Source organism: Callorhinus ursinus, unplaced genomic scaffold (assembly GCF_003265705.2).
Source record: "Callorhinus ursinus isolate GAN/ISIS: 27379988/994484 unplaced genomic scaffold, GSC_fseal_2.0 scaffold131, whole genome shotgun sequence".
NCBI lineage: Eukaryota > Metazoa > Chordata > Mammalia > Carnivora > Otariidae > Callorhinus > Callorhinus ursinus.
In genome coordinates this window covers 65,958-138,046 of record NW_027397193.1, presented here as the reverse complement: position 1 = coordinate 138,046, position 72,089 = coordinate 65,958, and the positions used below count along the sequence as shown (strand labels likewise).

The following is a 72,089-nucleotide window of genomic DNA, read 5'->3' as shown; positions in this document are numbered from 1 at the left end:
GTCTGCAAGAGACTCATTTTAGACCCAATGACACCCTCAGATTGAAAGTGAGGGGTTGGAAAACCATTTACCATGCTAATGGACACCAAAAGAAAGCTGGGGTGACAATCCTTAGATCAGACAAATTAGATTTTAAATCAAAGACTGTAATAAGACATGAGGAAGGACACTCTATCCTACTTAAAGGGTCTATCCAACAAGAAGATCTAACAATTGTAAATATCTATGCCCCGAACATGGGAGCAGCCAATTATATAAGGCAATTAATAACAAAAGCAAAGAAACACATTGACAGCAATACAATAATAGTGGGGGACTTTAACACCCCCCTGACTGAAATGGACAGATCATCTAAGCAAAAGATCAACAAGGAAAGAAAGACTTTAAATGACACACTGGACCAAATGGACTTCACAGACATATTCAGAACATTCCATCCCAAAGCAACGGAATACACATTCTTCTCTAGTGCCCATGGAACATTCTCCAGAATTGACCACATCCTAGGTCACAAATCAGGTTTCAACTGGTACCAAAAGATTGGGATTATTCCCTGCATATTTTCAGATCACAATGCTTTGAAACTAGAACTCAATCACAAGAGGAAAGTCGGAAAGAACTCAAACACATGGAGGCTAAAGAGCATCCTACTAAAGAATGAATGGGTCAACCAGGAAATGAAAGAAGAATTAAAAAAATTCATGGAAACCAATGAAAATGAAAACACAACTGTTCAAAATCTTTGGGATACAGCAAAGGCAGTCCTGAGAGGAAAGTATATAGCAATACAAGCCTTTCTCAAGAAACAAGAGAGGACTCAAATACACAACCTAACCCTACACCTAAAGGAGCTGGAGAAAGAACAGCAAATAAAGCCTAAACCCAGCAGGAGAAGAGAAATCATAAAGATCAGAGCAGAAATCAATGAACTAGAAACCAAAAGAACAGTAGAACAAATCAACGAAACTAGGAGCTGGTTCTTTGAAAGAATGAACAAGATTGATAAACCCCTGGCCAGACTGATCAAAAAGAAAAGAGAAATGACCCAAATCAACAAAATCATGAATGAAAGAGGAGAGATCACAACCAACACCAAAGAAATACAAACAATTATAAGAACATATTATGAGCAACTCTATGCCAGCAAATTAGATAACCTGGAAGAAATGGGTGCATTCCTAGAGATGTATCAACTACCAAAATTGAACCAGGAAGAAATAGAAAGCCTGAACAGACCTATAGCCACTAAGCAAATTGAAGCAGTCATCCAAAATCTCCCAAGAAACAAAAGCCCAGGGCCAGATGGCTTCCCAGGGGAATTCTATCAGACATTTAAAGAAGAATTAATACCTATTCTCCTGAAACTGTTCCAAAAATAGAAATGGAAGGAAAACTTCCAAACTCATTTTATGAGGCCAGCATTACCTTGATCCCAAAACCAGACAAAGATCCCATCAAAAAGGAGAATTACAGACCAATATCCTTTATGAACATGGATGCAAAAATTCGCACCAAAATACTAGCCAATAGGATCCAACAGTACATTAAAAGGATTATTCACCACGACCAAGTGGGATTTATCCCTGGGCTGCAAGGATGGTTCAACATCCACAAATCAATCAACGTGATACAATACATTAACAAAGGAAAGAACAAGAATCATATGATCCTCTCAATAGATGCAGAAAAAGCATTTGACAAAGTACAGCATTGTTTCTGGATCAAAACTCTTCAGAGTATAGGGATAGAGGGTACATACCTCAATATCATAAAAGCCATCTACGAAAAACCTACAGCGAATATCATTCTCAATGGGGAAAAGCTGAGAACTTTTCCCCTAAGGTCAGGAATGCGACAGGGATGTCCACTCTCACCACTGCTCTTCAACATAGTATTAGAAGTCCTAGCCACAGCAATCAGACAACAAAAAGAAATCAAAGGCATCCAAATCGGCAAAGAGGAAGTCAAACTCTCACTCTTTGCAGATGATATGATAGTGTATGTGGAAAACCCAAAAAACTCCACCCCAAAACTGCTAGAACTCATACAGGAATTCAGTCAAGAAGCAGGCTATAAAATCAATGCACAGAAATCAGTGGCATTCCTATACACCAACAACAAGACAGAAGAGAGACAAATCAAGGAGTGGATCCCATTCACAATTACACCCAAAACCATTAGATACCTAGGAATAAATTTAACCAAAGAGGCAAAGGATCTGTACTCAGAAAACTATCAAATACTCATGAAAGAAATTGAAGAAGACACAAAGAAATGGAAAAACGTTCCATGCTCATGGATTGGGAGAACCAACATTGTGAAGATGTCAATGCTACCTAGAGCAATCTACACATTCAATGCAATCCCCATCAAAATACCAACCACTTTTTTCAAAAAAATGGAACAAATAATCCTAAAATTTGTATGGAACCAGAAGAGACCTCGAATAGCCAGAGGAATGTTGAAAAAGAAAAGCAAAGCTGGCGGCATCACAATTCCGGACTTCCAGCTCTATTACAAAGCTGTCATCATCAAGACAGTATGGTACTGGCACAAAAACAGACGCATAGATCAATGGAACAGAATCGAGAGCCCAGAAATGGACCCTCAACTCTATGGTCAACTTATTTTTGACAAAGCAGGAAAGAATGTCCAATGGCAAAAAGACAGTCTCTTCAACAAATGGTTTGGGAAAATTGGACAGCCACATGCAGAAGAATGAAACTGGACCATTTCCTTACACCACACACAAAAATAGACTCCAAATGGTTGAAAGACCTAAACGTGAGACAGGAGTCCATCCAAATCCTAAAGGAGAACACAGGCAGCAACCTTTTCAACCTCAGCCACAGCAACTTCTTCCTAGAAACATCGCCAAAGGCAAGGGAAGCAGGGGCAAAAATGAACTATTGGGATTTCATCAAGATAAAAAGCTTTGGCACAGCAAAAGAAACAGTCCACAAAACCAAAAGACAACCGACAGAATGGGAGAAAATATTTGCAAATGACATATCAGATAAAGGGCTAGTATCCAAAATCTATAAAGAACTTATCAAACTCAACACCCAAAGAACAAATAATCCAATCAAGAAATGTGCAGAAGACATGAACAGACATTTTTCCAAAAAAGACATCCAAGTGACCAACAGGCACATGAAAAAGTGCTCAACATCGCTCGGCATCAGGCAAATCCAAATCAAAACCTCAATGAGATACCACCTCACACCAGTCAGGATGGCTAAAATTAACAATTCAGGAAACGACAGATGTTGGCGGGGATGTGGAGAAAGGGGAACCCTCCTACACTGTTGGTGGGAATGCAAGCTGGTACAACCCCTCTGGAAAACAGTATGGAGGTTCCTCAAACAGTTGAAAATAGAGCTACCATACGATCCAGCAATTGCACTACTGGGTATTTACCACAAAGATTCAAATGTAGGGATCCGAAGGGTACGTGCACCCCAATGTTTATAGCAGCAATGTCCACAATAGCCAAACTGTGGAAAGAGCCAAGATGTCCATCAACAGATGAATGGATAAAGAAGAGGTGGTATATATACACAATGGAATATTATGCAGCCATCAAAAGGAATGAGATCTTGCCATTTGCAATGACACGGATGGAACTGGAGGGTGTTATGCTGAGTGAAATAAGTCAATCAGAGAAAGACATGTATCCTATGACCTCACTGATATGAGGAATTCTTAATCTCAGGAAACAAACTGAGTGTTGCTGGAGTGGTGGGGGGGTGGGAGGGACGGGGTGGCTGGGTGATAGACATTGGGTAGGGTATGTGCTATGGTGAGCGCTGTGAATTGTGCAAGACTGTTGAATCACACAGATCTGTACTTCTGAAACAAATAATGCAACATATGTTAAGAAAAAAGAAAAAGAAGAAGATAGCAGGAGGGGAAGAATGAAGGGGAGTAAGTCAGAGAAGGAGAGGAACCATTAGAGACGATGGACTCTGAAAAACAAACTGAGGGTTCTAGAGGGCTGGAGGGTAGGGGGATGGGTTAGCCTGGTGATGGGTATTAAAGAGGGCACATTCTGCATGGAGCACTGGGTGTTATGCACAAACAATGAATCATGGAACACTGCATGAAATACTAATGATGTAATATATGGTGATTAACATAACAATAAAAAATTTAAAAAAATTGGAAATTTCAAAGCAAGAGAGCCGTGATGCCATGATCTGAGTCCTGAGGTTGCCTCCCCCAATCCCTGCATATCCCAGTAGAGGAGTCAGTGGATTCCTGGTTTTTGTTTTTTTGGGTTTTTTGGCCTCAAATTTACATTTCTGTCCCTGACAACTGAAACAGTCTCTGTTCAATCTGAAAGAGATTGAGGAGTCTGTCACTCCTTCCACATTCAGTAGGGGAGTCATTTCCCCCTCACACAGTGGGTGTGCAAGGCCTCTATTTGAAGCCCACCTTACCCCCCTGGGTGGGTCATTTCCTTTTTGGATGCTATTTTATTTTTTTTTATTTTTTTATTTTTTCTTTGGATGCTTTTAATCATGAGAAAACGCTTCCTCTCATGGGGACTCCAGGTCTTAGTCATTCAACATGTGTGTAGTGCAACAATCACATAAACATGGGAGGCATTCAGTTCAATGCCTAGAACACACTGCTTTAAATCACAGCATGCTGGCACACCTGGGCGATGCAGTCAGTTGAGCGTCCAACTCTTGGTTTTGGCTCAGGTCATGATCTTAGGGTCCTGGGATGGAGCCCTGCACCGGACTCTGCACTCCTCAGAGTCTACTTAGATTCTCTCTCTCCCTCTGCCCTTCCTGCTCTCTCTCTCTCTCTCAAATAAATAAATAAATCTTCAAAATCACAGCATGCTTTTAATTCCCTTTAAGACACAAATATAAATGTGTAACTCTTTGATTATTTGCTCCTTCATTCTTGTGAATTATTTTCTTCCCACTTCAAGATGAATGCAAGGAGGGCAGGGACCTCATCTGCCTTGCTCTGTGCCTGAGTTCGCAAGCCTGGAGCAAAAAAAAAGCACTCAGCAAATGTTGGGTCTCAAGACATGGGGTAGTTGGTTGGCTCACACACCTACAAGACTCTACTGAGTGATAAAACGATACTCATGATGAGACGAAAATTCTCTAAAGGCTTGACATGCAACGGAAGCCATTTTAGATTTTTTTTCTAAGTCAGAATGACTACATAAACTTTGGTCAAACCAAAAACCTGATTTATGACCTGCCAACCATGCATCGTACATTTGTTTTGTAATGAGTGGCTTAAAGGAAAACTGTCTTGTCCTTGAGAGATTAATCAATGCGCCTGCTCCCTGCATTCCTTTACGATAAAACTCATGATTCCTGCCTATGAACTGTGCACTATATATAGTGCTAATCTGTAATCTTTTGAACTTTACAAGATATAAAAAAGTATACAACCTTGATAAAACTTTTCATTCTCAGGAGCACTTTCTTCCTTGTGAACAGTGTGTTTCCTGGGCAGCTGTCCTAACTTGGGCTGGAATAAAACTCTTTCTTACTTTTAGAGATTCTAAAAGGTTTGTCCTTTTGCATCGACACTACCTAGCGCTTACTGAGCATTTACAAGCACTGCACTATGAGGCAGGTGCTATTACTATTAGTTTCCCTGTTTGCAGATGGATGCTCAGAAAGGTCAATTTATGTCACCAAGTTCACACAGCAGAAGGTGGCAGGGTCAGGATTTGAACCCACGTCTTTTTGTTGTGAGCAGGCAGCTATCCACGCTACCACCCAAGTCTCCCCTTGCCTACTGATCTGTGTTTAAGAACCTGAAGAGAAGTGAACAGTTCACACTGGTGGCCAGCTGGTCTCTGTTTAATGAATGAAAACAATAAATTAAAGAGAAAAAAAAAAAGAGAAAACAACAAGTCACCAGAGAATTCAGCTGAAGTGATGTCATGGGGTCTCCTTAGAAGGAAATTAGAATTCATCTAAACCTGCCACCTCCAGCCCTACCCCAATGCTCTCTGTGCCATCGGTCAGGGCTCTTGGGCATGCTTGCTTGAGAACACAGGTAAATTAAAAATACTATAGACATGACAGGCATTAAAGAGCGCAGTGGGACATGCTTCCAGCACAATCTGCCAAACTTTGCTGGCATAGTAATCCCTAGAAACCAATTCCAAGTTTTGTTAGTGAACAAGCGACGGGATTCTCAGCGGCACTTAAGGGCTCATTAAAAGTTGGTTCACACAGAGGGGGAGACGAGCCATGAGAGACTATGGACTCTGAGAAACAAACTGGGGGTTCTAGAGGGGAGAGGGTGGGGGGATGGGTTAGCCTGGGAATGGGTATTAAAGAGGGCACGTTCTGCATGGAGCAGTGGGTGTTATATGCAAACAATGAATCATGGAACACTACAGCAAAAACTAATGATGTAATGTATGGTGATTAACATAACATAAAAAAAAAAGTTGTTTTACAATTCCCCACCTCCACTTCATTTGTGGAAATTAAAGAGTCCCTGAGGATTAGTCACAGAGTTGCAGGCAGATGAGCGCTGATGCACAGCTCAGGGCTAAGGTGGAGACTGAGCCACAGAGTCACCCCACTCTCGAGATTGGTCCCCAGATAGTTTTCCAACTTAGGCTCAAGCCCAAACTTGGGCATTTGATTAGCGCCAAGAGACATAAGTGGGAATTGGAGGTGACATTCTCTTCCCCCAAGCCACAAGATTCCCAGAGCTCCAAACAGCCAAATGCTACAACATGCACACTGGGGTCCTGGGCAGCAGAACCCAAAGTTTGCAGAGCACCAGGTGCCGAGTGTGGCCACCATGAGCACTCCATGCTGCAGCGTAAGAGTAAGATCTCCAGCACTCTGAGGGCCGCTGAGGCTTCTACTCCCACAGTAATGCTCACTGCACTGCATTATAGATATTACCTGGTCAACACCTCCCCTCCATCCCCACTAGACTGGCAGCTCTGAGAGGGTAGGACCAATCTGAACTTGCTTAGTATTGTGTTCCCACAGCTGGGCACCTAACAGGTGTTCAATAAAACTGGCTGAGAAAAGAAACAAGACTTTCATTACAACCCTATGGAAAGCCTATGTGATGCAAAATTTCACTGAAATGTGAATGGCTATTCCTTAATTTATCTGAAATTCACTGACAATTCAGCCAGTATCCCTCATGTAAAATGTATGTCATCTAATGCCTGTTGGGAGTATGGGGTATTGTACTCTGTAATCTGACCCCCACCTGCCATTTTAGGCCATTTTGAGCCACTCACCCTTCCTTGCTGCCCAAGATCCTGTCATGCTGGCCTTTTCCTGCTCCTTGAACGAACATTTATCTTCCCACCACAGGTCATTTGCACACACTGTTTCTTCTGCCTGGTGTACCCTTTCCTCTCACTCTGCCCCTGGAGCAGAGTGTCTTAGCTGAAATGTCACTTTATCCATGAACCCAGACCCCAGCCTACCCCCAGCCTCCCTACTCTCTGTGGATTAGGTTGTTGGCCTCTTGTAGCCAATTGCTTTCCTTTCCTCAAACTCATCACCGTCTTGTCTAAATTCAATTGTTCATCATCCGCCTTCTCCCCTCTACTGTCATGTCCACAGGAGCAGGCACGTCAGTCCTGGTCACTGTGGGCTCCCCAGAGAAGGGCTCAGGTGTTGCATACACAGCTGTTGGATACATGCTAGCTGGGGCTGGGCTTCATCTGAGCTGGAGATAAGAGTTATCTGGTGCACAGGCTTTGGGTATCAAGGCTGGTCATGCTTGTCAAACCAACCAGCTAGTGTGTCCTGTTCCAACTTTACCCAGTTATCAAAGAGCAGATCAAGCATGAGGCTTCCTCCCTCTATGTACCATCACACAGCTGCCTGGCAAAATGAGGGGGGGAGTTTTAAGCAAGACAAGGACCAAGGGTTTGAAGAGTTTTTCAATTGACTTAATGGTCCAATCCATAGTGGGAACACATTCATGGTGTTCCTAGTTTGTGCTAAGATGGAAAGTGACTGGACCTAAGTGTCACCTCTAAGAGAGACCGGGCAAGGGGGAGAGACAGGTGAGTGATGGAGTCATTCAGATCCTGGGAGATAAATGTCATGAAGGTGCAGCAGACTCCCAGGATGCTACAGCCCCATTGACTTCCCTGAAACCCATGGAGGTAAAAAGATCCGAAAATGAAATCCACTGACAATGAGTCCTGCCATGTTCATGTGCCTGGGATCAGATGGAAGACACAGGGGAAACTGCCTCACATGCCCTGGGCGAGGTGCCATGGAGGGAAGCAGGTGCAGGACATTACTCTTGGGGATGGATTGGGTCTGGCCCATCTCTCCGTCTGCAGCTGTGAGTACAGATGCCGGCACCCATTGGGGGCTGATGAATGTCTGGGGTAGGAAATGACTTGGACAATATTTCTTGGTCACCCCTGGGTCAGACCCAGTGCAGAGAGCCAGAAAGGCATGGGTCCTGCCTGGCAGAACTGCTGAGTAAAGCTACAAGGCTGTGGTTCAAAGAGACTTTGGTTATTGCTCATTTTATCTCCAGTGGCCACACACTGCTTGCCACACAGTAGGTACACAAAAACACCTGTGATTCAAATGAAAGCATGGTGCCCATAGTTCAAGAAAAAGATTGAAATGGGTGTTGTGGGTGGGGGGAGAGTTTTCCTCGACCAAGCACCTACTGTGTGTGTGCCAGGCTCTTTACACACATTGTGTCTCTTCTTATCGTTCAGCTCCATTTCATAAAAGACAAAGTGAGGCCCAGAGAGGCCAAGCCACTTGTCCAGGGTCATAGCGCCCCCTCCAGGCAGGGCTGCAACATGCAGCTGAACTGAGACCTTGGGCTCCACTCCATCTCCTGGCTTACTATTGACCCTCTTTCTCCTTATTCCTGAATTCATTTCTTGGTTCAACATCTGTTTCTGTGATGTCCTTTCCGGACTTGAGTTGTGCCAGGAAATCCCAACAGATTGCCCCCACATTCTGGGTCTTCTGGTGCACCAGTGGGCTAGAGCTTAGAGGAGAGTGTTGTCAAGACCCTCAGTCCAGGCTGGCACCTCCTTCCAGCCCACTCTCCCTCGGGCCCCAGAGGACTGGATCCAAAGTGCCTCCAAGTCCCTTCACATTGTGACCCCGTCTGACTTCCCAGCCTCCCCCGACCCCATTTTGGGCACTTCTCCATGCCTTTGCTCATGCTGGTTCCTCTGCCTGCTGTTCCCTCCCTGACGCCATGTGCTGGGGACTGTTCATCCTTCAGAGTTCAACTCAGATGCCACCTACCTCCTTTCTCGCTTGCACTGTAGGGTCTCACAGCACTGTGCATATCCTTCCTTCACTGTTTTCTTTAAAGCATTTTATTGAGTATTTATTGTTCCGTTTAATTTTTACCATTCTGGGTGCTGGGAACACAGCATGCTCCCACTGAGATGCCATCTCTGCCCTCAGGAGGTCTGTCGAAGTCTAGTGGGAGACACAGACCCATAACCAGGTGATGACCGCACCACGTGATGGGGGACTTCAGGCAAGCTAGGAGTCAGAGAGGCCTCTGGCCAAGTCTGGGGTGCAGGGATGCAGGATGGGCTTCCTGGAGGAGGTGACATGTGACATGAGACCGGCTGATTGACACAGATGGGAGTGGGGCATGAGGGATGCAGTGGGACCTGGAGATGAGAGAGTCTGGTACTCTCAAGAAATTGAACATGCTCCCATCTCATTTTAGCCTAGAGATGCAAAATGGGAGCGGTGTTAGAATTGAAGGAGACTTGTTCATATTCAGCCCTAGGGGAACCTGCCTTTCCCCCCAGAATCCACCTGTGAGCCCAGCCCAATGCCTGGCAGGTGTTTGGGGGTTTCTGTTACTATTTCTCCTCAGACAACTTTTCTTGAATCAGGCCAAGGCTCCCTTGCACAGGAGGGTGCTCACCTCATCACTATCAGCAGCCAAACATAGCAGGTGAGGACAGGAGGGGCCGCAGTGTCCTTCTCAAGACAGTGCATGGGCCTGTCCCTGTCCCTTGTTAAATCCACTCCATACTCCATTGTCCAGTCTTCAGGCCCGTGGGCTTAAAATTTCTGAGAATTCTGAGTCCCAAATCTCCTACTCATTGACTGTGAGTAGGAGCCTTTTCAGGCTTATCTTCCCCAAGTTCTCCCAGCATGTGGACATGATCCAACCATGCACTTTCCCACTCTCTATTTTTACTGATCTCTGTTTCTGTGGCAGGAATTCCTTTTCCCCTGCTATCAGCCCAGAGGAGGCTTACTCATTCTTTCAGTCCCAGGGAGAATGTCCCTTCCTTCACATTTCCCACGGTGACCAGCAGATGTCTCCCTCACATTGCGGAGTGGCTCCTCCACCCTGGATCTGAGACAGGATAGGATGTATCTCTATGTCCCAGTGCCTGTAACAGTTGCTGGGCACACGATAGACACTCAATAGATGGCTTGGTGTGGAGTTCAGTGGCAAGCCACTTCTACTGTGCAGAGTCTAACTCTCAAGCCTGGCATTAAAGGTCATATATGCAGTGTTTTGGTGGGGTGTTTGAGTTTTGAGGTTTAAGAGTGCCCCAAGAGAAAGAAATGGGGACCAGGGCTGTCCCTGGCAGGTGACAGGCACCAGAGGGAGTGAAAATTTTGAGACAATTCTTTCCTATGACGAGGTCCACTCAAACTCACGATGGTCCTGGGGGCCTTCTTCCTAGAAGCACTGACAGTCCTGTTGGACCCCAGATAGCAGAGGAGGACTCCCCTGGAGGAAGGCACTTGAAACTGAGGTCCCACAGATGTTCAGGACCCAGATAGGCACCCTGCTTGGCCAAGTCTAAGAGTATTACTATGCCTTTTAAAAGACCCGTAACCATATATATGGGAGGCTTGTGAATCACCAGATACCATAGTCTCAATGCAGAGAATACTCCTGATAGGCAGGGGTACTTATTTCCATTTTACAAATAGGGAAACTGAGGTTGATAAGTTTGGTGGCATATGGCAGGTCATCACAATAAATGAGTAGGAGATCTGGGGCTCAGAATTCTGAGAACTTTTAAAAATCATGAAAGATAATTAAAACACAGATTGGGGGCGCCTGGGTTGCTCAGTCGTTAAGCGTCTGCCTTCGGCTCAGGTCATGATCCCGGGGTCCTGGAGTCGAGCCCCGCATCGGGCTCCCTGTTCCATGGGAAGCCTGCTTCTCCCTCTCCCACTCCCTCTGCTTGTGTTTCCTCTCTCGCTGTGTCTCTCTCTGTCAAATAAATAAATAAAATTTTTAAAAAAACAAACAAAACAAAACAACAACAACAAAAAACACCACAGATTGAAGGAACTCAGCAAATCCCTAGCTGGGTAAATTCCAAACAGCATATGGAGGTACACACACACACACACACACACACACACACCCTAGTCAACCTGAAGAAAACCAAAGAAAAAGAGAAAAATTGTAACGGCATTCAGAGAGAAAAAGACCCATGAAATGACGTGATGTATGAACATTTCCTAACAACAGGTTTGCTAAATAGAAGCCTCTCGATTACATTAGCTTGCTTGTCCTCCTTACTGCACCATATTCTCCGTTTAAAACATAAAGTTATAAATCAGCGTGCAGTGGAGGAGTGGCTACATGCCCTGAGAGAGTATAAACATAACTCCAATGTTGAAATTATTACAACTTTATCTCTAAGAAAATGCAAGATCTTTTGAAATGACTGTAACCAGAAGCCTAAAGGTGTAAATGCATTGGAAACTTTGAGGAAGATTTCTAGGGCTGCTACTGTCCCCCAAACTGAGAGAGAAACAAGTTGTAGGGAATACTTGGAACAGAGTACATTTTCCAAGGCGCTAATGCCATCACCCTGTGACATGAATTGATGATAAGCCATCTAGAGATCTTGGGGGCCTTATTGAGCCGGAAGGAAATATCTGATGGTTTACATGGGGGGGTGGCATTTCCTAGTATAGGGTGGGTGTGTCTTCAGTAATAACCAGAAGGGCTGTGGGTAGCTAGACGGAACAAGTGCAGCCACAGGTGAAAGCAGCCACAGAGAACATCAAGCTACAGGACATCACGTCCATGGATGGAAAATCTCCACCCATGCCAGGGGAACCAGGTGAGTCAAGAGGCTGAAGTCAGGAGCAGATGCCCTCCTCAATACCAGGAAGCACTCACTGCCTCCCATTCCAGGGCCTGGTTCAGGCTCACCCCTCCACATTCCTAGCATGATTCTAGCACTTTCAGAGACCGTGTGCCCTGCCTCATGCTTGCTGCATTCCCTGTAGCACAGTGGGACCAAAAGCTGCCCCAGGATGGACCCTGGAAGTTTTTCTGCCTGGCAATGACCCTGATGTTGCTTCTGCTAGTCCTCATCCTCGGGGTGGTCCTGGCTGAGGGTAAGGTGTTGAGTCAGTGGGAATGGGTGATCACATGGACCCAGGCCCCCAAACCACAGGGCTGGGGCAGAGATGGGTCGGTAGGGGGTGGCTGGATAGCGTTGCTGGGCTTAATGATTCTAGAACGAAACTGCCCTCCTTGTCTCAGCCTGCTATTTGGGGAATGGGAAAAGAACTGTGTGTTGAAAGGTCTAGAGCATATCAGCATGTGTTTCTTCTAGTACTGCAGTTCTTCAACCAGATGCAGGAAGAACTCAAGCAACTGGACATCAAATGTGAGTGCTGAATGGAACGGAAGGCTTCTTCCCTACCCCGCACACCACCAGGTCTTGATCTGCCTTTCTCTTCAGGCCCCTTAGTTGTGCAGGGTCTGGCAGATGCTGGGCACAAGCGGGACATCACACGGGGAGAGGTGTTCTGGCAAATGGAGGCTCTGCGGGCAGTTAACGGTAAGGAGATGGGGCAGGTTGGGTGGTGGGAAGTGGGAGTTTGGAGAGGAGGGTTGTTCCCTGGGGCACTGTTGATGCTAGTGGTTCTTGCAGCACATGAGTGTGTGTAGGGTTGTTTTAATCGACCCTCCATGAGGGTTGATGTTCATATAAAGTTTGAGGCCCCCTGCATGGCATTACTCTGCCATCTGATAATGCCCAGCTCTTGAATGAACAAGTGGGAAGCTACTGTGCTCACTTTTGCCAAGTGGCAAATATGCAAGGGTTTGAATCATTTCACTGGAGGCTTTGTTCAGTGGCCAGTGCAGCCCCTAGCTCCAATAGAGCTGACCTCTTTCCTCTTCTCCAGAATCCTCCTGTGAGCCCTGCCTGGAAAACTGAATGGTATTCCAGGGCTCCTGCTATCTATTTTCCACAGAGCAACAGGACTGGTTCGAAGCCAGGGATCACTGTGCTGAGAAGGGTGCTCACTTGGTCATCATTAACAGCCAAGCAGAGCAGGTGGGAAGGTGGGGAGGGGTGCTCTGGGGACCCTTCAAGTCATTGCAAGCTCATGTCCTTGTCCCCTGTAGAATCTAGTGCAAATCCTTCATTCTGCCCTTCATAATACCCTTCCACTGCCTTAGCATGCAGTATTGGTCAGGTTTCAGTCCTGCTTCTGAGTGATTCTTCACGCCGGCCCTTCTGTCTGGAATGCTTCTTTCTATCTACATCGACAACTCCTACTCCTTCATCAAATCCAATTTTGTCCTTCAACATCCTTCCCATCCCCTCTTCCTCAACACTGGACTGTGCTGCCAGATTCCTGGTTCATCTCCTCTAACATGAATAACTCCCAGGCTAGGGGTGGTTCTGACTCTGCATCAATAGTGCCGGGAACCAGATTAGACACACTCAGTATGGTTCAGTGGACTCAATATTTGTCAGTGGAACCCAAGTAATTACCAGAACACTTTCTAAGGGGACAGTATCCACATTTCTCTCCCTGTAAACCATGCCCTCGAATAATCCTAACTACCTCTTAACCAGTGCTCAGCTAGGACCCACACTGGGCTCTTGAGACTCTGGACCCTGGGAAACAAACTGAGGGTTACAGAAGGAAGGGGGTAGCTGGGTGATGGGTATTAAGGAGGGCACGTGTGGTGATGAGCACTGGGTGTTACACGCAGTTAATGAATTGTTGAACACTACATTAAAAACTAATGATGTAGATGAACCATGAGAGATGATGGACTCTGAAAAACAAACTGAGGGTTCTAGAGGGGAGGGGGGTGGGGGGATGGGTTAGCCTGGTGATGGGTATTAAAGAGGGCATGTTCTGCGTGGAGCACTGGATATTATGCACAAACAATGAATCATGGAACACTACATTAAAAACTAATGATGTAATGTATGGTGATTAACATAACAATAAAAAATTAAAAAAATAACTGATGATGTACTAAATGTTGGCTAACAGAACATAAAAAAAAAGAAACTTCAGAAAATCCTAGAAGGCACCTGCCATTGTTATCCCAATTTTATAAATGAAAAGCCTGAGGGCCATAAGTGTTCATTATTTGCTGACCACATAGGTCATAATAATGGTAGAAACGGAGATCTACCCAGAGCTTTCAGCCTATTTCAGCCAAGAATGCTGCTTTGGACAACATCCCTGCCCAAGGGGTCCGCTAGATCTTAGCCCCTTTCAGGGACTGCTTCCACCGCCATTCTCACCTCTGGCTGTAGTCTTTCTTGACTTAATCTGCCTTCTTCTCATGCAGAAATTCCTGAGTCCAAAGAAAAATACTGGCTACTGGATTGGCCTCAGGAAAGAGTACCCAAAGGGCATTCACAAGTGGCAAGATGGCTCAGCGCCTACCTTTGTGTGACTGTCCCTGTTGGGACTCAGAACACTTGAGCTTGTCTGTCCCATTGGATCTTGAAGACATCTTCCCACAGATTCCCAAATTGCCTCAAGTGTCTGGTTTTGGCCAAAACCAAACTGACTGTCACATTTCTTATTGTCATGCTTAATGTTATTTTGTTAGCTGCAGAGAGGTGTGTGTATGTGTGTGTGTGTGCGTGTGCGTGAGTGAGTGTATAGATTATAATTAAGCAACATTAAATAGGAAGTTCTTTATTGTAGGAAGTCTCGGTATCTTTAGTACATTGAAGAGAATTATACACTTCAAGGAGGGAGTAGACAGTGTGTGATGTGCCAAGCTTATTGAGATGCACATCTCATCTGGATATATCTGGAGCCTCTAGTGTCCTACAGAACACACTTGAGGAATCACTGCTTAGGGGATCCAGTCCTAACCCCTCTGCATATGATTCAATGACCTCACATTCTGGTCATCGTCTGTTCTTGAACTTTTTTTCATGTCCACAACACTTTTCCAGAACTTCACGCTTAGACTCCTGGACCATCTCGAGTACATCTGCTTTCCTTTAATTTCCACCTCTTCTGCCTCAGCTCAGGTCAGGATGATTGCTATATATCCTATACTTAGTCTTACCCTCATGAACCCATGCTCTTGTCAAGTTCAAGGGGCCATCTTCCTAAAACATGCCTTTGATATAGTTTTAGGAAACATCTAATTCCTCAATGTCAAATGGATAGCCCAGAATCTTTAGATGGCACATTTCAATGCCCACACAAGTGGGTTCCATTCATCTTTACATTCTCATGTCCTACACTCCCAAGGGCTCTCCACCTCCTTGCCACAGCTATGTGACAAATGACTCGTCTTTTTGAACACTGTCTTGCATCTGATCTTTCTGTTTTTTCTCCTGCTGTGTCATCTGTCTAGAACACATTTTATTGGCTTGGTGAGCTACAATATGTGTGTCAAGCTTCACAGAGGAATCCATCCTTCGCCCAGAATGAATTAATCCAGCTCCCTTAACACTATGTAGAGTTTTGTGGCTGCGTTAATTATGATCTTCCTTTGCAGGCATCCAACTCATTGATGTGTCTCCAGTACCCAGTACAGGGTTTGGTACACAGCAGATGCACAATAAGCTGTTTTGGAATGAATGAATGAATGAATGAGTGTTGTAAACATTCCAAGGAATGTTTAGGAAAGAGGGTATGGGATCCTTTGACAGACTTAGCACCTATTATATACCAGACATTCAAATGCATCATGTCCTGAAACTTAATCTCAGAGATCCAGGGATGTTAAAGTCATTTGTCCACTTTGGCCTCATTTATTTAATTTATAATGCAAGAAGTTGCACCAGATGATCATTTTAAAACAGTGGTGCTCAGAAGGTGGTGATTTCTCCCTACAGCTATCTGGCACTGTCTACAATATTTTTGGTTGTCACAATGGAGAGTGGATGCTGCTGGCATCTAGTGGGTAGAGACCAGTGATGCTGCCCAATATCCTACAATGCACAAGACGTCTCCCACAACAAATAATGATAAGGCTCCCAATGTCAATAGTTCCTTCATGTAGAAACACTTGCTATAAGATATGGCTAGGATATTTTACTTTTAGGGATTTCTCACATATTCCCAAGGCTAGACCCTCCCCTAGTAACCTTATCCTTTTCTGGGATCTTAACGGTGAGAAATCCAGGGGGGCATGACTCAGTGTGACTTGCCCCAGTACTGTGGCTAAGGGACTTGGCTGACGCTTGTGTGTGTTTTCACAGAAACTGGACTGATACCAAATCTTCTATGACTGTGTCTTTATGGAGAAGTCTGGCTCCTGGTCCTCTGATATATGCCATGCGTTCTGGTATCATTGGATCTGTGAGAAGCCACAGGTCTGCTGAGCCTGCTCCCTTTCCTCTGTCTGCACGCTTGGGAAAAGTGACCTCATAACAATTCCCCAACTTTTCTGCAGAAAAGGGGGTTTCCTGAAAGCCCCAGTCCTCTTGGTAGCATCATTCCCCTTTCTTGCCTCTACTTCTAAATGCTGTTGCGGAACATGAAAAATGACATCAGAATGGAACAATGAGCAAAACATTGTGTAGGACTTTCTACAAGACAAATAATCTAGTTTTTAAAAAAATGACATAAATAAAGGCAAATGTAGTATTGTTAGAAAATAAAAGAACCTTAAAGACATCACTAAATTAATGTGTGTACCGTGTTTGGGTTTTGATCTGAAAAAGTTTTTGAAGAAATCACAATATTTGAGTATGGATTGTGTATCAGGAAACACGAAGTCATTTTTATTTATTTATGAGTTGTGCTAATGGCATGGTATAGACAGATGATGGATAGATAGATAGATATCACTATATGTTAGCAATACATACTAACATGAGTATGGGTAATATATATGGGTAAATTTGTGTACTGTGTGGGATTTTCTTTAAAATAATAAATAAAGGGGTACCTAGGTGGCTCAGTCGGTTAAGCGTCTGCCTTCAGCTCAGGTCATGATCCCAGGGTCCTGGGATCGAACCCCGCGTTGGGCTCCCTGCTCAGCGGGGAGCCTACTTCTCCCTCTCCCTCTGCCCTGCTGCTCTGCCTACTTGTGCTCTCTCTCTATCTCTGTCAAATAAATAAATAAAATCTTTAAAAAAATAATAAATCAAATAAGTGGGAAGACTGTATATAAGAAATTCAATTGGCCAAGTGTTTATAATTATTAAAGCTGAGACATAGGAGTCTATCATATATTTCCTCTAATTTGTGTCGAGGAACATTCTACATAACATTTTAAATTAATCAATGCAATTTATAATAATTCATATAAGGTAAACATGATCAAAAAGAAACTCAGCAAACTTGTAAAAGAACAGAAGTGTTTGAACCTAAAAGTGGTATCTACATAAAGTCCTACTATACCTATCATATTTCACAGTGTAGTGTTGAGAACATTCCATTTTAGCTCAGGAACAATATATGGGTTTCCATAATTATGGATTTCTCTTCAACATTATTTTGGGGGCCCTAGAAAAGGCAGTGGGACACCCCCCCAAAAAAGTACTCCATAAAACACTAAGAAACAAAAGTATTAAAATTTGGCAAGGAAAATACAAACACATCATTTTTCATACATGATATTATTGTTTTCACAGATACTAAAGCATCTGTACACACCTTTAGAATTTAGACGTGTGTACCAAGTTTTCTGCATCCAAAATCAGCATAGAGATGTGTTTTATTTATTTATTTTTAAATTTTATTTTATTATGTTATGTGAGTCACCATACAGTACATCATTAATTTTTGATGTGATCCACGATTCGTTGTTTTTGTTTAACACCCAGAGCTCCGTGCAGCACGTGCCCTCCCTGATACCCGTCCCTGGGCTGACATAAGGAATAGCATGGGGGACATTAAGAGAAAGATGGGTTAGCCCAGTGATGGTGTTTTATAAATGAAGAGAAATTGATAGACAAAGAAATACTTAGAAAATATCACATTTAGGGAGAAAAACCATGAGAGACTCTTTTAACTATAGGAAACAAACCTAGGGTTGCTGGAGGGGAGGTGGGTGGAAGGATGGGGTAACAGGGTGATGGGCATTAAGAAGGGCACGTGATGTGATGAACATTGGGTGTTGCACACAACTGATAAATTATTGAACACTACATCTGAAAATAATGATGTACTATATGTTGGCTAATTGAATTTAAATAAAAAATAAAAAAAAAGAAAATACCACATTTGCCATTGCACAAAAACATTAAGTGACTTTAAGAACTGCTGATATTCTGATGTCTTTTAGTGAAAAACTAAAAACTATGCATGAAGATATATATGTGCAGATTAGGTAGTCTTGCAGGCACTCATGATGGTGAGAATTATAGGACACTGCATGCTTAGCACAGCTCTATCTGCATAGCAAATACTTAATACATATAAATTATAGTTTATTGGTAATAAAAACTTCATCATGGAAAACACTGAGTACCATGCTATCCCTCTGTCAACCAAGAGAGATGGGTTTGAAGAAAGTCAATGTCCTCATGACAAACTTCTTTCCTGCAAGGATGCTAGATTCTGAGGCACACTAGGGAAGATGAGTTCATTGTATTCCCTCCAACAAGGTTCTCTGGGGATTACGTCTCCGGGGTCAGAGAGTCTGGTATAAACTGTGGTGGTGGTTCTGCTTCATGCTCTTGGACAAAACATGCTCCTCCTCCACAGCCATGCAGCAGCAGCCCTTACCCCCTGGAAACACAACACCCAGGGGCTGAGAGGTCTGGGATCTGCCAGCGGTACAGTAGTCCCCGGTCAACTAATTTGTCAGGAAGACAAGCTGCAAGGGAGTGGTCTCAGGGAAGATCCCTCCCCGGAACTTCTTCTCAGACTTTGGGGGGCTGCCTGCTCAGTGTTCCCTGCCAGAGCTTAGAGAGCCTGGTGTCACAGCCTCGTGGGTGGACAGAACATCATGAGCTGGTTAAGAGAGTGGGTGCCGGAGCCAGAGCTTAGGCTGAATTCTAGCTCCACGCAGGAGTGAGGTGTGGAGTCTCAGCTGCCTGCCCCATGCACTTGCTGAGGGTTCAGTGGAGTGGTATGTGTCAAGTGATTAGCTCAAATGTGGATTACCATCAAATAAACATCATTGTCCCACTCAAAATTAGTCGATTTGAGCAGGTGCTGTGGGAGGAGAGAGCAGGGGGTTCAACCTAGATCAGCGGTCCTCAATGGGGAGGCAATTTCAATCCCTTCCCAAGGGGTCTTGTTGCAGCTGGGGTGAGATATCATTAATCTGTGCCATGTTTATACAACCTGACAGGGAGACTGATATAAAGGATACATGTCATTGTCACAACTTAGAGTGACGCCTTTAAAAGAAGCCTTTATAGAGCACCACACTAATTGTCTCATTTAATCCTCCCAAGAACCTGAGGCTTTGGGAATGTCTGTCATGGGCTCACACAGCAGATGAGTGTCAGGGGTGGTATTCAAACAGGGTCTGTTGGAACCCAGAGCCCTTGCTCTCAACCACTAAGGAATCTTAACTCTCAGAAAAATTCATAAGGTTCAGCATTTGACATATTAACCTACCACATCTTCTCAACTGCTCTGTGGAGCAGTTATTATTATTAGCAATCTTTACAGATGAGAACACGAAGGCACAGAGAGGTTAAGTAAGCCTAACTCACACAGCTAGTAAGTGGTAGAGCTGGGATTTAACCCCAGGCTGTCTGGCTTCAGAGTGGATGCCCTTAATCACTATTATTTATTTTTATTTTTTAAAACAAATCCTGAAAATATTAAGCCTATTTATTTAGGTTGTTTATTTGGTTTTATTTCTCTCCCCCCATCATTCCTGAGGTATAATTGGCAGATAAAAATGTATATAATTAAGGTGTACAACTTGATGCTTTGATATATGCATACACTCTGAAATAATCACCACAATCAAGGTAATTAACATATATCACTCTGTATTTTGATAGCATCACAAGAAGTTCACACTGATAAAAATAATTGTCTATATTACATGTCAGGTATGGATTTAAGGCCCTTATACATATTTTTCTCACTTAATCCTTGTAACAATCCTAAGAGGTTCGAATGATCAGTTCCATGAAACAGATGAGGAACCTGATGGGTGGGATGCACCATGAGGGGTGGGTGGGAAGGACAATAATTCAATGATCCATTTCGTCCCCAGGAGTCCACTCAAGTAGATGCCCTTATTTTGGTTTTTAGTACTGCCTGGACATGGACAATCAGACCTGAGTCTTTGAATTCATCCTCCTCGGCCTCTCTGAGCAGCGCCTCAAATAGCAGGTGCTCCTTGGTCTCTCCTCCAGCCTGTATCTGTTTGAGTGCCTGAGGGAATCTGCTTGCCATCTTGGTCATCCTCTTGGACCCTCACCTCCACAGCCCCATGTACTTCTTCCTCAGCCACTTGTCTCTCCTTGACATCTGCTTTACCTCCACCACCAACCCCAAGATGCTGGTGAACCACCTATGTGACCACAGCACCATCTCCTCTGAGGCTTGCCTGATTCAGATGTATTTCTTCATTGCCTTTAGGGCAGCTGACAGCATCCTTCTCTTGGCCATGGCTTATGACCGCTACCTGGCCATCTGTTGCCCGTTGCACTACATGACAATCATGAACGTCCTTCCGTGTGCCTTGCTGGTGGTAGTACCCTGGATCTCAGCAAACCTCATCTCCATGGTCCATACTATCCTGATGACACACTTGTCCTTTTGCACCAATAGGATCCCACAATTTTTTTGTGACCTCAATGCCTTGATCAAGCTCTCCTGCTCCAACACCCAACTCAATGAGATGCTGGTGGTGGTCCTTGGGGGCTCAGTGGTTCTGATCTCTTTTGTGTGCATCATGGCCTCTTATACACCTATTGCTGTGGCTGTGGAAGGTGCCCTCAGCCTAGGGGAAGCGGAAAGCATTCTCCACCTGTAGCTCTCACTTTTGTGTCGTCTCGCTTTTCCATGGGACTATTATTGGGGTCTACTTCAACACTGCATCCACACATGCCATCCAGAGGGACTTGGCAGCCACAGTGACGTACACCATGGTCACCCCTATGCTGAACCTCTTCATCTACAGCCTTCGGAACGGAGATCTGAAGGAAGCCCTCAAGAAACTTCTCAAAGGAAACCATTTGGCTAAGCCTTTTTGAAGACTCTTTTTAGATCCAGTTGCCTTTTCTTTTTTAAAAGATTTTATTTATTTATTTATTTATTTAAAAAATTTTTTATTTTATTATGTTATGTTAGTCACCATACAATACATTATTAGTTTTTGATGTGGTGATCCACGATCCATTGTTTTCGTATAACACCCAGTGCTCCATGCAGTACGTGCCCTCCTTAATACCCATCACTGGGCTAACCCATCCCCCCACCCCCTCCCCTCTAAAACCCTCAGTTTGTTTCTCAGAGTCCATAGTGTCTCATGGTTCATCTCTCCCTCCGATTTCCCCCCCTTCATTTTTCCCTTCCTTCTCCTAATGTCCTCCATGCTATTCTTTATGTTCCACAAATAAGTGAAACCATATGATAATTGACTTTCTCTGCTTGACTTATTTCACTTAGCATTTATTTATTTATTTGAGAGAGGGAGAGAGAGCATGAGCAGGGGGAGGAGGAGAGGGAGATAGAATCTCAAGCAGACTCCCTGCTGAGCACAGAACAGAGGCTCAATCTCACAGCCCTGAGTTCATGACCTGAGCCGAAATCAAGAGTCAGGCGCTCAACCAACTGAGCCACTCAAGCGCCTCAGACCCAGTTGTTTTTTAAATAAACTAATTTTTCCCAATGTCAGAACTCAGGGTGTTTGTTTTCTTTTTTTTTTAAAGGTAGAAACAAAATTTTATTCTTTATTTAAGTACTTTATTTTTTGTTGAATATATTTGACATGTAACATTGTGTAAATTTAAGTTGTACATGTTAATTTAATATATGAATATATTATAATATGATTGCCATTATAGCAATATTTAGCACTTCCATCACATTGCATAATTGCTCTTTCTTTTTAGAGGTTGGGATAATTAAATTTTAGTCTTTTAGCAAGTCTGATGATAGTAGTACAATATCGTCTATGTTCATTACACTGAGCATTAGATCTCTTATTTACTACTCATTGCAAGTTTGTACTTTTTTATCTTTATTTTTATTTTAGTATTTTATTTAAATTCAATTAGCCAACATATAGCACAACATTAATTTCAGATGTAGAGTTTAGTAATGCATCAGTTGTGTATAACACCCAGGGCTCATCACATCACATGCCCTCCTTAATGCCTGTCACCCAGTTACCCCATCCCCCCACCCACCTCCCTTCCAGCAACCCTCAGTTTGTTTCCTAGAGTTAAGAGACTCTCGTGGTTTTTCTCCCTCTCTGATTTCTTCCCATTTAGTTTTCCCTCCCTTCCCCTGTGGTCCTCCAGCTATGCCTTATCTTTCACATATGAGTGAAACCATATGATAATTGTCTTTCTCTGATTGACTTATGAGATCTGATTGACTTATTTCACTCAGCATAATACCCTCCAGTTCCATCCACGTTGATGTAAATGGTAAGATTTCATCCTTTTTGATGGCTGAGTAATAGTCCATTGTATATATATACACCACATCTTCTTTATCCATTTGTCTGTCATCTGGGGTCTTTCCATAGTTTGGCTATCGTGGATATTGCTGCTCTAAACATTGGGATGCAGGTGCCCCTTTGGATCACTACATTTGTATCTTTGGGGTAAATACCTAATAGTGCAATTTCTGGGTCATAGGGTAGCTCTATTTTTAACTTCTTGAGGAACCTCCATACAGTTTTCCAGAGTGGTTGTACCAGCTTGCATTCCCACCAACAGTGTAAGAGGGTTCCTCTTTCTCTGCATCCTCACCAACATTTGTTGTTTCCTGACTTGTTCATTTTAGTCATTCTGACAGGTACGAGGTGGTATCTCATTGTGGTTTTGATTTATATTTCCCTGATGCCTAGTGATGTTGAACATTTTTTCATGTGTCTGTTGGTCATTTGTACGTCTTGTTTGGAGAAATCTCTGTTCATGTCTTCTGCCCACTTCTTGACTTGATTGTTTATTTTTTGGGTGTTGAGTTTGATAAGTCCTGTATAGATCTTGGAAAATGGTCTCTTCAACAAATGGTATTGGGAAAATTGGACAGCCACATGTAGAAGAATGAAACTGGACCACTTTCCTACACCATACACAAAGATAAACTCAAAATGGATGAAAGATCTAAATGTGAGACAGGAATTCATCAAAATTGTACAGGAGAACACAGGCAGCAACCTCTTCAACCTTGGCTGCAGCAACTTCTTGCTAGACATGTCTCCAAAGACAAGAGAATGAAAGCAAAAATGAACTATTGGGACTTCAGTAAGTTTGTACTCTTAAACGACACAAGTCTTATTCCTCCACCCTCCCTTCTCTGGCAACCACCACTCTGGTTGTTTTTTTTGTTGTTGTTTGTTTTGTTTTTTGTTTTTTTTAGTCTCCAGGTGTAAGTAATATCACACAGTGCATGTCTTTCTCTGTCTGACATCTCATTTAGCATAATGTATTCAAGTCCATTCATGTTGTCACAAATGGCAGGACATCCTCCTTTCTCGTAGTTGAATAATATTCTGTTGTATATATTACATTTTTTTTTTACCCATTCATCCACTGATGGGCATTTAGGTTGTTTCTATATCCTGGCTATTATGAATAATGATGCATTAAATGGAGGAGTGCATATATCTCTTTAAAATTCTGTTTTCATTTCCTTTGGGTATATACTCAGAAGTGGATAATGATGTAATGTACTATATGGCGGCTAATTGAACATAATAAAAAAAAACCACTTCAACTTTAAAAAAAAAAGAAGTGGAATTGCTGGATCATAAGGCAGAACTATTTTTTAATTTTTTTTTGGTGCAAAGATGATTTTATTAAAGCATGGGGACAGGACCCATGGGCAGAAAGAGCTGCAATGGGGTCATGAGGAGTGGCCCATTATATACTTTCAAGTTGGCAATCATCCCCCAAGCATATGTTCCACCAATATACATCTGAAGGGTCTCATGACTAAGGTTTTATTAGACAGTAATAAATCACTTTTCCCCAACAATAGTTAGCCCCCTCAAGGTCCTAAAATTTAATTTTATGATATTATGTTAGTCACCATACAATACATCATTAGTTTTTGATGTAGTTTGAGGAAACCTTGCTTCCAAATTCCTTAGAGACTTACGTTCTCCTTAACCCCCTCCCAACTTGAAAGTATATTTTTAATTTTTGAGGAAACTTCATATTGTTTGCATAGTGGTTGGACCAATTTACATCCCCACCAGCAGTGCACAAGGGTTCCTCATCACCACATCCCCACCAACAGTGCACAAGGGTTCCTCATCACCACATCCTCACCAACAGTGCACAAGGGTTCCTCATCACCACATCCTCACCAACACCTCTTGTCATTTGTCTTCTGAGGAAAGGGAGATACTGGATCAGACAGATTGCCCATGTTGAGTCAAGAGCAAAACACTGGGATTTCATGATGGTGCGGGGCACTGGCTTCAAAATCTGACAGATTTAGTTTCAAATTCCCCATTTGCTCTTGAATAAGCTGAATGTCTCTTATTGGTTCACTTTCCCTTTGAGTGTGAGTTTTCTTTTTCATAAAGTGGGGGCTGTTCAATCATCCTTCTAGCCTGTGGCTGCGAGTTAACTTTCCCTCTCAGCACTACTGTTTTCTCACCTGTAAAGTGAAGTGAACCATCTCTCCAGGTGGTCATCAGAATTCTATCAAATAAAATATAAATCACCTGTCAAAGGACTCTGTGCATAATAAGCACTGGACAAAGATTTCTGTGGTTCAAAAAAGATAGACATCACAAATTTAACTCTTTTTTAATGGAGTCACAAGGCACTGGAAAAAAAAAAAAACCCAGAATTTGAGGTTTTGTCAATTCATGAGATGTAACAGGATTTTGGATGGTAGCCAACACCAACATTGTAAAAACAAGATTGTGTGGTGCTTCTGAGAATGATGCCCACCTTTGTGCCACATAGGGATATAAAGTGTTTATTTTTATTTTAAAAACATTTTTTAAATTAACATATAATGCAGTATTTGTTTCAGGGGTACAGGTCTGTGATTCATCAGTCTCACACAATTCACAGCGCTCACCATAGCATGTACCTTCCCCAATGTCCATCACCCAGCCACCCATCCCACCCAACCCCCTCCACTCCAGCAACCCTCAATTTGTTTCCTGAGATTAAGAGTCTCTTATGGTTTGTCTCCCTCTCTGGTTTCATCTTGTTTCATTTTTCCCTCTTTTCCCCTATGATCCTCTGCCTTGTTTCTCAAATTCCACATATCGGTGAGATCATATGATAATTGTCTTTCTCTGATTGACTTATTCACTTAGCATAATACCCTCTAGTCCATCCACGTTGTTGCAAATGACAAGGTTTCATTTTTTTTTTTGGTGGTGAATAATATTCCATTGTGTATAAACACCACATCTTCTTTATCCATTCATCTGTTGGACATCTAGACTCTTCCCATAGTTAGGCTACTGTGGACACTGCTGCTATAAACACTGGGGTGCACGTGCCCCTTTGGATAACTACATTTTTATCTTTGGGGTAAATACCCAGTAGTGCAGTTGATAGGTCATAGGGTAGCTCTATTTTCAACTTTTTGAGGAACCTGTTTATTTTTAAAGAGAGGCTTACAGAAAGAAACAATGAAGACTCATTGAATGTAACTTTTTAAAAAAATTTTATTTTATTATGTTATGTTAGTCACCATACAATACATCATTAGTTTTTGATTTAGTGATCCATGATTCATTGTTTTCGTATAACACCCAATGCTGTAACTTTTGCTACTTAATTTTTATTTTTGAGATAATCCTTTCAACAAGTTCTACTGTATCTGCTGATGTTTGTTTTTATCACCTTACTGGACTTTGGAAAATAAAAGTTTTGCCAGAACTGAACATTGATGAACAAATCCTATCCCACTTAACCTTCTGGATTTCTCCAGGGTAATGATCTCTCCTCCTCATCAGATTGTGTACTCCACAGAGGAAGGCATCTGACTTCATTCATCTTTGTACCTTGGTGCCTGGCACACAGTAAGGGCTCAATAAATATTTGCATATTTCTGACTAAGTGTGTGCATGTCCTTAAACCCAGACTAGTTCTTTTATGTGTTGCTGCAACAGGTAAGATGCAAATTTTTCAGGTCAAGTGTTTTCCTTCCATCTTTATCATTCCTAATCTTTAAAATCCCTCCAAAATTTTTAAGGCCTTAATTTGTTCACATGCTCTCATATCTTACTTCTGTAGATCCTTCCAGTATGTCTAAATGACCTAGGATTCACTTCTTTTTTAGTTAGCATATTAATTTCCCCTGATAAATACAAGTGCCAGCCCATGATACCAAAGACAACCATTCATACTTTGGTATAAATTAGTGTGGTGAAAAACCACAGCCTTGAGGGACTAGGACACCAGGAAAAAAGTCCTGGTGAGGAGAGAAGATTGAGAAGTGTAAGTATTAGATACTGCCATGTGGAGATAGCACAGACCTGCCCAAACTCCCCCAGGCATAGGACAAAGGCCAGGGCTGGCTGAGTGCATTAGGCTTTCATGAAGGTAGGAGAAATGTCAACAATCAGAAATTCCACAAAGGGGAAGGAAGGACCAAGGAGAAACAGGAAAGGAGCAAAACACTGCCTAGAACCTTTTTTATTTTCTTACCTCTGTGCCAGGGGTGTGGGTCAAGGATGTGTCAGGCAGACTTCAAGGTGTAACAGAAAGATAACAGAAGGGAATGCAGCATTTATCCCTAAACCGTTTTGCTAAGGTCCACCCCTGAATGCAAACTCTGCCATTGGCGGTGGTGTGTATTCAGTGAACATTCACTACATGAGGCACCATGGTACAGGCTGGGGACCCATGGTGAACAAAGCAGACCCAATCTTGTGTGTAGGAGAGATGACAAGTTGATAGACATTTGTGAATACCGATGGATCAGTGAAGGACAAATTATGGGGGCATTCTGGAAGCTCAAGGGGCCAAATGACCCAGATCAGACAGTGTGGAAGTCTTCCAGGGGGTGGTAACATCTAACCTGGGGCCTGAAAAATGAGTAGAAATGAGCCAGACAAGGGAGTTATGGGAAATACAAATGTCTTTGTTACCCCTTTGGTTTATTCTTTTCCTGCCACTAGATGCCTTTCTCTTCTTTTTCTTATTCCCAGTATCACCTATTGGTTTCCCTGAGTCACTCATCTCTGTTCTTCTCATGATAATAGAGACCTTCTTTGTTGAGCACCCACTGTGGGTTGCATACTATGCTTAGGGCTTTATAGGCAGAGCTCATTGAATTCCTTTCCTAGGGGGTAAGTTTCCACAACTTGATTGCACAGATGGGGAAACTGAGGCATAGAGAAGCTAGCTGAGACAATTACTCCAAGTCTGCATCCAGTTTGTATTAGTTTGTTAGTGCTTCCATAACAAAGTAGTGCAGATTGTGTGTCTTAAATAACAGAAATTTATTTTATTACAGTTCTGGAGGCTGGAAGTCCAAGACCAAGTTGTCAGTAGGGTTGTTTCTCCTAAGGCCTCTCTCCATGGCTTGTAAATGGTCATCTTCTCCCTCTGTGTTCACATTGTCTTTCCTCTGTATCTGCATTCAAATTTCCTCTTCTTATAAGGACGCCAGTCATATTGAATTAGGGTCTACCCATATGACCTTATTTTACCTTAATCACCTCTTTAAGGATCCTACCTCCAAAAACAGTCACGTTCTGATGTACTGGGGATTAAGACTTCAACATATGAGTTTTGGAAGGACACAGCTCATAAGATAGCCTTTAACTGGAGCAAGGCCAAGATGAAGTCTCCAAGTTGACAGATCTAAATAAACCCTTCTCCTCCAAGGTACAAGGAAATGAACTTTCTTGGGTATGGCCATTCCTATGAGTAGGACCACATGTGGCTGAATTCTTGCCCTCCCCATTCACACAGGGATCTGTGGCTGTATCCAGATGTTCTGGACTCACCAGGGAAAGGTTGGCAATTGCTCCCCATCACAGTCCTGCTAGGCACAGCTTTCAGCAGAGACTGTGTACCTTTTGTAATAAAAGCTCTAGTCTTGTAGGCAATGATGATCAATGAAAGCTGCAACCATTCCATGAAAGGAAAGTAGAATGAATAGGCCAGACACACATCAGAACACACTGATCAATCCTAGTACCACTAAAAGCATGTCTGTCAGATATTACATTCCTCCTGATATGAAGCAATAGAAAACACACAACACCCCTTATGAAGTAATGTTGCCTAAAAATTAGAACCTGAATCCAATCAAGCTTCTGCCTTTAACCACTAACAGTTTATAATAGGAAATACAACAGATAGAGTTTGAAATCTGCCAAGAAGGGACAGAGGACATTAAAAGATGAGGCCTTCTGCACCCAGGTGTAGAGAACTGAAAGAATCAAGCAATTTACCTAATGGTGAGATACAGAAAGATTCCCATTAACATGAGAAATGATAAGAATGCCTAGTTTCAATATATACCTATATTGAATCCTTATGTTGTACACCTGAAACTAATATACTGTTATACGTCAATTATATCTCAATTAAAAGAAAAGAATGCCCACCATCATTACTTCTCTTCTGCATTGTACTGGAGGACCTAGACAATGTACTAGAACAAGAAAACAAAAAAGGGGTATAAGGATTGGACAGGAAGAATCTGTGTTGTCAATATTTTCCAATAGTGATTATCTACGAAAGCTTTGAGAATTAACTAACGATATAGCTTTCTTATATAATTAACCCCATGAACACAATATAATAGGAAAAAAATATCCCACTCACCAAAGCAACAAAACTTATGAGTCATCTAACTATAACACTAGCAAGAAAAGAGCAAGACATTTATGGGGGAAACTATAACATTTTGCTAATGGACATAAAAGAATTTCTAGATAAATGGAGAGAGATACCAAAGATGTAATAATGTAAAAATTAATTAATCTGTAAAATGATGAAAACCTGATAAAAATTTTAATGCAACTAATGAATCATTGAACACTACATCAAAAACTAGTGATGTACTGTATGGTGGCTAACTTAACATAAAAAAAATTTTAACATGAAATTTGAAATGCTAGTTCACAATTCACATGAACATATACATGTGTAAGAATATCTGATGCAAATATGAATAAAAAAGAACAAGGAACAGATGACAAAATTAGAGATGAGAACAATATGGAGGATTCAAATATCCACTTCTTCATGGCTAAAGACCTTGGCCAAGTTATTTAACCTCCTTATGCCTCTGTTCCTTAAATTTGGAACCTGGGGATGCCAGGAGTACCTAGCTCATAGAGTTGTGAGAATTGATGACTCACATATATATCTGTTTATGTAATTATAATCTTAGAAGAGTACCAGGAACAGAGTAAGTACTGACCAAATCTTAGTCATTATTAACTGCTACAACTACTGTTACTATCAAAGATATATGCCATGTTATAAATATATTACTAAAATAATTTTTTAAGACAGCATTATATTATATGGGAATAGATGTATAAAACAGTGGAACAGAATAAGAGTTATGGAACAGATTCACATATAAGTAAACTTATGTTAAAAGTGGCACTTCAAATCAGTGGACTATTTATTAACTTATGTTAGAACACTAGTTAGACATTCAAAAATAAGTATTACAACCACAGACCTATTAGAAAGGCTAACATCTAGAACACTGAGAACATCAAACGCTGACTAGGATGTGGAGCAAAAGGAACTCTGATTCACTGCTGGTGGGAATGCAAAATGGTACCCCCACTTTGGAAGACAGTTTGGCAGTGTCTTACAAAACTATATATATTCTGACCACATAATCCAGCAACCATACTCCTTGGTATTGATCCCAAGATGTTGAAAACTTAGGTCCATAAAAATCTGAACATGGCTGCTTATAGCAGATTTATTAATAATTGCCAAAACTTGAAACAACTAACATGTCCTTCAGTAGGTGAATGGATAAACTGTGGTCCATCCAGACAATGGAATATTATTCAGCACTAAAGAGAACTGAGCTATCAAGCCATACAAAACATGGAGGAACTTTAAATGCCATCAGTATGTGAAAGAAGCCAATCTGAAAAGGCTACAGACTGTATGAATCCAACTACATTATATTCAGGAAAAGCCAAAACTATAGAGACAGTAAGGAGATCAGTGTTTGCCAGGGGTTGGAGGGGTGAAGGAAGGATGAAAAGGTGAACACAGGGGACTTTTGGGGAGTGGAAATACTTTGTATGATACCATAATGATGAATACATCTCATTATACATTTGTTAAAACCCTTAGAATGTACAATGAGAATGAACCATATGTAAACTATAGACTTTGGGTGATGATGATGTGTCAATGTAGGTTCATTGATTATAACAAAAGAACCACTCTGGTGGGGGATATTGATAATACGAGTCTATGCAGGGCAAGGGGTATATGGGAAATCTCTGTGCCTCCCTCTTAAATATGCTGAGGACCTAAAACTGCTCTAAAAAAAAGTCTTAAAAAATAAGTTGAAATCCAGCCTGAAATGTTTGCATGGTATTTTTTGGTAGAAAGTTTGAGAGGCTGGCAAACCTTCTCTGTAAATGGACAGATGGTAAATATTTTCAATGTTGCGGGTCACACTATTTTTGTCACAACCACTCAATTTTGCCCTCATAGCACAAAAATGGTCATAGTTGATGAATGGGCATGGCTGTATTCCAGTAAAACTTATAGAAACAAAATTTATGAGGGGTAGTTTTTCAACCCTAACACTATAGTATAAAAGCATTAGAAGACACCAAGGACGATGCACTGGGTGTTACGCGCAACCGATAAATTATTGAACATTACGTTGGAAACTAAATATGTACCACATGTTGGCTAATTGAATTTAAATAAAAAAATATAAATCATGAAAAAAAGAAGAAACCAAAGAGAATGTTTCTGACAGGAAAAGTAGTAAGGCATAAGAAACAGAAGGCAAAGGAAAAAATGGTAGACAAAATTAGTATTTAAAATCTCTTCAAAAACGTCTGCAAATCAATAAGAACAAGACAATCTAACAGGAAAATGAAGAAAGGCTTTGGACAGACATATCAAAAAGAGGAAACTCATATGGTTAGAAACCAATGGAGACTTTCAACCCCACCAGTAATTAGGGAAATGTAAATTAAAGCCACAACAGGAGATGAGACCACTTGGCAACCATATTGGCAAAATTAAGTTTTACACGATCAAGCGTTAGTGAGGATGTGGGGAAATAAATCCTCTGACACAGAGGTGCTGGGAGTGTGAATTAACACAGCCACTTGGGAGTTTAATTTGGCAATTCCTCTTAAATTTAAGAATCATATTTCCTATGACCTGATCATCTTGCTACTTAATTTGTATTTGATAGTGCCTGTGGGTAGTAAATGACATACAAAGATACGTATTACAATATTCCTAATAACAGTGAAAAATTAGAAGCAACTGAAGTGTCTATTAGCTAAGTATATACTGTGCATATTCATAAAATTGAATATTAAACTGATTTTATAAAAATGGGGTGGTTCTATAGCAGTGGTTCTCACCTAGGGGCAATTTTGGCAATATCTGGAGACATTTTTTTATGACTTGGGTGGGGAGATTACTGGCATCTTGCAGGTAGAGAACAGGTTGTCCTGTTCTGCAATGTACAGGACATCTGCAATGTACAGGACGACCCCCACCACAAAGAATGATCCAGCCTCAAATGTGAGTACTGCCAAGGTCTGGAAACCTTGGTCTCTGTAAACTACATGGATTTCACTTTGTGATGTTGAGTGAAAAAAAATCAAGTTACAGAAAGATACCTACCTTAAACCACAACAAAAACTCATAATAGTAATCTTATTTTATGTTTGTTCACATGCCACATGCATACAAAGTTCTGGAAGGATGCCCATCAAGTTCACCACCACAACTGCATGGCTGGCCATTGCATGACTTTTAGCTTTAGTTGTGGCATTTCAATTATTTAATAAGAAGAAACAAATAGTTGTGGGGTTTTTTTATGTTTTAAATCTTTAAAAAGACCTTTAATTGTGCAAGTGACCTGGATGGGGAAAGATGAAGGTCAAGAGGGCATGTTAGGCAGATTCCTTGGCCCCAGTGACCCATGGTAGGGCTACTCTCCTCTCAACATCAGAAGCCAGGCCCCAAATCCCAAATTTGCAGAGCATTAGACTCTGCTTAAGTCCCTGAGAAGCTCAGGTAATTGACTCACCTCTGGCAGGCAAGGAGGGAAGGAAAGTGAGGACATAGTCTCTCTGAGGTTGCCCCCTCCCTTTCAGAATCCCAAGGGGTTCTGGCATCCCTGTAGCAGAGGCAGAAGCAGTAGGACCACAGCGAGAGAAGGCAGCAGGTAGGGAACAGAGGCAGCGTAAATAATGGAGGCAGGCTCAGGTAACCCCCCCTCCACCCCAGTCCAGCTGGCACGCTCAGGGCAACAACTCCTTGCTTTGCAGTCCAGCCCTCACCTGCAGAGCAACGCTAACCCAGGATCTCCTGCTGGAGTGAGGCAGAGGCAGACGCAGAGCCTCGACCCCAGGTGAGTCACCTTTCCCACATTCCACCTGACTAGGAGAGACCTGGGGAAACAGCATCTGTCCCGGACTCAGTGAAACCACCCTGTTTATACAATCCGTTGTGCAACTTGAGTCTATGGCGTGGGGGCAACAGGTGGGGCTCCACTTTCTAGCTTCAAGGCAGTGTGATGATTGCTTTGCAGGCATTACCTTTTTTGGAGCTCATATTACCTTATGAGGGAGGTTCATTGTAGAGGTGAGAAGCTGAGGTACAGAGATAGAAGTTACCCACTCAAAGTTACCCAGGATGCCTTTCTGACTTTTCACCTCTCTCCCCTCTCTGTCCTGCCCAGAAACCAGTGGTAAAGGATCAGGGAGAGGCAAAGAAAGAGAGAGATAAGAGGGTTCAGGATTGAGAGGCTCCGGCCACCTCCAGGGGTGTAAACTATCACAGAGGCCCGAGGGACAGATGGGGTGATGGTGAGGAATTAAGGATGAAGAGAAGGAGAGAACAAGGCAGGTAGGAGATGTCTAAAGTGGGAAGGAAGATGCAAAGAAGGGAAACCAAACAGTTTGACTAAGAAGAGACAGCCAGGGTGGGGGCAGACAGGTAAAGAAACATGGGGTCTGAGAGGCAAGACAGACCTAGCCTGTGGTTCTCAGCCAGGGGCACTTCTGCCCCCCAGGAGACATATGACAATATGCAAAGATACTTTTGATTAGCACAACTGAGAGGTGCTACTGGCATCTATGGGTACCAGAGATGCAGCTCAATCCTGCAATGCACACACAGTCCCCACCCCAAAGAACGATCCAGCCCCAAATGTCCCTAATGTTGATGGCAGGAAACCCAGCCTTAGGGGTGTATATGGACAGGAGCTGGCCCCACCATGGTTTCTTCTAAGTTCCAGTTAGCCAGATCTCTCTCTCTCTCTCTCACACACACACTCTCTCTCTCTCTCTCTGGGACAGTCTAGTTTATCTAAAGAAGAATTCACCAGGTGTTCTGGTAGATCAATGCCAGGAAGGTTTTAGTCCCCCTCTCTGCTGTCCTGGACCCACGCCCATCATGGGTCTATGTTTTTTTTTCTACTTAAAAAATTAATGGGATTCACATTTTAGAGCAGTTTCAGGTTTATGAAGAATTGAACAGAGGGATGCTTGGCTGGTTCAGTCAGTTAAGCATCTGTCTTCGGCTTAGGTCATGATGGTGGGGTCCTGGGATCGGCCCATGTCCAGGCTCCCTGCTCAGTGGGGATTCTGCTGCTCCCTCTCCCCCTCCACTCCCTCTGCTCATGCTCAATCTCTCTCTCAAATAAATGAATTAAGAAAATTTTTTTAAAGATAGATTTATTTATTTATTCGTTCATTCATTCATTCATTCGACAGAGAGAGAGACACAGCGAGAGAAGGAACACAAGCAGGGGGAGTGGGGGAGGGAGAAGCAGGCTTCCCGCTGAGCAGGGAGCCCGATGTGGGGCTTGATCCCAGGACCCTGGGATCATGACCTGAGCTGAAGGCAGACACCCAATGACTGAACCACCTAGGTACCCCTGAATTTCAAAAATCTTTTTAAAAATTGAGAATTCATCAGTTGCATACAATACCCAGTGCTCATTATATCTCGTGCCCTCCTCAATGCATCTGAAACTAATAATATACTATATGTTAACTAATTGAATTTAAATAAAATAAGTAATAAAATAAAATAAAAAATAATAAAAAATTGAGCAGATAATGCAGAGATTTCTTATAGACCCTCTGTCTCCCTGCACAGTTTCCCCCTTAATATCCTGCATTAGTGAGGTACCTCTATTACAGTTGCTGAAGTAATATTGACACATTATTATTAACAAAAGCCTACAGTTTACATTAGGTTCACTGTTGGTGTTGTACATGCTATGAGTTTTGAAAAATGCACAATGTAATGTACCCACCATTACAGTATCATACAGAACAGTTCACCAGTTTACCCCACCACCCCAGAGTTCCACCTATTTATCCCTTCCTTTCTCCCCTCTGAGCCTCTGGCAACCACCAATCTTTTTACTGTCTCCATAGTTTTGTCTTTTCCAGAATGAACAAGCACCCCTCTTAGGTGCATTCTGCATCCCCCTCATTTCAGAGGGTGCTTTATGCAGCTCTGGGCCAACCCCTTGGGACATGGTGACTTCTTGTCTTCTCATACCTCCTTTCCCTTTCTTTCTTCATGGCTGTGGATTTTTGTGATCTTAACTGATATGGGGAAGGAGTGTGTGAATGGTCTAGCATGGTGAAACTGACATCTCCCAGGTCCTGGGAGTGGCCTCTGACATTCATTAACTGCCACCAGTAAGTGGTGAGTATGACAGAGAGGTTAGAAAGAGATAAATTTGGGGGTCATTCAAATGTAGGTTCAGATCCTGGCTTTCTTATTCCAGAGCTGTGGTCCCTTGGGCAATTGATATGTCTTCTGTGGGATTCAGCTGCCACATCTATAAAATGGGGATCATAGCAGATGCCTTATAATGTTGGAGTAAAGATTTAATACAAAATGCATGAGCATAGGTGCTGGGTCTATAGGATACATCCAATAAAGGGTAGCTGTTCTCATCAAGAACTCAAAATCCAGTGCCAGAGATAGTTGTATCTCCAGCATGACCCATTATGATGAGGGTCATGATAAAGTTAGGAGTAAGGAGTTTTAAACTCATTCAGGAGTCATTGTTTTGGAAGCACGCAAGAATGAGTGATTAAATCTGCTTTGGGAAGAGAATTCCAGGATGACATTTAAGCTGAATCTTAAAGATAAATAGGCATTTGATGGATGGAGAAGGAAGGAACCCAGATTGGAGCAGAGGGAACATGCCAAGGAATTGCAACTGCACAATCTAGATCATTGCTTTCAACTGGGGTTGAGTTTGCCCTCATGGGAACATTGGCGATGCCTGGAGACATTTTTGGTTGTCACGACTAAGCAGGTGCTGGTAGAGGTCAAGGATGTATCTGGCTGTCCAGTTTGCAATCCACCAGGAGGGGCAGGATATGAGAGCTCTCCCTGCTGAAACCTCCCAGTGCATTTTAGTGAGGTTTCCCTCTACTAATTTTCACAAATGTCAGCTGTCATTGATCATGGGCAGCCTCCTGAACAAGTCCAGGTATAGTGAAAGCCTTTCTCCATCCAGTAGCTGACCTCTCTCTGTCACACTTCACCCCAGGCAGCCTCCATGCAGAGAGGCAATTTCTCAGTGGTGACTGAATTCATCCTCGTGGGCTTCTCCACCTTCCCCCACCTTCAGCTAATGTTCTTCTTGCTGTTCCTGTTGATGTACCTGTTCACCCTGCTGGGGAACCTGCTCATCATGGCCACTGTCTGGAGCGATCGTGGCCTGCACACACCCATGTACCTCTTCCTGTGTGCCCTGTCCATCTCCGAGATCCTCTACACCTTGGTCATCACCCCGCGCCTGCTGGCCGACCTGCTCTCCACATGCCACACCATCGCCTTTGCGGCCTGTGTCAGCCAGATGTTCTTCTCCTTCATGTTCGGCTTCACCCACTCCTTCCTGCTCACCATCATGGGCTATGACCGCTATGTAGCCATCTGCCATCCCCTGCGCTACAACGTGCTCATGAGTCCCCGTGGCTGTGCGTGCCTGGTGGCCTTGTCCTGGGCTGGTGGCTCGGTCATGGGGCTGGTGGTGACCATGGCCATTTTTTGCCTCAACTTCTGTGGACCCAAAGAGATCCACCATTTTGCTTGCCATGTGCCACCACTGTTGAAGCTGGCCTGTGGAACTAATGTACCAATAGTGGCCCTGGGCGTGGGTCTGGTGTGCATCACCACCCTGCTGGGCTGCTTTCTCCTCATCCTCCTTTCTTATGCCTTCATTGTGGCTGCCATCTTGAAGATCCCCTCAGCTGAGGGTCGGCACAAAGCCTTCTCCACCTGTGCCTCCCACCTCACTGTGGTGGTCATGCACTATGGCTTCGCTTCTGTCATCTACCTCAAGCCCAAGGCTCCCCAGTCTCTGGAAGGAGACACCCTGATGGGCATCACCTACACAATCCTCACACCTTTCCTCAGCCCCATCATCTTCAGTCTCAGGAACAAGGAGCTGAAAACTGCCATGAAGAAGACCTTCTTTAGCAAACTCTACCCAGAAAAAATATGATGATATGGGAAGAATTACTTGGAAACAGCTAAATTGTATTACCAGATGCTACCATTAGAAATGGCACCCTGTAACATATAACATATTATTTGTTTCAGAGGTACAGATCTGTGATTCAACAGTATTGCACAATTCACAGCACTCACCATAGTACATACCCTCCCCAATGTCTATCACCCAGCCACCCCATCCCTCCCACCCCCCCACCACTCCAGCAAAAAAAAAAAAAAAAAAGAAGAAGAAGAAGATAGCAGGAGGGGAAGAATGAAGGGGGGAAATCGGAGGGGGAGATGAACCATGAAAGACGATGGACTCTGAAAAAGAAACTGAGGGTTCTAGAGGGGAGGGGGTGGGGGGGATGGGTTAGCCTGGTGATGGGTATTAAAGAGGGCACGTTCTGCATGGAGCACTGGGTGTTACACGCAAATAATGAATCATGGAACACTACATCAAAAACTAATGCTGTAATGTATGGTGATTAGCATAACATAAAAAAAAAGAAATGGCACCCTGTAAACATGTAATAACCTATATTTATCTGATGCTTTCAGGTTTACAAGTACTCTTGAAGGCAATATCCAAACGTACACACAATGGTTAATCAGCATTAAGAGTGTATTAAGATGTATGAGATGATGACACACAGAGAAAATCAGATTTCATGATTCTTACTTGCTGCAGGACACTTTATGAGGCAACATCAAACCTAGGATCTGTTCTTCTCCTGCCAGAAGCCAGGGTGGTCTAATTACTCCCGTGACCTTTAATCCATATTTTGAGGAGAAATGGAAGATGTCAGGTCTCCACCTTCTACTAGGCAGCAATGGGTACCTACAGCATGGATTTTGCAAGGCTACAAAAGACTAAGCTAGATTATAACAGAGGAGAGCAAAGGACCCAAAATTTCGGCATTATACAGATCTGTGCAATAGCAGTTAGAAACAGTAATAAAGCAGACTCACACACACACACACATACAAAATCAAGGAAACCTCTGCATTTCAAGTGTGCATTTTGAGCAGCTGCAGAGAAACAGAGACATCTTCACAATAAGTTCAGGGAAAAAGTCCCACCGTGAGAAATTCCCTGTTGTGTTAGAGAGTGATGTGGCACACAGGCCAGTGGGGAACTCTTTGTTGGGCCACAATGAGTGCAGAGTCCAGGATAAAGGTGTATCTCATGATCAGACCGGCTTAATGCTTCCCCGTGGGCATGAGGGGGTATTTAAGGTTGACCATACTACATAGTATTTATAATTTGTTGAAAATATGTATATTTAAGAGAATGACAAATACTGTATAATATCACTTACATGCAAAACCTAAAAAAGCTGAACTCGTAAAAACAGAGTAAAATTGTTGGTTACCAGGGACTGAGGGGGGTTTGGGGAGATGTTGCTTAAGGGTACAAATTTGCAACCAGTAGATAAATAAGTCCTGGAGGTCTCACCCATAACATAGTGATTATGGATAACAATACTGTACCAGTAACTTAAAAGTTGCTAAGAGACTAGATCTTAGTCATTCCCACCACAAAAATGAAATGGTAATTATGTGACATGATAGAGGTATTAGCTAATGCTACAGTTGTAATCATATTGCAATATGTAAATGTATCAAATCAACACATAGTACACCTTAAACTTACACAATGTTATGCGTCAATTATATCTCAATAAAAAAATGTTTTCTTTAGGCACCTGGCTGGTTCAGTTGGTAGAGCCTGTGACTTGATTTCAGGGTTGTGAGTTTCAGCCCTATGTTGGGTATAGGGATTACTTATAAATAAAATTTTTAAAAAAGTTTTCCTTAAATTGTTTCTGAATATGAATTTATGAGTTATTTTAAAAGAGCAATTTATCCTAATACTAATGGACATTAGTTTATTGTGATACTGTTTTACACAACAACACATGTAATTAAAATGCACAAGCAATAAATTAGTCAAATTAGCCAAAGCTAAAAAAAAAGAAAATATGTTTATTCATATTTAAGTTGAATAGTAAACTATTCTTCACTGGTCCTAAAGTTGAATTCAATTTTTCTCTGTAACTTGAGCAATAAAAATATCCCATGTTATCATGAAGTGGGAGGATGTAGGAAACAACTTCAGTCAAAAGTGGGAAACCCAGACCATCCTCCTTTGCAGAATGTACACTGCACTGCATATTTCCTGTTACCCCTCATGTACATTATCTCATTATAGCCTCACAATGAGGGATCAGGGCAGATAAATTCACATAAAGCAGGGCTTTATGTACACTCTGCACACAGGTGACCCCCAAATTCCTATCCAACTGCCTACGCAGTATCTCCACATGGATATCTAGTAGGCTTCTCAAACTTAATGTGCCCAAAACCTAACTCTTGGAAGTTCTCATTGCTGTTATCATTATCTCTCTCTCTGTCTGTCCATCTCTTTCTCTCACACACACAATTCTTCCACAATCTTTCTTATCTCAGAAAACAGCAACTCGATCTCAATTCCCTGAAAACATTTCGGCTCAAAAATCATAGAGCCCTTCTCTAACCATACCACACAAAATAGAAACACCCTGGCCATGTCCTATGTCTCTTGATCTGCATTACTTATCTGACACGTGCTTATTACCACCTGCATATATCTGCTTGTTGGATATTGTCTGTCTCTGCCCCCAGAATGTTGTTTGAGGTAGTCAGGGACTCTTGGCCCATTTTGTAAACTGCTATATGCCTACACAGCATATGTAAGTTTCAAATATTTGTTGAATAAATCAATTTAGAAGAATGACGGCAAATAAGGGTAACTGTGAGGTATATTTTTGTCTATCCAAGCAGAAGTCCAAAAAAATTTTCAAGTTTGTTAACACTGTTGCAGTGGGGTGGGGAAATTGGCTCTCATACATTGCTCTTTGTGCTTAGGCAGCTCACTTCCTCTCTCTGAGCCTACCCTGAAAGAATGCACAGCACCTACCTTCTAAGATAGTTTTAAGACTGAAGTAAGACATTGGGGCATCTGGGTGGCTCAATTGGTTCAGTGACTGCCTTAGGCTCAGGTCATGATCCTGGAGTCCCAGGATCGAGTCCCGCATCGGGCTCCCTGCTCAGCAGGGAGTCTGCTTCTCCCTCTGACCCTCCTCCCTCTCATGCTCTCTCTCTATCATTCTCTCTCTCTTAATAAATAAATAAAAATCTTAAAAAAAAAAAGACTGAAGTAAGACAATGCTTGTAAAGGGCTTAGCATGGTGCCTGGCACAAGGATGTCCACAGTAGTTAGGATGACCTTATAATTTCAAGTTTTGTTTGATGAGCTTGGGATCAGAGAGAGGTGTAAGTTGAGGCAATGACCAATTGGAGCCATCAACTTTGATGTATGCATCTTTGTTATCAGTGCTGCAAGAGTAGGTCTTCAGTGGAGAGGATTGGGGTCCAGCAGGGGGCACCATTGGGAGAAGTGCTGCTCCAACTAAGCTTCCTGATCTAACCCTCTTCTCCCAGAATTGTCTTCTCCTGGAATATCCTCCTCTCCATGGCTCCTTAGCCTCCATGAATGGTCCCCATGACTCATCACCATGGCAACAGCTAATGGCACTAGAGATCGGTGAAACCTAGGTCTCTCAAGAGATAAAAAGATGCTCTGAATTGCGAACAGGTCTGTGCAGTGGTTAAGTGATGAAGCAAAGTGGTGTTGGTTAAATCACATCCCATCTCTTGGCCTCAGTTTCCTATCGTTAAAATGGGTTTAATAATAATGTAGTCATCCCTTAGGATAGTTCTGAGAATTAAATAACATCATCTATGTAGGGCAATTGACAATGACTGGCATGCAATGGCACTCAGTTAATACCAACTTTTTAAGACCTGTTCAATAATTATTTGCAGCCTTCTTTGTCTCAAATCCTGTGCTAGTTTTCGTAGTACAGAGTTGGATCCATTGCTATTCTCTGTCTTTGAAGAGTTTCTAGGTTCTTGATGGAATGACACACAGAGAAATACCAGTGCTCTCACCAAGATATGGACCAAGCACTAACGGCCACCAAAAGGGGCATGACTCTCACCAGAGCTCCCCAGAGGACACTTGGAAGTTTATGGAGAATTTTTGGTTATCACAGCTGAAGGAGGGTGAGATGCTCTACAATATCTAGTGGGTGAAGGCCAGGGATGCTGTTCAACATCCTACAATGCACAGAACAGCCCCTACCACAAAGAATGAGCCATCCCCAAATGTCAATAGTACCAATGATGACAAACCTTGTTGTATTTATTCAACAGTTATTGAGCATCTACTGTGAGCCAGGCACTTTTTTAGATGCCTCTAGGGATACAATGTTAAACTGATTAAACATAACCCCTGATTTCAGTGCTTGTACTTGAGAGAGAAAGACGTGGATATTAAACAAATAATCAACCTAGTGAATATATATGACAAACTGTGATAAATGCTATGAAGAAAAAGAAAGAAGTTGCTATGATAAGAGTTGCTTATAATAGAGGTGGCAACTTAGTATGGGGAAATCAGGAAAGGCTTCCCTGAGGACACGGCATTTAAGGTCAGACCTAAGGATGTGTAAGAGTAGGGGGAGGGTGTCCCAGGTAGAAGTAACAACCTATGCAAAGTTCCTGAGGTCCGAGCATGCTTGATTTATTACAGAACAGCCAAGGGACTAGTGGGGCTGGAGAGCAGGGGAGGGCTGGGGGATGGAACTGGAGATGAAGCAGTGATCCAATCACACTAGGGTTTGTACTGTATCTCAAGAGTGTACAAACCGACTGGTGATTTTTCAGGTTTTCCCTTTAGAAAGATACCTCTGCCCTCTGGACAGAGATAGCCTGGGGTGGGGGTGAGGGGGAGGAAGAGGAAAACACCCTTGAGTAAGGAGCTGGCAAGGGCAAGGGGGTCAAAGTCAACATTGGAGGAGAACAGAACAATAGAGGTGAAGGCAGTAAATTGCATCTCTTAAGCTGGCCTTTGCCTCCAGCAATTAGCACTGAAACACTCCAATTAGTGCAGGGAGGGAAGGGTCCCCTAAAGTCTGGAGATCTCCCCAACAACAGCCCTTCTCTGTGCTCCAGGCCTTTTAATCACCTCTCTGGGCTCTGGCTCTGTCTTGGGGGATACCAAAGAATGTGGCACAAAGGGGACCATTAGCAAGGAATGGCAAACAGTTAAGAATGGAGCAGGTAGGGGGAACTTCAGAAAGTGGGAGCTGAATACTAGAGGGGAGGTGGGACAGGGCCCCTGGGTGTGGGGACTGGTCCTGGTCAGCACTAGTGAGCAGAGGAGTGGGGGCTGTCTCCAACTCTGTGATGTCAAGGGTCATCACCTAAGATCCTGTTGTGTTTACATTGACTTTCTGGCATATATTCCTATTCTTATTTTCTGTCACCAGATAAGTTAATGATGGCTTCTATTTTTTGGCCCTTTTCAGGAAAAATAAATGCAAGGTTATTGGGGGTGGGGCAAGGCAGGGAGAGTCTAGCAGGGCAGGGACTAGGGTCAGGCAAATGAGGCATTCACCTTGACCACCAAATTTAGGGGGCCACCAAAAAATTCAGTTATCTAGATAGATCATATTTAATGCAGCATTTTTTTATTTTTTTAAGATTTTATTTATTTATTTGAGAGAGAAAGAATGAGAGACAGAGAGCACGAGAGGGAAGAGAGTCAGAGGGAGAAGCAGACTCCCCACCGAGCAGGGAGCCCGACTCCAGGATCATGACCTGAGCCGAAGGCAGTCGCCCAACCAACTGAGCCACCCAGGTGCCCATTAATGCAGCATTTTAAAAGTCAAAATTAATGCAAAAAATTTATGATGAACAGCACATCAACATTTTAAATAAAGATGGGATGCAACGCTGTGCTTTCATAGCCCTGCCTCAAACATCTGTCCTGACCCAGCCCTTGGAGTTTAGAATACATCACTTACAGAAACAACATACATTCACTAAGTTCAATTTCTCTGGTTGTTTTAAAATTTTCAAAACAACTAATACTAAATAAAGCAAAGGACTAAACACATGGTTTATTTAAATTTCAGGATGCGTTGACATTGATCAATCAAACTAGAGTAAGTTGATTTTCTGATGACCACAGGGAGACACACTGACACTTCTCGGATATAATCCAGAAGCCATTTTTGCCATCAGCTCTTCCAAATTCACAGTCTCTTACCCATTTCCCAGGTCAACCAGTATACTCCAAGATGTTTCTGGATCTGTGACCAGACAAATTCTGGCTACACCCCAAGACTTGTGCTGGTCACTTATGCATAACTTGTATATGACAACTCTAAGAGGGGCGGCTCTTACCATCCGGGACTCTTTCTCATTTTGTAAGGGAGGCAAAGGATGTTGCCAAATATTGCTAATCAACTATCTCGAATCTTCTCAATATAACCCAGGAACCTGGCTTCAAAAGGGGTCAGAGTTTCTTTTTTCTTATAAAAAATTTATTTAATTTTTTGTGGAATTCAATTTAATTAATTAATTTTTTTATTATTATGTTCATTTAGCCAGCATATAGCACATCATTAGTTTTTGATGTAGTGTTCAACAATTCATTAGTTGCATATAACACCCAGTGCTCATCACCACACGTGCCCTGCTTAATACCCATCACCCGGGTACCCCAACCCCCCACCCCCTCCCTTCTGTAACCCTCAGTTTGATTCCAAGTTTTTTTAGAGCAAACAATTGGTGTTTGAACATGACAATATTTTCTATATTAATACATCTATTAATGAAAACCAAAACCAGAAATGCTACAGCCAGTTTTGTCAAGCTTATAACGTGGCTCTCCCATCCTTTCACATTAGGTGTTTCTTCCTAACCTCCCCACTCCCCCCAGAACAGCATATCTCCAGTTCTGCCTCATTTCATTAGTGCTTGCCAAAATTGGTCCCTCCTTTCCAATCTAGGTCTTCATCCCTTCTTGGAACACACTGGCTTCCTCTCCTTGTAACCCCTGAGGAATGTATGCTTCTGATCCCCAGTTCCAACTTAGAGAATTCTAGTTTTTCCACTTCAGGGGAAGAACTTTAACCAATGGATTTAATCTCTTTATATCTCTGTTTCCTCATCTTCAAAATGGAGCTGATAATATGATCTTCCTTGTGAAGTAAAGGAACTGATGTGTATTAGATCATTTAAGACTGTACCTATCAGTAGTCATCAGGGAAAATCAAATCAAAACCACAATAAGATACCACTAGAATGGTTATGATCAAAAAGCTTGATATGTTAGTGTTGGCAAGAATGTAGAGAAACTGGGACCCTCACACACTGCTGGTGGGAATGTAAGATGATGCAGCCACTTTGGAAAACAGTCTAGCAGTTCCTCAAATGATTTAGCATAGAGTTACCATACGATCCCTCAATTCCACTCCTAGGTATATACCCCCCCACAATGAAAATGTAGAAAATGTATATCCACGCAGAAACTTGAACATGAATGTTTATTGCAGCATTACTCATTATAGCCAAAGTCAGAAACAGACCAAATATCTATCAACAGATGAATGGATAAACAAAGTGCAATCTATCCAAACAATGGGATATCATTCAGCCATAAAAAGGAATGAAACACTGATTCATGCTACCATGTGAGTAAACCTTGAAAACATGCTAAGTGAAAGAAGCCAAACACAAAAAGATCAATATTGTATGACCCTTTATAAAAAAAATGTCCAGAACAGGCAAATCTATAAAGACAGTGGATTGGTAGCTGCTTAAGCCTGGAGGGGAGGGAGGAAAGAAGGATGACAGCTAAATGGTACAAGGTTTTATTTGGAGGTGATGAAAATGTTCTAAATTGACTGTGGTGATGATTACACATATCTTTAAGTGGGTGAATTATATGGTATGTGAAGTACATCTCCATAGAGCTGTTTTTTAAAAGACCACACCTAGCTGATGATAAGTGGCCCCCAAAATGGGGGAAAAAATGGAAGCTGTTATCAGCATAACTATTAATAAGGAAAGAAGGAAGATTGGAAGGAAGGAAGGAAGGAAGGAAGGAAGGAAGGAAGGAAGGAAGGAAGGGAGAAAGAAAAAAAGAAAGAAAGTTACTTTTGTTTCCAACTCAAATATCTGGCTCTATCTTTGAGCTAAAGATTCTGTAGAGCAGGGGTTTCCAAACTGTCATCATCAGACCAGCAGCCTCAGCACCCGAGAGCTTGTTAGAAATACAGGACTGGAGGAGATTATGCTAAATGAAATAAGTCAAGCAGAGAAAGTCAATTATCATATGGTTTCACTTATTTGTGGAACATAGGAACAGCACGGAGGACATTAGGAGAAGGAAGGGAAAAATGAACAGGGGGAAATCGGAGGGAGAGATGAACCATGAGAGACTATGGACTCTGAGAAACAAACTGAGGGTTCTAGAGGGGAGGGGGGAGGGGGGATGGGTTAGCCTGGTGATGGGTATTAAGGAGGGCACATACTGCATGGAGCACTGGGTGTTATAGGAAAACAATGGATCGTGGATCACCACATCAAAAACTAATGATGTATTGTATGATGACTAACATAACATAATAAAATTAAAAAAAAAAATACAGATTCTAGAGCCCTTTCACAGATGTGTCGAATCAGACACTTTGGAGGGGGGCCCAGCAGTCTGTGTCCTAACCAACCCTCCAGGTGCCTGTGATGTGTCCCCACCTTGGAGACCCATTACCCCAGAGGACTCACTGGGCTGACCCCATACTGCATCCCTGCACCTTGCTGGCTTTGCAACCCAGAGCAAGTCCCAAACCTCACTTTACCCATTTCCTCATTTAAAAACGAAGCACAACCCCAAGGGGCTGCCTGAATCTGCCTGAGCACCTCCCTTGAAGCAGGACCCAGCCTGTGGATGCTTCCCCTTAATATACCTGACTCCACAACACATGAAAGAGAAATGGATATTTATTGAGGATTTCAAGGGAGTCAGGGAAGGGGAATTTACATCAAGCGCTTAATGGCAACTTCATAAACCTTATAAAATGCCCATTTACATGCCTGTTCTTTCCTCAAACTTCTTCGCCAGTCACTGGGCCCAACACCTCCTTTATGTCCTGGCCAACTTCCAGCAACTGGTTTTTCCTCCTGTCCCAGTCCTTTCCCTCAGCCCAGTCCTCACTTCCTTAGTCCTCTCCCACATCTTTGCACCACATGTCCACACATCTTTTCTCCCAAAAAGAAATTCAGATTGCCTCTCTTTCTTTCTGTAATTTGTATCCTCAGTCATTCGGCTCAGCCAACAAAGGCAACACTTGGGAGAGACACCTTTCCACCAAAAATGTGAAGAACGAAAAATGAACAATCATTTTCTTCATCAAAAGTGCTTCCTTTTCCTCAACATGGTATTCAGAATGAGAGCAATGATGTGTCTGGAGCAGAGGACAATGCTCGGCACACAGTAGGTGCCCAATCATAATTTATGTATTTTGGGCAAAGCGAGTGTCCCTCATTCACATATTTGCGATAAACCATGCACATAAGCTTCCCAACACACCGATGTGGGCATGACCCCCCCACCCACCACCCCCAGCCACCCTCAGGCCCAGGAACCAGGAGGAAGCTGACATACATGATCAATATTGGGGAGGTTGTGACCCCAGTGAATCCAGGAGGAATGAGGTCACTGAGACTGGGGGAAAGGAGAGAAAACACACCTAGAATATAGAGTACTTGCCAAGAAGGCAGGTGGGGGAATTCACATAGAAGAATCACCACCAGGTGCACCCAAGGTGGCTCAGTCGGTTAAGTGTCTGCCTTCGGCTCAGGTCATGATCCCAGGGTCCTGGGATCGAGCCCTGCATTGGGCTCCCTGCTCAGAGGGAAGTCTGCTTCTCCCTCTCCCTCTGCTGCTCCCCCTGCTTGTGCATTTTCTCTCTCAAACAAATAAGATCTTACAAAAAAAGAATCATCACCAGTGAAGCATAATCATTCCCATTTTATAGATGGAAGCCTGAGGTGACTCTACCCAACATTCCCTGCCACAAAAGAAACCACTTCAGGAGCTCTGGGGATAGAGTTTGCTGAGGAAGGTCTTCTTCATGGCAGTCTTCAGCTCCTTGTTCCTGAGACTGAAGATGATGGGGCTGAGGAAAGGTGTGAGGATTGTGTAGGTGATGCCCATCAGGGTGTCTCCTTCCAGAGACTGGGGAGCCTTGGGCTTGAGGTAGATGACAGAAGCGAAGCCATAGTGCATGACCACCACAGTGAGGTGGGAGGCACAGGTGGAGAAGGCTTTGTGCCGACCCTCAGCTGAGGGGATCTTCAAGATGGCAGCCACAATGAAGGCATAAGAAAGGAGGATGAGGAGAAAGCAGCCCAGCAGGGTGGTGATGCACACCAGACCCACGCCCAGGGCCACCACTGGTATGTGAGTTCCACAGGCCAGCTTCACAAGAGGTGGCATGTGGCAGAAGAAATGGTGGACCTCACGGGGTCCACAGAAATTGAGGTGGAAAATGGCTGTGGTCACCACCAGCCCCATGACCGAGGCACCAGCCCAGGACAAGGCCACCAGGCAGGCATAGCCACGGGGGCTCATGAGCACGTTGTAGCGCAGGGGATGGCAGATGGCCACATAGCGGTCATAGCCCATGACGGTGAGCAGGAAGGAGTGGGTGAAGCCGAACGTGAAGGAGAAGAACATCTGGCTGGCACAGGCTGCAAAGGCGATGGTGCGGCTGGTGGAGAGCAGGTCGGCCAGCAGGCGCGGGGTGATGACCAAGGTGTAGAGGATCTCGGAGATGGACAGGGCACACAGGAAGAGGTACATGGGTGTGTGCAGGCCACGATCGCTCCAGACAGTGGCCATGATGAGCAGGTTCCCCAGCAGCATAAAAACGTACATGAGCAGGAACAGCAGGAAGAAGACGGGCAGGAGATGTGGTGGGAAGGTGGAGAAGCCCACAAGGATGAATTCAGACACGGAGCTGTGGTTTAGGTCCAGTGTGGTGGCCATCCCTGGGTGGGGAGAGAGGGAAGGCAGCCCAGTGGGCAGGAGCTCCGGGTCTGTGCTAAGTCCGGCCCGGAAGGACTTCCTAGAGGGAGAGGGAGCCCTCTCCCTGCAGACCATGGCCAGTCCCTCCACCACCTGCTGCTCATGATGACTGTCAGTGCTCCTCGGAGCTGCTTGGGGTTCACGGAAGATCGTGAGCCTCAAGTGCATAGTACAGGGCCTGGCGCATATAAGAACTCAGGAAATGATGATAATAGTAATAATAATAATAATAATAATAATAATAATAATAATAACTACTATTTTAAAATCTCAGTGGAAAGAGCTCAGGGTCTCTATTCAGCCACACCTGGGTTGAGTCCCTCTTCAGAGCTTGTCAGTGCCTCCAGCCATGTTTCTAAGTAGAAATGGAAAATTAAAGGAAAAAGCAACAATTCAGTCTTCTTTTTAAGAAAAGTTATTATGCAAGGGTCTCCAATAAAAATTTTCAAATTGGAACAATCTGGTGCTGGTTGGAATTCCATCTTTGAAAGGTTAATGCAGATCTTGCCATTAGTATCCCCAGTTTGCTGCATCAACTCGGGTCTGTTTGCAAGGCTTAGCAAGTACTACGTGGTGGCTTTTTTTCTTTAATGACAAAACTCTACCATGTTGTCCACATGAGTTAAATAAATTTGAGAAGTTGTTTTAAAAGAGTGCTTCCAACAACTACACCAACAGCAACAACATTGGGTTGGTTCCTTAATCTTTTTGAGCTTTAGTTTCCTCATCCCTAAAAGGAAGTTGATCATAATAATACCTAGCTGACAAAGTTGTTATAAGGATTAAATAAGATTATACATATAATGTACTTACTATAGGGTATGGAATAGATAATAAACACTGGAGAAGTTAAGAGTGAGGACAGGCATGAGTGACCAGAATCAGATTCTCTTAAAATGTAGCAACTTATGGTTGTATCTCTCTTTTAATTGGGTATTTAATACATTTACCTCTTTTGTAATTACTGGTGTTTTAAGACTTAATTCTGTCACATTATTTAATACTTGAGCTGTTATATATATATATTAATGTACATAGCTAATATATACTTACATATGTCTACTTAATCTGTACAAATACACACAGACACACATACATTCCTATTTACTACACCAAAAGCAAACAAACAATAAGATAAAAAACCCAAACACTAAGAGCATGTAATTATCACCATAAAGGACCCTGTGTGAGGCCATAAAGGAAGTGCAGGTACATTCCCAAGTACCAATATTACAAAGACCCAGGTATCTGACTATTTGGCAATGAAACTAGAACTTAATAAGAAGAGGATAACTCAAAATTCCCAAATACTTAGAATGTAAATATTAGGTTGAACCATTTGACATTACCACAGTTACATAATACTCATTATTCTTCAGGTTGAAAGGAAAATTAAGATGGTTTCACTTATTTGTGGAACATAAGGAATAACATGGAGGACATTAGGAGAGGAAAGGGAAAAATGAAGGGGGGAATCAGAGGGGAGACGAACCATGAGTGACTACGGACTCTGAGAAACAAACTGAGGTGTTAGAGGGGAGGAAGGTGGGGGGATGGGTTAGCCTGGTGATGGGTATTAAGGAGGGCATGTATTGCATGGAGCACTGGGTGTTATATGCAAACAATGAATCATAGAACACTACATCAAAAACTAGTGATGTACTGTATGGTGATTAATATAACATAATAAAATAAAATTTAAAAAAAAGAAAGACTAAGAAGTGCATGATAATGAAAAGTTGAAATAACTAAATTAAATGGATTGTGTTTTGGGATAGAAAAAGGACATGAGTGGAGAGCCAGAAAAATTATAGTAAGATCTGTTGTTTGCTATATAGTGTTATATACCAATGATCATTTCCTGAGTCTGATCATTGTCCTGGGGTTCTGTAAGATCCTGTCATTAGAAGGGGTTGGTGAGGGGAGGATAAGAATTTTTTTGTATTATTTTTGCAACTTTTTCATAAGTTTAAAATTCGTTAATAATAAAACATTACAAAATAAGATATCACTCAAAGTTGTACAAAACCTGTTAACAATCTAGGAATTACTTTAAACAAGAATGCACAAGAGCTTCATGGAGAACAATTAAACCTCTATTAGATAGAAAACATGACAGATCATATAAATAAATGGATGAAAAGAAAAGACAATATAATAAAGATGTTCATTCTCTCCCACATTTAATCTATACATGCAATGTAATCTTGGCAGAAATATCTAGTAGGATTGCTTGAGAAAGATGATAAACTTATTCCAAAGAGTTTATGAAAAGCAATGACCCATGAATCACTGAGGAAGTTTTGAAAGGCAGAGTGAAAGGAGGTGGGGGAGTGGGGGAAATTGCCTTCTGAGGTACGGAGACATTCTACAGAGTCTTGGAAACAAAGCAGTGTAGGATTAGTGCAAGGACAGACAGATGACCAGTGGTTCCGAATGCAGACCTCCGAAACAGAGCCAGCCATTTGTATATGGTTAAAGTCACACCACAGATCTTTTGGAAAGACATGAATTGTTTAGGGGATGCTGTTGAGGAAAGTATCTCTCTGTACAAACAAAAACCAAAACTAGACTCTCAATATCCCAATGAAAAGAGAATCAAGATAGATTAGTAACATAATTGTGATAGATAAAAACCTAGCTAATGAGAGCCAATGTAACAGGATCTTTGTGCTCTAAGAACAAGAAAGAAGATCCTTAAACAGAAAAAAAAGCACAAACCTTAAACAAAAAAGATTGATGCTTTTACATCAGATTTATGAATCATATTAACAAATAGCATCACAGATAAAGTTAACAGATGACAGAGAACAGGATGCTATTTGCAATATAAGTAAGTTCTAGAGTTCTGCTGTAGAGCCTAGAGCCTATACTTAACAATATGATAGTGTGTAATTAAAAACTTCTTAAGAATAGGGGTGCCTGGGTGGCTCAGTCAGTTGAGAGGCTGCCTTTGGCTCTGGTCATGATCCCAGGGTCCTGGGCTCGAGTCCCACATCGGGCTCCTTACTCGGCAGGGAGCCTGCTTCTCCCTCTGCCTGTCACTCCCACTGCTTGTGTTCTCTCTCTCTCTGACAAATAAATAAATAAAATCTTAAAAAAAACACCAAAACTTCTTAAGAATATAGACAACCCTGGGTGTTATACGAAAACAACGAATCATGGATCACTATGTCAAAAAACTAATGATGTATTGTATGGTGACTAACATAACATAATAAAATTAAATTAAATCAAAAAAAGAATATAGACAACAATATTGTATTATAATCCTCAAACTTGCTAAGAGATTAGATCTTCATTATTCCTAACACAAAAAAGAAATAATTATTTTGTGACCTGATTAGAAGTGCTAACTATCACTGCAAGGGCAATCATATTACAATATATAAACATACCAACTCAGCATGTTGTACACCTTAAATTGATACAATGTTATCTGTCACTATATTTCACTTTTTTTATTATGTTAAGTTAACCACCATACAGTACATCATTGGGTTTTGATGTAGTGTTCAATGATTCATTAGTTGCATATATTTCAATAAAAAAGAACTTGTTAAGATGATAAATTTTGTTAATGTTATTAACACACAAACATTCAGAGGAAGGGGGCACAAGGAATCTTTTGGAGTCGATGGATATGTTTATTACCTTGATTGTGGCAATGGTATCACAATTATAGGCACATATGTCCAAACTCATCAAAATGTATACATTAAATATATGCAGATTTTTGTATGTTATGTATACTTCAGTCAAACAAACAAAAAAATCCACTGACAAGAAACCAATATCTAGAATCTACAATGAGAAGAAAGAGAAATGAGAAAACCAAGGAGAAAAAAGGATCATGATAGAAAGCGAGCAACAGGGCGGGGCACAGGAGATTTACAGCTGAGGAAATGCAATAGGCAAGCAGCAAACACATGAGCAGTTGATTAGCAATTAGAGGAATTCAATTTAAAACAGCAACACTCTGTGAACAGTGAGTACAGGCATCCCCTTCCAACTGCTAGAGCAGCAAGACTTAGAAAGCTGGATCTGCTATGTGTTGGCCCAGATGTGAGATAAGTGGACTGCAGTCACTCTCGAGGGTACTTGGTGGTTCATGGTCAGATTAAGGGGACACTTACCTGAAGTCCCACAAACACTGCTCCAAGGTCTCCATCTGGAACTCGCACACAGCTCAGTGAAGGGACATGGTCAAGGCCATTCATTGCAGCATTGTCTGTGATGGCAGAGAGTCAGGGGCAGTCTAAGAGACCCCCGTCACCTGAGGGCGTGGAAAAGTAACATGTGGTGTGTGTGAACCATGAAGTTCTAAACAACATATAGGAAAAAAAACAAACCTGACGTCCACATAGCAACATGGATGGCTCTTAAACTGTAGCTCTGGGTGATAAATTAGAAAAGAAGTATATATATTTGGGGCACCTGGGTGGCTCAGTCGTTAAGCGTCTGCCTTTGGCTCAGGTCATGGTCCCAGGGTCCTGGGATCAAGCCCCACATCGGGCTCCCTGCTCAGCGGGAAGCCTGCTTCTCCCTCTCCCACTCCCCCTGCTTGTGTTCCCTCTCTCTCTGAGTCTCTCTCTGTCAAATAAATAAATAAAATCTTTAAAAAAAAAGAAGTATATATATTCATATTTATACCTGTATCACTGATAATATATATCTCAATGATACACGCATATATATCATGATACACATATCTATCATATACATATATTACATACATTTAATAACAAGCTTTCAGGTACTTACCCAGTACTTACCCAGGGCAGGCCTCACCCCAATATTACAACACTGCTTCCATCCTCCTGACTCCCTCCCCCAGAAGATTGTCATTAAGTTTTATCTCAGATCCATGGTGAGCCAAAGTTTGGAGGACCCAGAATCCCATGTGGAAAATGGACAATTCGGCTGAGTGTCAGAATGGGGTCCCTCATACAGGAAAGCAGCATTTGTGGGCTACAGAGGCCTGGGGAAGCCCAGCAATTCCAGGAGTACCAGTCTCAACTCCCTCTCTGCCTCATGCCTTGGCCACCTTTCTGACTCTGACTCCCAGTCTCTCTGTGCCATGGCTAGCCCTGGCTCTGGCCTCATTCCCTGTCTCCTGGTGAACTGTGCCTGCCCACCTCCCCTTTCGACTCCACCCCTCTGCTGGCTGCGAGTCCATCCTCTGAGACACATGCACCTTGTGGAGTCATGCCAACCCACGGTTCAAATCCTGTGTCCTCACCATGTGTTGGGATAACCAGAGAACTGCCCTCATGGGTTCCCTGTGGGGATTTGATGCCAAGTGATTAGTACAGAGAAAGTTCTCAAGGAATGCTAGTTGGCATTGTGGTCATTTTTTTATCGTCATTATTGGGTTGGTTGTCAGTCACCTTTCTCTTCCAGGTGATGCATATTGGTGCCAAACCCTGTTCTGGGGTACTCTTTATCTACACTGTGAATGCCCCCTACCCTAGGGGTATGTGCTCTAAAATGTATAAATGGTACCAAAAAAGGGGGTCTCTCTTGGCTCTGTGTCTCTGTCTGGCACTTGTTCTGTGTCACCCTTCCCAGAACAGCACCTGTGCAATACTCTCCATGGGGGGGGGGGGTGTCTCCAAGTGACCTGTAGAGGTGTGACTTAAGGGAGGAGAAAGGCCAAGGCCTCATCCTAGCTATGGGCTCTCAGCCAAAACCCCAAGCCAGGGCACACTCGGGCTAGCTCCCACATCCTGCCCCTGTGCCCTTCTTTCCTCCTTGAAGGGACACTATTCAACCCACTCAGCTCTCTCTGCTTATGCACCTGTGTCAGAGACTCAAGATCGGGCTCCCAGGAGCGTAAGCAGACAGAGCTGAGCGCCAACAAACAGGTACACGTGGGTTCTGAAATACGTACTGTCAGTGAAATCCAGGAGAGACTCGGCCGGGAACAGAGACACTGTTGCTCATTCTGCACCCCTCTACTGAGTGTGAACCAGGTGCCTGGAGCTTGTATGGGATGGAGATAAGCCAGAGACACACAAATGAGGGTACCATGGTGGGTTGAATAGCATCCCCCTCCAATTCATGTCCACTGGAATGTCAGAACGTGACCTTATTTGGAAATAGGGTCTTTGCAGATATAATCAAGGTAAGGATCAAGGTGAGATCTTTCTGGATACAGGTGGGCCCTAAATCCAATGACTGGTGTCCTCACAGGAATAGGAAGGGACACACAGAGGGAAGCAGGCTATATGAAGACAGAGGCAGAGGCCAAGGAATGCCTGGGGCTGCCAGAAGCTGGACGAGGCCAGGAAAGATTCTCCCCTAGAGCCTTTGGAGGGAGCATGACCCAACCAATACCTTGGGTTTAGACTCTAGCCTCCACAACTGTGAGAGAATAAATTTCTGTTGTTTAAAGCCACCTGGTTGTGGGACTTTGTCACAGCAACCACAGGAAATGAATATGGACAAACACAAGTGCACAAACACAAACGCTGCATGCAGAAGTACACACAGCGCCGCATAAATGAACAAACACATGTACATGGTGACAAACTCAGTGTCACCCTCTGGCTCAAGACCACTCTCCCCACGCCTGGTACAGAGAACATTTCCTGCCGGGGAATGGACCCTGGCATCCCTGACTGCTGTGGGTCCAGGCTTTGGGGGAAGGAGGCAGCGTGGGCAGTAGATGGACTCAGTGTGGGATCAGGCTGCTGGGACTGTAACCCCTCCTCCACCCCACCTCCCTCTGCTTTGGCTTTCCATGGTCCCCATGCTTTCTCCCTTCCAGCTCCCCTCGCTCTTGCCACCTGTTCCTGGAAAACATTGCTGGAAAGAGAGTTCCTCTTGCCTTGCTTGCAGACTGTCCGCCTGGGATGCCCTGTTTGCAGCCGGGCCTGGGGCTACGCCTCCTGCTACGTGAGGGGCCAGCGATGGGCCAGGGCCACTGGTAAGCCAGGCAGGAGCTTTATCTCCCTGGTGCCCTCCCTTGTGGTGGATTCCCAGAGGTCTCTCCCCAGAGTCTGGGATGCAGGATGCCAGCTCTTTGAAGTCCAAGGCGGGTGGCTGGGGCTCTGGGAATGTCCCTTCTTCTTTGGATCTTTCTCTCTCTTTCCTTCCTCCCTCTCTTCTTGTCTTTCATGCTCTCTCCCTCCTTCCTCCATCCATCACATCTTTACTGAGCTCTAGCTAAGGAACTTGGTCTGAATCTTGGAACCCAAAAAGAACACTGCTGTAACCCTAAAAGAGCCCTCTGTCTAGGGAGAAGCAGAGCTGGATGCAGATGTATTACATTACATAAAATGCAACAGTATAACAATGTGTTATAATCTACGATATATTGTAATTGCACAAGAACATTATTTACTCTCTACATTGAGTTTTTCACTCAATTAACAAATATTTAATAAACTCCTACTATGTGCCAAGCAAGCTTTTCCTTTTTGATACTATTTCAAAGTTTTTTCTTTGTTTTTAAAATTAGTGCCAAAAGGGAAAAGCATTATAATTTGTCAATGAAATTACATACCTTATAACCCATTAGCTTAGTAGTTGGAGCTACTTAGTCTTTAGCTGCAAGACTATTGTTATAGTACCAAGGAAAAAATGTTATATGTGCAATAAGATTGTGTATTAAAAAAAATAGAAACAAGCAGTAAAAAGATGAATTCAAAACATACTGTAACATTATTACATATGTTATGTAATATATACTCGTATGTATATAACACACAGATATGTATACACATCCATCCTGGTAGTTCTCTGGAGAATTCTGACTAATCCACAAATCCAAAAGAAAAAGAAGGCTTGTAAAAATGTCACCTTTCCATCTAAAGAGATGAGTTCCAGATCTCTGGATCCCTGGTGGTTTTTCCTTTGTGGAAGTATTTCCACCAGGTCAGGCCCCGGCAACTCAGCGTTCTCTCTGATGATGTGCATGTTCATGTATACTTATTATAATGCAGAGGCCTCATCACACAGGAGTTTTAGCATCTCTTCAGAGCTCACACAGTCCACACCGAGCACCGAGAATGTTGCTGGTATCCTCCAGTTCCTACTCCGCTGAGTTCATTAGGTGTAGACCATAGGCCCTGGGCTGGGTACCCTACAGCTGCACAGTCACATGTATCCTCACAACACACCCCAAGGGCCTTGCTGCCAAAGAGCAAATCCTGCAGCCGGGCTATCAGGGCTCCTTCACCTTTGCTGATGGACTTCCAAGGATATTCAACCCTTCTCATGAGTGATCTCAATGCCCTAAGTCTTCTGGCTTGAAACTAATTTTGTCATGAAACCAAATCACACAGAATGACAGGATGCTGTTTCACGGGTCAGTTTTCTAGGGCTGCTGTAACAAAGCACATAAACCTAGTGACTTAAAGCCACACACATCTATCCTCTGTGCTGGAGGCCAGAAGACAAAATCAGGGTCACCAGGTGAGAGTCAAGGTGTGAGCAGGGCCGCATCCTTCGGGGGATCCAGGGGAGAATCTGTCTCCTGCTTTCCCAGCTTCCAGAGGCAGCAGGCATTCCTTGGCACAAGGTTCCTGGCTCAGTTACTCCAATGCCTCCTTCCAGTGTCACATCCCCTACTTCTATGTCTGACCCTTCCTGCCCACTTTTAGAAGGAGACTTGCAATTATAGCAGGCCCATCTGGATGATCTGGACTAATTCTTCTGTCTCAGATCCTTAACTGCATATCATCTGCATGCAGTCCCTTTTGCTGGGTAAGGGAACATAGTCACAGGCTCTGGAAAAGGACATCTTAGGTGGCATTAGTCATTAACACCAATAATTCTAAAATAATGAAATGGAACCCGAGGGTCTCATTGTCAGTGTTGATGTGACAAAGTGTCTCTGTAACTTCTCTGGAGTCTGTTTCTCTCTGGCTGTGTGAAAGGGGTGTGTGCCTGGGGCTGCACCTGCCTTCTTTCCTGAAAGGTGTCTATTCCTTTCCTGAAAAGTGTCTATTCCTGACAACCTTCCTCTCCCAGTCAGGACCACACTTCTCTCTGCAGGCACCTGAGAGGGATGCATTCCTGATCACCAACTGCACACACATGCAGATTGTAATGGATTCCTGCTTCACACTTCAGGGCAGTATGGCTGGGGACAAATCATCTCTCAGATTTGCATTTTCTGCATTTCTTTTTTTTTTTTTAACAGGTAGTGTTTTATTAGTTTCAGAGGTAGAGGTCAGTGATTCATCAGTCTTATATAACACGCAGTGCTCATCACCACACGTGCCCTCCTTAATGCCCATCACCCAGTTACCCCAACCCCTCACCCCCTCCCCTCAAGCAACCCTCAGTTTCTTTCCTATGATTAAGAGTCTCTTATGGCTTGTCTCCCCGTCTGATTTTTTAAAAAATTTATTTGACAGAGAGACACAGCGAGAGAGGGAACGCAAGCAGGGGGAGTGGGAGAGGAAGAAACAGGCCCCCGGTGGAGCAGGGAGCCCGATGTGGGGCTCGATCCCAGGACCCTGGGATTATGACCTGAGCTGAAGGCAGACGCTTAGCTACTGAGCCACCCAGGCGCCCCTCCCTGTCTGATTTCATCTTGTTTTATTTTTCCCTCTCTTCCCCTATGCTCCTCTGTTTTGTTTCTTAAATTCCATGTATGAGTGAAATCATATGATAATTGTCTTTCACTCTTTTATATATATATATATATATATATATATATATATACCCACACCTTCTTCATCCATTCATCTGTTGATGGACATCTGGGCTCTTTCCATAGTTTGGCTATTGTGGACATTGCTGCTATGAACATGGGTGCAGGTGCCCCTTCAAATCACTATGTTTGTATCCGTTGGATAAATATCTTAGTAGTGCAATTGTTGGGTCGTAAGGTAGCTCTATTTTTAACTTATTGAGGAAACTCCATACTGTTTTCCAGAGTGGCTGTACCACTTTGCATTCCCACCAACAGTGTAAGAGGGTTCCGCTTTCTCTGCATCCTCACCAACATCTGTCATTTCCTGATTTGTTAAATTTAGCCATTCTGACCAATGTGACATTCTATCTCATTGTGGTTTTGATTTGCATTTCCCTGATGCTGAGTGATGTTGAGCATTTTTTCATATGTCTGTTGGCCATTTGTATGTCTTCTTTGGAGAAATGTCTGTTCATGTTTTCTGCCCATTTTTTATGGATTCTTTGTTCTTTGGGTTTTGAGTTGGTAAGTTCTTTACAGATTTTGGATACTAGCCCTTTATCTAATAAGACATTTGCAAATATCTTCTCCCATTCTGTTGTTCCCCTTTTGGTTTTGTTGACTGTTTCCTTTGCTGTGCAAAAGATTTTTATCTTGATGAAGTCCCAATAGTTCATTTTTGCCCTTGCTTCCCTTGCCTTTGGCGATGTGTCTAGCAAGAAGTTGCTGCAGCCAGGTCACAGAGGTTACTGCCTGTGTTATCTAGGATTCTGATGTATTCCTATCTCACATTTAGGTCTATCATCCATTTTGAGTCTATTTTTGTGTATGGTGTAAGAGAATGGTTCAGTTTCATTCTTCTGCATGTGGCTGTCCAATCTTCCCAGCACCATTTGTTGAAGAAACTGTCTTTTTTCCACTGGATATTCTTTTTTTTTTTTTCAGTATTGAAGGCTTTTATTTTTGCCATATACATGAGGGAAAAGAAGAAAGTGCTGATGGTCCTCCTCTGACTTACAGAGCAATTTTTAATGTATTTATATTGTTTAGAAACAGCAATCTTTCAATTTTAATATTATTTCTAAGGCAAGAAATTATTGGGACAACCAATCAGAGTTATGGGTTTCTCTTTAAAGTTTACTTTCTCAGAATATGACAACAATTTCTATAGTCTTTGGAATTTCTCTTTTTTTATTATGTTCAGTTAGCCACTGTATAGTACATCATTAGTTTTTGATGTAGTGTTCAATGATTCATTAGTTGCATATAACACCCAGTGCTCATCACAACACGTGCCCTCTTCAATACCCTGTTACCTCATCGCCCCGCCGCCCTCCCCTCTGAAACCCTCAGTTTGTTTCCCGGGTCCATAGTCTCTCATGGTTCGTCTCCCTCTCTGATTTCTCCTGCATTTCAAAAATGTGAATAATAATAGATGTGGGTCATATCTAAATGTGCAAAAATAATAATTTATTTTGAGATTTAGAAGAATGAATGCACAGGAAACCCTTCCCACAACATTTGGAAGCAGCAGGCACTCATATGTGATAGCCATTCTTACATTTGTTTTTATAAATCATCTTCTGCCTGCAGCCTAAATATCTGGACACAGCTTTGAGTAAGAATTTACACCAGTGGAAAGCCCTCTCCCTCACATATATGCTTCTCAAACCCCAGCATGGAAGTCAGACAGACCTCCACGTGACTCCTTCATTCAGGTTTTGTATGACCTCCACCAACATTTCTCATCTGCATATTAGGAGTACTCATATCCTGACCTCTCTTTGTGCCATCTTGGCATAGCACTGTGCTTACAACACATCCCCCAGATAGACTCAAGGAAACACAGGAATGAGAACTTGCTGTTTACTAAAGGTAATGTGGGGGGAAAGGAAAAAGGACTTCCATAAGATGTCAGGTAACAACCCACTTTTAACATTCTGTATGTTCTTACCTAATCACTGAACTGTCTCCCCTTTGTCTGTCTCTGCCTCTCTGTCTCTTTCTTTCTCCACTTCACATTCTGACATACTTGACTAAACTCAGATCAACATAGAAACCTCCTTAGGGTCTATACCCTCCAAAGACATTGAGGAACTATTAACCGTCAACCATCTCCTTGGAGACAAATAGTTTATATTCTTTTGTGCATATGTTATAATTAAAAGATAATGCAGAGGCTCCCCAGTGCCAGTCTGTGGACTAGGTGCATCAGATTCATCTAGGGAGTGAATAAGAAGTACCAATGACTTGATGTCAGCCAAGGGCATTCCCTTTCAGGATAGAGGTGACCCAAAAATCTGTATTTATATGTAAACTCCTCAGGGGGGAACAAAGCCACATCAAAAGATTTCTTTTTTGGGGGGGGCACCTGGGTGGCTCAGTTATTAAGCGTCTGCTTTCAGCTCAGGTCGTGATCCCAGGGTCCTGGGATGGAGCCCCGCATCGGGCTCCCTGCTTGGCGGGAAGCCTGCTTCTCCCTCTCCCATTCCCCCTGCTTGTGTTCCCTCTCTTGCTGGGTCTCTCTTTGTCAAATAAATAAATAAAATCTTAAAAAAAAAAAGATAATTCTTATACAACACTGGACAAAGTGCCTGATAAGAAAAGCCCCAATGCTGGTTGTCTTTATTATTATGCTTATTTCTGTTTATCATTATGGTGGAGGAGGGAAGGTCCTCCCTTGCTTGTCCATTCAAGAAAAACCATTAGCATCCGTGCCCAGACATATCCATGTGATGTCTCCCACCAATCCAGTGGTAGACAACACATATTTAGACAGAGGTAATGGGACAGAGTTCATCACAAAGGGTCAAGACAAGAGATAGAGTCTATGCAAGAGGGGGCAACATATTGGGGAAAAACAAATACATAGCCTGCTCCAACACTTTTGGATGCATCCAACAATACCTATTCAGTATTTTCATACACTGAATTCCTACAACAGTCCTATGGAGAGAGTCGTTATTATTGTCAGCCCTGCTATCATATTTCCTCTTGACTAAACTGGCCATCAGGAGCTAAGGGGACTGAATTTTCTCTGGAAGCTTTTCTTTATGGCATTCTTGAGCTCCTTATTCCTGAGGCTGAAAATGATCAGGCTGAGAAAGGGCGTGAAGGCTGTATAGGTGGTGGCCATCAGAGTGTTATTGTCCATAGAATGGGGACCCTTGGACTTGAGGTAGATAACGGAGGCAAAACTGTAGTGCACAATGACCACAGTGAGGTGGGACACACATGTGGAGAAGGTCTTGTGCCTGCCCTCAGCAGAGGGGATCCTCAGTATGGTGGCCACAATGAAGACATAGGAGAGGATGATGAGGAATAAACAGCCCATCAGAGCTGTGACACACACCAGGACCACACTCAAGGTGACAGAGGATGTCTCCTTCCCACAGGCCAACTTTAGGAGGGAAAGGGAATGGCAGCCAAAGTGGTGGATCTCATTAGGCCCACAGAAGGTGAGGTGAAAAACTATCAGGGCCACCATCATCCCCATGATGGAGCCACCAGCCCAGGACCAGAACACTAGACGGGCACAGGTGCGGGGGCTCATGAGCACATTGTACCACAGGGGGTGGCAGATGGCCACGTAAAGGTCATAGCCCATGACGGTGAGCAGGAAGGAGTGGGTGAAGCCGAATGTGAAGAAGAACATCTGGCTGGCACAGGCCATAAAGGTGATGGTGTGGCAGGTGGAGAGCAGGTCAGTCAAGAGGCGCGGGGCAATGGCCAAGGTGTAGAGGATCTCAGAGATGGACAAAGCACATAGGAAGAGGTACATGGGTGTGTGCAGTCTGCGCTGACTCCTGACAGTGGCCATGATGAGCAGGTTCCCCAGCAGCGTGAATAGGTACATCAGCAGGAACAGCAGGAAGAAGGCAGGCAGGAGATGCTGTGGGAAGTTGGAGAAGCCCACGATGATGAATTCATATACCATGCTATAGTTCTTACCAGCCACAGATGCTGCATCTGGTGAGACCAGAAAAGGAATGAAAGTACACGGCTTAATCCATGAAGGAGAAGCGTAGTTCAGCATCTGAAAACCTATCATGTGGTTAGTTGCATGAATAAACTAAAAAGAAAATGTCATACAATTATATCAATCTAGGCAGCAGTCCTGGATTACTAAAGTTCAATTCCTATTTATGATTTTAAAAATTGATATATAGTTGATATATAACATTCCATTATTTTAGATATACAGCATAATGATATATGCACATATATTAAAGGTTTCTGAAAAGCTTCTTCTCAACATAAAATCAACTAGGACTTTCTTAGCTGACTAAGAATATATGCTGCAAAACTAGGAAATAGTACACGAAGTGGGAAAGCAGGGGTGCATTGTTTTAGAATCAGGAAAAGCCAAGGTTACTCACTTTCTCTGCTGCTCATTAGCAGGGAACAGAAAGCCAGGAGTGGTGCTTGAGGAAAGATATAGAAAGAAGGAATATCAGGATCGAAAGGGAAGAGATGTGATCATCTACCTAGAAAGGTAAATGAATGAAGGTGGAACATATTTGAGCAAAGACAGAATGCAAGTTGCAGAAGACTAGATCAACTTCCCAAACTCACAGTATTTCCCATAGAATTGCACCTATAATAATCATGTTAAAGATAGAATTTAAGGAAAACAAAAGATAACATTACCGATAGTGACACAAACTATAATGAGATAGTGTTCATGCATTTTGGCCTCAGCATTTCTTTACACTAGAAACCTATTGAGTCCCCTAGAGGGTGTTTGTTTGAGAGAGCTATAACTCTCCATTCTTACCATATTAACAATTAAAACTGAGATTCTTTGAAAATATTTAGTTATTAACACATTTAAAAGGACAATAATCAACCTTTGATACAACCTAAAGGAACAATCAACGCCTGTTAACATAAGGAACATTTTAGGAAAGTAACTGCATTTTAAAAAACTCATTTAGTAGCAATGTCCGCAATAGCCAAACTGTGGAAAGAGCTGAGATGCCCTTCAACAGATGAATGGATAAAGAAGATGTGGTCCATATATACAATGGAATATTACTCAGCCATCAGAAAGGATGAATACCCAACTTTTGCATCAACATGGGTGGGACTGGAGGAGATTATGCTCAGTGAAATAAGTCAAGCAGAGAAAGTCAATTATCATATGGTTTCACTTATTTGTGGAACATAAGCATGGAGGACATTAGGAGAAGGAAGGGAAAAATAAAGGGGGGAAATCGGAGGGGGAGATGAACCATGAAAGACTATGGACTCTGAGTAACAAAATGAGGGTTTTAGAGGGATGGGGGTGGGGGGATGGGTTAGCCCAGTGATGGGTATTAAGGAGGGCACGTACTGCATGGAGCACTGGGTGTTATAGGAAAACACTGGATCGTGGATCACCACATCAAAAACTAATGATGTATTGTATGGTGACTAACAAAACATAATAAAATAGATAAAAAAAAACTCATTTAGTGAGAGGTGTGGTTTTGTTTTACATTTTAGCAAATTTGTCCAATTCTGGCTAGATGGAAGACAAGATGATACTTGTATCTGCTTCTTCATTCAGCCTGTGGCAATATGTGGTTTTAGTTGAAGCATATGACAAAAATACATCCTCACCTTCATTGGAAAAGTGAAGACCTGATGGCCCCCCAAAAGGGTCTCCAGGACCCCAGGGATCCTCATATCACACTTTGAAAGCCTCTGATTTAAAATATCTAGGAATGAACCAAGCACATGTAATATCTCCAAGGACAGAAATTTTAACCTCGGGTAGATATGCAGAAGATGGTCTGGATACACGGAAAATATGGAAACCAATGTGCTCTCTTGGATGGGATGAGCTAATAGAGCAATTATGTTCTTTCCCAAATTATAGTCAGTGCAACTCCATTTACAATTTAAGAAGTTAAACTTAAGAACTTTCTTAAACTTCTTTCTGAAAAATAAAGTCAGTATAAAGCTATACTGGTCTTCTAAAAATAGAGTACACAGAGAGATAGCGATCTCCCTCCCTGCACTGAGACTCACTATAGGCTTGGAATCATTTAAAAAAGTGTGACAATGGAACAGATGTGTATGATATGCATGATACATGGATCACGCTGGTTGGATATCTCAGAAAATATCCCTGCCTGACTCTAAACCCAATATGTGATAAAGCGGGTAGCACAAGTCAAACGGAAAAAAATGGATTGTTTACAGGTTTGTGGTGGGAAAACTGGTGATTTTATGAAGCGGTGCAAATCTGAATTCCTGCCTAAAACAACACCCAAAGTGGATGGATTTCACACACAAGATGAAATATAAAGTTAATAGAAGGTGTAGGAGAATAACTGTGTGATCTTAGAGTGAAGAAGGACTTCTTTTTTTTTAAATTTTTTATTGTTATGTTAATCACCATATATTACATCATTAGTTTTTGGTGCAGTGTTCCATGATTCATTGTTTGTTCATAACACCCAGTGCTCCATGCAGAACGTGCCCTCCTCAATACCCATCACCAGGATAACCCATCCCTCTCCCCCCCTCCCCTCTAGAACCCTCAGTTTGTTTTTCAGAGTCCATCATCTCTCATGGTTCGTCTCCCCCTCTGACATACTCCCCTTTTCTTCCTCTCCTGTTATCTTCTTCTTTTTCTTTTTTCTTAAAATATGTTGCATTATTTGTTTCAGAAGTACAGATCTGTGATTCAACAGTCTTGCACAATTCACAGCGCTCACCATAGCACATACCCTCCCCAATGTCTATCACCCAGCCACCCCATCCCTGCCACCCCCAACCACTCCAGTAACCCTCAGTTTGTTTCCTGAGATTAAGAATTCCTCATATCAGTGAGGTCATGTGATACATGTCTTTCTCTGATTGACTTATTTCACTCAGCATAACACCCTCCAGTTCCATCCACGTCGTTGCAAATGGCAAGATCTCATTCTTTTTGATGGCTGCATAATATTCCATTGTGTATATATACCACATCTTGAAGAAGGACTTCTTAACCAAAGCTCAACAGCACAAATATTAAAGTGATGTGGAGAAAAGGGAACCCTTTTACATTGTTGGTGGGAAGGCAAACTGGTGCAGCCACTCCGGAAAATAGTATGGAGATTTCTCAAAAGTTAAAAATGAAACTACTCTATATCCAGCAATTGTACTACTACATATTTATCTAAAGAACACAAAAATACTGATTCAAAGGGCTGCATGCACCCCGGTGTTTATAGCAGCATTATCTGCAATAGCCAAATTATGGAAACAGCTCAAGTGTTGGATAAAGAAGATGTGGTTTATATACACAATGGAATATTATTCAGCCATCAAAAAGAATGAAATCTTGCTATTTGCAACAACATGGATGGAGTTAGAGAGTATTATGCTAAGTGAAATAAGCCAGTTAGGCAAGACAAATAGCACACGATTTCACTCATATATGGAATTTAAGAAACAAACAAAGAAGCAGAGGGAAAAAAAGAGAGAGTGAGAGGCAAACCAAGAAAGAGACTCTTAACTATAGAGGAAAAACTGTTGGTTACCAGAGGGGAGAGGGGTCGGGGGGTGGGAGAAATAGGTGATTGGATTGAGGAGTGCACTTGTTGTGATGAACACCGGGTGTTGTATGGAAGTGTTGAATTAGTATATTGAACACCTGAAACTAATATTACATCATGTGTTAACTAGGGAGATTGAAATAACAACTTAAAAATACACAAGATGTGTATATGTATGTTTTATGTATAAAGGAATATTTGAATTTCATAAGTGTATCTTCTGTAAGTGCTGATGCCATTCTCTGGAGATAAAAGTTAACTGATCAGGAAAGGAAACAGACACGAAAAGTTGCCCAAGGATTTTGTTCAACAAGGATATCAAGGATCCATGAACAGGCAGGTGGAATTTGGGAAAAGCACCTTTGCTTTGCTGAAAATTGGCCAGGAAATACTATCTAGAAGAAATAAGAAGCCAGTTACATTCAGAAGGAGAAACCTCTTTTGAGAAGTGTCTGTTCATGTCTTCTGCCCATTTTTTGACTTGATTATTTGTTTTTTGGGTGTTGAGTTTGAGAAGGTCTTTTTTTTATTATTATTATGTTATGTTAATCACCATATATTACATCATCAGTTTTTGATGTAGTGTTCCATGATGCATTGTTTGCGTATAACAGTGCTCCATGCAGAACGCGCCCTCTTTAATACCCATCACTAGGCTAATCCATCCTCCCACCCCCCTCCCCTCTAGAACCCTCAGTTTCCTTTTCAGAGTCCATCGTCTCTCATGGTTCACCTCCCCCTCCGATTTGCCCCCCTTCATTCTTCCCTTCCTGCTACCTTCTTCTTCTTCTTCTTTTTTAACATATAATGTATTATTTGTTTCAGAGGTACGGATCTGTGATTCAACAGTCTTACACACTTCACAGCGCTCACCATAGCACATACACTCCCCAATGTCTATCACCTAGCCACCCCATCCCTCCCACCCCCCACCACTGCAGCAACCCTCAGTTTGTTTCCTGAGATTAAGAATTCCTCAGGATTGATGCAGGCAAGATGGCGGAGGAGTAGGAGACCCAGATTTCGTCTGGTCTCAGGAATTCAGCTGAATAGGGATCAAACCATTCTGAACACCTACGAACTCAACAGGAGATCAAAGAGGAGAGTAGCAACAACTCTCTGAACAGAGAAGCGACCACTTACTGGAAGGTAGGACGTGTGGAGAAGTGAATCCGAAGCGATATTCGGGAGGATAGACGGTGGGGGAGGGGCCTCCGTCGGCCGCTTTTGGCAAGTGCTAGAGCCGCGGAGCACAAAATCGGACCTTTTAGAAGTCGGCTCCGCTGAGGGACGTCGCTCCAGTGGCTAAGCGGGGGTGGAACCCTCGCGGGACAGTGGGGTCTCAGGACCCTTGGGGTCACAGAAAGACCGGGGGTGCCTGAGTGCGGCAGAGCTCCCAGGTATCGGAGCGGGGAAGCCAGCTGCAGAGACGGAGCTGAGGCGCGGGCTCTCAGCTCGGGGTGGCCATAAACTGTGATCTGCGGCCCAGTTGGGCCACTGCTCCTCCAGCAGGGACCCAACAGGCGGCAGATCCGGGGAGACTCCCCTTCCTTCCCGGGGAGGAGCGGCGTGGGAACGAACCACAGGGATCTGCTGGGTTTGGAGACTCCACACGGGGTCGGGTGCCAGAGATACAAATGCTCGGTCACAGGCCTGGTGAGCACGGAGTGTGGCCGGAGACCGGGGACAAGGGAGTGACTGCTTTTCTCTGGGGGCGCACTGAGGAGCGGGGCCCCGAGTTCTCAGCTCCTCCGGGTGGAGATTGGGAGGCCACCATTTTTGCCCTGGTCCTCCAAGGCTGTATGGAGAGCTTGCAGGGAACAAAAGCTCCTGAGATCAAACCCGAGCAGCTTGCTTAGCCCGGACAAGGGCGGGGCAATTCAGCCTCCGGCAAAGACATTTGGAAACCACAGCAACAGGCCCCTCCCCCAGGAGATCAGCACGAACAGCCAGCAAGCCAAGACCAAGTTTACCGATCAAGGAGAACGGGAGAACTCCAGCGCTAGGGGAATACTGCACAAAGAATTCAGGTCTTTTTTTTAACATGATTCATTAGTTCCTCAAAGTTAATTTTTGTTAACTGTTTTTTTTCTTCTTTTTCTTTTTCCCTTTATCAACCAACATCTTATCAATCTCTTTTTTTAAAAAAAAACAAAACATTTTTTATTTTTCATTTTTACAGTCATATTTTATCCCTTCATAGTAGTTACCCTTATTTTTGGCATATATATATAAGTTGTTCTCTCTTTAAAATTTTGAGATACAGTTTCTTCTAACAGATCAAAATATACCCTAAATCACTAGTGTATGGCTCTGTTCTAGTCTTCTGCCTGATCACATTCTCTCCCTTTTTTCTTTTTTTTTTTTTTAAATCTTCTTTCTTTTTTCAAACAACTTCTTATCTTATCAAGTCCTTTTATAAAATCTTTTATAATTTTCATCTTTACAGTCATCTTCTATCCCTTCATTGTATCAACCCTTATTTTGTACATATATGTCTTTCTTCCTTTAAAATTTTAGGAGGCACTTTTTTCTAACAGACCAAAATACGCCCAAAATCTAGTGTGTGGCACTGATCTATGCACTAGCCTGATCATATTTGATCACATTGTGCTTATTTTTGTATTGTTCTGTTTTTGTTGTTATCTTTTTTAACTTTTTTTTTCTCTTTCTTTTTTCTTTCTTTCCCTTTCTTTTCCCCTGGTTTCAGGTCTTTTCTGATTTGTATACAGTATATTTGCTGGGGACGTTGTAAACCTGTTAGCATTGTGTTCTCTCATTCATCTATTCTCCTCTGGACAAAATCACAAGACGAAAAAAATCACCTCAGCAAAAAGAACAAGAGGTAGTACCATCAGCCAGGGACCTACTCAATACGGACATTAGTACGGTGTCGGACCTAGAGTTCAGAATCATGACTTTAAAGATACTAGCTGGGCTTGAAAAAAGCGTGGAAGTTATTAGAGAAACCCTTTCTGGAGAAATAAAAGAACTAAAATCTAACCAAGTCGAAATCAAAAAGGCTATTGATGAGGTGCAATAAAAAATGGGGGCACTAACTGCTAGGATAAATGAGGCAGAAGAGAGAATCAGTGATATAGAAGACCAAATGATGGAAAGTAAAGAGGCTGAGAAAAAGAGGGAGAAACAACTACAGGATCACGAGGGCAGAATTCGAGAGATAAGTGACTCGATAAGACGAAACAACATTAGAATAATTGGGATCCCAGAAGAAGAAGAAAGAGAGAGAGGGGCAAGGTATATTGGAGCAAATAATAGCAGAGAACTTCCCTAATGTGAGGAAGGAAACAGGCATCAAAATCCAGGAAGCACAGAAAACCCCTCTCAAAATCAATAAAAATAGGTCAACACCCCGACATCTAATAGTAAAACTTACGAGTCTCAGAGACAAAGAGAAAATCCTGAAAGCAGCTCGGGAGAAGAGATATGTAACCTACAATGGTACAAATATTAGATTGGCAACAGACCTATCCACAGAGACCTGGCACGCCAGAAAGGACTGGCAAGATATCTTCAGAGCACTAAACGAGAAAAATATGCAGCCAAGAATACTATATCCAGCTAGGCTATCATTGAAAATAGAAAGAGAGATAAAAAGCTTCCAGAACAAACAAAAACTAAAGGAATTTGCAAACATGAAACCAGCCCTCCAAGAAATATTGAAAGGGGTCCTCTAAGCAAAGAGAGAGCCTATAAGCAGCAAAGATCAGAAAGAAACACAGACAACATACAGTAACAGTCACCTTACAGGCAATCCAATGGCACTAAATTCATATCTTTCAATAGTTACCCTGAATGTAAATGGGCTCAATGCCCCAATCAAAAGACACAGGCTATCAGATTGGATTAAAAAACAAGACCCATCCATATGCTGTCTGCAAGAGACTCATTTTAGACCCAAAGATACCCCCAGATTGAAAGTGAGGGGGTGGAAAAGAATTTACCATGCTAATGGACACCAAAAGAAAGCTGGGGTGGCAATCCTTATATCAGACAAACTAGATTTTAAAACAAAGACTGTAATAAGAGATGAGGAAGGACACTATATCCTACTTAAAGGGTCTATCCAACAGGAAGATCTAACAATTGTAAATATCTATGCCCCGAAGATGGGAGCAGCCAATTATATAAGGCAATTAATAACAAAAGCAAAGAAACACATTGACAACAATACAATAATAGTGGGGGACTTTAACACCCCCCTGACTGAAATGGACAGATCATCTAAGCAAAAGATCAACAAGGAAATAAAGACTTTAAATGACACACTGGACCAAATGGAGTTCACAGACATATTCAGAACATTCCATCCCAAAGCAATGGAATACACATTCTTCTCTAGTGCCCATGGAACATTCTCCAGATTTGATCACATCCTAGGTCACAAATCAGGTCTCAACCGGTACCAAAAGATTGGGATCATTCCCTGCATATTTTCAGACCACAATGCTTTGAAACTAGAACTCAATCACAAGAGGAAAGTCGGAAAGAACTCAAATACATGGAGGCTAAAGAGTGTCCTAGTAAAGAATGAATGGGTCAACCAGGAAATGAAAGAAGAATTAAAAAAATTCATGGAAACCAATGAAAATGAAAACACAACTGTCCAAAATCTTTGGGATACAGCAAAGGCAGTCCTGAGAGGAAAGTATATAGCAATACAAGCCTTTCTCAAGAAACAAGAAAGGTCTCAAATACAAAACCTAACCCTACACCGAAAGGAGCTGGAGAAAGAACAGCAAATAAAGCCTAAACCCAGCAGGAGAAGAGAAATAATAAAGATCAGAGCAGAAATCAATGAACTAGAAACCAAAAGAACAGTAGAACAGATCAACGAAACTAGGAGCTGGTTCTTTGAAAGAATGAACAAGATTGATAAACCCCTGGCCAGACTTACCGAAAAGAAAAGAGAAATGACCCAAATCAACAAACTCATGAATGAAAGAGGAGAGATCACAACCAACACCAAAGAAATACAAACAATTATAAGAACATATTAGGAGCAACTCTATGCCAGCAAATTAGATAACCTGGAAGAAATGGGTGCATTCCTAGAGATGTATCAACTACCAAAACTGAACCAGGAAGAAATAGAAAACCTGAACAGACCTATAGCCACTAAGGAAATTGAAGCAGTCATCCAAAATCTCCCAACAAACAAAAGCCCAGGGCCAGATGGCTTCCCAGGGGAATTCTATCAGACATTTAAAGAAGAATTAATACCTATTCTCCTGAAACTGTTCCAAAAAATAGAAATGGAAGGAAAACTTCCAAATTCATTTTATGAGGCCACCATTACCTTGATCCCAAAACCAGACAAAGACCCCATCAAAAAGGAGAATTACAGACCAATATCCTTGATGAACATGGATACAAAAATTCTCACCAAAATACTAGCCAATAGGATCCAACAGTACATTAAAAGGATTATTCACCACGACCAAGTGGGATTTATCCCTGGGCTGCAAGGATGGTTCAACATCCGCAAATCAATCAACGTGATACAATACATTAACAAAGGAAAGAACAAGAATCATATGATCCTCTCAATAGATGCAGAAAAAGCATTTGACAAAGTACAGCATTGTTTCTGGATCAAAACTCTTCAGAGTATAGGGATAGAGGGTACATACCTCAATATCATAAAAGCCATCTATGTAAAACCTACAGCGAATATCATTCTCAATGGGGAAAAGCTGAGAGCTTTTCCCCTAAGGTCAGGAATGCGGCAGGGAAGTCCACTCTCACCACTGCTCTTCAACATAGTATTAGAAGTCCTAGCCACAGCAATCAGACAACAAAAAGAAATCAAAGGCATCCAAATCGGCAAAGAGGAAGTCAAACTCTCACTCTTTGCAGATGATATGATACTGTATGTGGAAAACCCAAAAGACTCCACCCCAAAACTGCTAGAACTCATACAGGAATTCAGTGAAGTAGCAGGCTATAAAATCAATGCACAGAAATCAGTGGCATTCCTATACACCAACAACAAGACAGAAGAGAGACAAATCAAGGAGTGGATCCCATTTACAATTGCACCCAAAACCATAAGATACCTAGGAATAAATTTAACCAAAGAGGCAAAGGATCTGTACCCAAATAAATTTTGAACGGTGAAAAAAAAAATGTATCCATATTGGTTCACCAACTGGAACAAACGCACCACAAGAATACCAGATTGTACAATCATTAGCAGCAACCCAGGCCTCGACTCACCTGATGCCAGTAGCATCCGCTCCCTCCCCATGAGCTCCGACAACAAAAAGGTCCTCCAGGAATGTACAAACATTTTGGGTTGAGGGGCAGAATCAGCCCCAAACAAGAATGCAGACTTAGAAGCTGCAAAGGGCACTAGGATGGATGAGAACCCAAGACCCAGAATGGGCAACCTGAGAAGACCCCCAGCAGCTGCCCAAGGCTAAGAGCCTGTCTTACGACCTTCTCCCAGGCCCTGTCCCCGTCCCCAGCCTGGGCCTTGCTCCCCTCAACTGTCCGAGTACTGCCACCTATCCCATCCCTTTTGGTCCCCCTCAGCCTGGGCAGCCTCTTTCAGGAAGCAGCCAGCAGGGGAGGGCAGAAGAAGCTCTCCTTCCTGAGGCTGTCAACAGCATACATGGGCAGGTGTGGGGCCAGACCTCAGGGCTCCTGGAACTGATGCTGTGTGCTTTATCCCTGCTGGTGAGAACCAAGACTTCACTTGCTCTGTGCACCGGACATGTGCTCCTGAGCAAACAGAAGGCTGCTCCCCAGGGCCTCCCGGGACACCAACCTGCAAGGCTGCCCTCAGGGTCTGGAGATGCCAGCAGGATCATCAGAGGGCCTCCAGGGACCTGAAGCCTCTACTCCTTCCTCCAATACTCCAACACAACCAAGGCTCCCTGATTC

The 72,089-nt window shown here is 42.7% G+C and overlaps 3 protein-coding genes and 1 pseudogene across 3 annotated transcripts; 2 read left to right on the top strand and 2 right to left on the bottom strand.

The window, feature by feature from the left end:
• The first annotated feature begins 20,444 nt into the window (after positions 1 to 20,444).
• Positions 20,445 to 21,379, top strand: LOC141371933 (olfactory receptor 1M1-like; annotated as a pseudogene).
• Positions 21,380 to 36,074: 14,695 nt separating this feature from the next.
• On the top strand, positions 36,075 to 37,022 carry LOC112817638 (olfactory receptor 10H1). Its single transcript, XM_025864829.1, has one exon. It carries the CDS (start codon positions 36,075 to 36,077, stop codon positions 37,020 to 37,022), a length of 948 nt encoding a protein of 315 aa, XP_025720614.1.
• Positions 37,023 to 47,000: 9,978 nt separating this feature from the next.
• On the bottom strand, positions 47,001 to 48,167 carry LOC112817640 (olfactory receptor 10H1-like). Its single transcript, XM_025864831.2, has one exon. The coding sequence runs from the start codon at positions 48,165 to 48,167 to the stop codon at positions 47,001 to 47,003; it is 1,167 nt and encodes a 388-aa protein (XP_025720616.2).
• Positions 48,168 to 60,658: 12,491 nt separating this feature from the next.
• LOC112817632 (olfactory receptor 10H3-like) lies at positions 60,659 to 61,699 on the bottom strand. Its single transcript, XM_025864824.2, has one exon. It carries the CDS (start codon positions 61,697 to 61,699, stop codon positions 60,659 to 60,661), a length of 1,041 nt encoding a protein of 346 aa, XP_025720609.2.
• Positions 61,700 to 72,089: the final 10,390 nt, after the last annotated feature.

Excerpts from the sequence above, each read along its gene's own strand:
- LOC112817640 (XM_025864831.2), bottom strand. The coding sequence starts at position 48,167 with ATGCACTTGAGGCTCACGATCTTCCGTGAACCCCAAGCAGCTCCGAGG.
- LOC112817632 (XM_025864824.2), bottom strand. The coding sequence starts at position 61,699 with ATGATAGGTTTTCAGATGCTGAACTACGCTTCTCCTTCATGGATTAAG.
- LOC112817638 (XM_025864829.1), top strand. The coding sequence starts at position 36,075 with ATGCAGAGAGGCAATTTCTCAGTGGTGACTGAATTCATCCTCGTGGGC.